A 61,203-nucleotide genomic window follows, 5' to 3' on the forward strand; every position below is an offset into this window, starting at 1 on the left:
ACGTGTCTTACTCACACCGCCGGTATTCCTAATGGTAATTTGGGTCTACTGGAATTGGGGTGTGACAATAACCATAATTAACATGTTTAACCACCCAATTTACAAGGATTGCAGCTGGTGATTGACGTGATGGAATTCTTTTCTATTCCTATCAAGAGGTATGTTAAAATTTCTCAAGTCTTTAAATAAAGGCATTGTCTAAATGATAATTCTATAGGTTTATTTAGAAGTTTACTCCTTTTAATTTCCAAAAAGTTCTTTAATAGGGGTATGAAAGGGTTTTCAAAAATAATTTGAAAGTGTATCAAACAGCTTAGGGTTCTTTATCACTCCAATTCTACTTTAAAAATTATCGAAAAGCACAAAAATGTGCTTCAAATGCAACCAATTGAAGCTTATCTCTGAAGATGGTGACTACTCTGTGGATCTCATTGCAAAAATGGGATCCAAATCTAATGGAACCGTGGAAATGCTTCTTGCTGAACTTGACTCAATAGGATCAATTGATGGTGAATTTAGAATTTCACACTTCCAGCAACTTGAGAAGATATTGATAATTTCTACTGTCAAAAGATTAGGTTATGCTAATCAAGCTCTAGCATGAAATAGGTTTATTGATTTTCACACGGCCTTTGATGGAGAAATAAAGAAAGAGACTATGAGAAGACATAGGGACTATCTTGGGACTATGAACAGACCCATAAACAGTATCTACTGTTAAGGTAGGAATTTCAATTCCTTTCAAGACCTTAAACCTAAACCCTAGACTATGTTGCTGCTATAAATCCCATTTCTTTTAAGTACATTGGGCATGGGTTGCAGTTCAATCTAATGAACACTTCATGTTTAGTTGATGTTGAGTTTTGGTTATACCCAAAAACCATTGGTACCATTTGGTTATGTGATTCGATTGATCTTCTTAGATGGTTTGGTCATGTTAAGCTTCTCACTCTGGTTTCCGACTCTTGGCAAGTAACTATTTTCTTCTCTACATGTTCCCTCTCCTCCTTTCTGATTCACATGTAACTTACCACTCTAACTCCTTTGGTTTCTTTACTTCTTGGTTATAATATATTATGAAGAATCTGATAATTTCAAAAGAAATGGGGGACAATTTGAATCCTCCACTATATGATCTCTAGCACTTAAAACTGAAAAAGAGCAAACCAGTAGCGAGGATATATGAAGAATTTCTTAATAGCTTGTTGCTGAGATCTCACCTAAAGGCTTTATTTCTGTCAATGGAGTGAATGACTTTACCATGGGGATTGTGCAGGTATTAAAATTCTCTTCCTTTGTATCTTTTATTCGCCAACTAACTTGTATGGAACTCATCACAGAAAAATTGTTTGAGGTTATATATTTTACATGTTGCTTTGTGCTATAACCCTTTGTTTTCTTTCATGCAATATATGAAGAGCATGGATCATCCTCCACTATGAATCTTAAAGTAAGCTTAGATTGATCCAATAAGAACTGACCAAGTTATAATGAATTCTTGATATATTATATATAAATTTAGCCTATGATTTTAGTGGTTTCAAAAAAAAAATATTAGGGTAATGCTGACTGATGTTTTCCAAATCATGTTGATAAATTTTATACAATTTCTCAGAATAAGTTGTGGAAAGTGGTTCACTATATAGGATCTTGGGCATTTAAGCATTAAGGTTGGGGTGAGGATTTCTAACGATTTATAATGCGAGGTTTAAGAATTTCTGTTGTCAAGATAAATGAGCAGAATTTTGGTGCTTGGCACAGACTCCCTAACTTTTCTTTATTGATTGAAAAAAAAAAAGAGTAAATAAAATAGACTAGATTATATTTTTCTGAGCAGGAATCTTGAACTCTAGTCATTTTCAGTCATGGAATTTTTTTACTCTTGAAGAAGCACATCTCCTACTGGCAGTACCCTGTTTTTGGGTAATTTTTTACAGACTTGATTTCTGGAAATTAGTCTGAATCTGACCATTAGATTCAGTTGATTTTCTAGGGCCTTATGGCCCTCACTTGGAAGGTCCTTCAACTCAATTTAGAGGCAATCTTTCTCTTGGATTGACTGCAATTTTAAATCACCTAAAAAAGAAGCATGTGAGACTGATACAGATCATCAGCAAGAAAGGTACTTTAAAAAGTGCCAACAAACACAATTGTTTCTTTTATTTTGGCTACTTCTTATTGGCTGAAAACTATCCAAAGACCAATATAATTCAACCTTTGTTGCTTTTAGGAAAGCGTTGTAAGGGTTAGATGATATTATGAATAAAACTTGGCTTTTGCTACATTCATTCTGTGAGATTCAAATGTTTGTCAGATGCAGTACTTGTAGTGAAATACCTTTAATGGCCGGTGAGACTCCAGTCATAACTGTTTCTTATTCATTCTTCTCCTCCATTAATATTCAAGTAAATGTTCTATTCTTTACAGTCTTTAAATTTATTAAAACTCTTCAATTTTTTATCAATGCACCTCGGATGATATCGTGGCCACATTTGAGATGATTATTATAACATATAACTTGCATGGAGATTACCAAATTGCTAATGGTTATGAGCATGACAAAGCCAAAGAAGCTCTTAAGGTAACTTTTGTTTTTTTAACTTTTTTATTTTGAATTCTTGTTCTGCGTCCAGAAAAAGTGAAAGACAAAATCCTGCAGTTATGGCTTGCGTGTTCTCCAACCTTGATAGTACATGGATCTGCCATGGGCTACTGCTTTGGTGGTGCATCTAGCAAGATCTGAATGTTTCATCGTTTCCTTAATGGTAAAAATAATAAAATAAAATAAAATATTCTTATTTTGCATGACTTTGGCCCAAGTCAGCATCTTAACTACTCCTGTTACAAGAAGAAAAGTCCTAAATGGGACTTACAGTTGAGTTCGCCGCTGACATTTAATAAGTGTCCAACCTGAAGATCCCATCTTTATCCAAGCATTGGAATGGCAGTGTCATCCCGCCATTGTATGCAATTTAAGGGACTAACCCATAAGAAAGTTGGGTGGGTGCCCTGCCCACAAAACCTTCTCCCATTTCTTTTCTTAATCTCTTCTCTGTAAAAAATTTGGATGGTTCTGAGCAATATTCATTATCATGTATAAACTCTACATTCTTGTAGCCACATAATGATGGGTTAAAACTGCTTAAGGGATTTGAGGGATCTGTAATCAGTAACTTCCAACTTCCAGCCTTTACTAATTTTATTAAACACTAACCATTCTATTATGTTTTGAGAATTTTGTCCCTGAAAACTGCAGGAGCATAGAAACAAATTTATCAACCAGGAGGACTTTATTTTCCTATATAGGTATGGGATAAATAAAGTGAGGATACCAGTTGGTTGGTGGATTGCCCGGGATCCAAATCCTCCACCATCACCTTTTATTGGGGGTTCTCTTGCAGCCCTCGATAATTATTCTCATGGCACAATAGATCTTGTTCCAATATTGTTTTAAATATTTTAAGCATCAAAATTCGTGACCTTTACTTTTCGGTGTGGTATACTTGCAAAACCTTTGGTGCAGGATGTATGACATAAGGTGCATAATTGACCTTCATGCATTTCCAAGATGGAATAGAACATATTGCCAGTAGAGATGGTTCAATAGACTACGGAACATAGTGCCTGTAGAAATTGTTTAATAGACTACTAGCCCACATCTCCAGATTACATTTCATAGAGCCTAGATGTTATATTTTTTTGGGTTACAGGTACTTCATATCAGACCTTTATAAGCACCATGATATAAGATCATGATAGAAGTTGATGGAAACTCTAATGTTCACTCATAAAATATATTACAAGGATTCAAATGAATTTAGATCAAAGCAATATATTTGATATGGAAAAAAAAAGGATGAGAATTGGATGTAGGATATATGATAAGGGTTTCAACTAGGATTTTGATTAAGTCAGGAAAACATAAGCCATTTCCAGCTGTTAGTTTCTCTTGAAATATACTTGCTAATCAGTTTGATCTAAATCATACACCCCACAGGAAACACTAACCCAAGAACAAAAAACAAAAAAGAGGGGAGCGTAAGGGTAATAGGTCTTACCCTCAATGTATACCCATTTACCTGTCTAAGTGAGGCAATTAAGAATTTTTCTATGTATATTAGTATAATATCAAATACAAACACAAACATATTCCAAAGTCTAACCTAATAGCCAAGTAGCCATATAAAGGTAACCCAATAACCCATCTTATCAATTATCAAAGCTTATAGCTAGTGACTCTTGGAGAGCATCTGTGGCGGAGACCCGCGGAGAGCCTTGGGCTTGTGGCACGTGGCTCGGCACGATCCAACGGCTATGACCGCTTCCCTTGTTGGATCTCCATTTTTCAGGGTTCGGGTCTAAACCCAAGTATTCCTCCCCTTTCAAACCCCTGTTATTTCTTCCTCCTCCCGCGTCTTAATTTCTTCTCGCTCTATTCTAACTTCGATACTCTCTCTTCTCCTCCCTTTCTCATTTATCTCTCAGTTCGTCTCCCATCAAATCGATTCTGAAATTTGGTGAGTAAAACCCTAATCGCTTCTTTCTTCTAGCTCTTAAACATAGCTGCAACTCGGCTCTGAAACACGGCTTGCCAATCCGCTCTGTTATGTCTTCATGCTCTCTTTATTCGATCCCCTCTATTGCAAACTCCACGAACAACGGGTGCAAATCAGCGACGAAACGTGGTGAGTGAAACCTTCATTGCTTCTTTCTTCTTGCTCTGAAACGCGGGTGCAAATCGGCTCTGAAACTGGTGAGTGAAACCCTCATTGCTTCTTTCTTTCTTTTTTTTTTTTTGAAATATATGACTTGAGGAAACAATTAACTTAAGCAGATGGGGCATGGCCTTATACTATTACTTCCTTATTTTTGTTATTTGTTATGTCTGATATTGATCAATGCTTCCTAAGAAGGTCTTTGAATGCTTTTTTGTTAGATCATTTATTTTAATTGCAAATATGGTGTAATGGGTGACATTAAGGATACCATATTTTAAGAATCTATTCATGAAATTTCATTCAAAATCAAAGCAAAGTATCTAGTCTTCCTAAATGAATGCAAGTCAAAGGTAAAGGGTAATCTTCTTGGAATTTCTGTTCTGAGAACCATTACAGCTCGTCTTCTTGACCTTCTAATAATAGAAATTGAAATAGAAGATTAACAAAGAGGGAAGGGGAAGGATTTGACATACATAACCTGATTTTATTAAGTGATTCTTTTGGGAACAGTTCTATGGATGATACAGTAAATTAAGTTAATGATCCCACAGATACGTGATTCCTTGGTCAGAATGCAAATGGGTTGTTAATGCATTTGGTTTGAATTCATTCTTTCTTTATAGTGCTTTCTGTCTAGTTTGTTTGCACAGCTTAATTCAATGTTCTCTAAGCCTTGCCTCGGCGAGCTATATGCTTGAATACTAAGTACATAACACAGGTCAATGCATAACATAGGAAAATCCATGACACAGGTCATGAAGAATGTTGAGTTTGGTGGAGATGTTGATAGTAAACCTCGGTTAGGGATGGTATTTAATACAGAGAAGGAAGCTTATGATTTCTACAACAGTTATGGAGGAACAATAGGTTTTAGTATTAGGAGAGATTTTGCACATAAAAGCCGCAAAGATAAGACAACTTTAACTTGCTGGAGATTTGTATGTAATAAAGCTGGTATTCGATGTAAGGATAAGCGAGATATTTATACAAGTAAACCACGAGCTGAGACAAGATCAGAATGTCCGGCCCTGATGTCCATTTATGTGATGGAAAATGGAAAATATGAGTATCGGGACTTTGTTGAAGAACATAATCACATTCTTCATACTCCAGAGACTACTTATTTCATTCGGTCACAAAGGCAAATTCAAGACATACATGCACATGAAATAGATTTGGCTGATGATTCGGGGATGAAAGAGAAGACCATTTTCAAGACATGGGTTAAGCAGGCAGGCGGCAAAGAGAATCTTGGATACACGCGTGTAGATCGATGGAATTATCTTCGAACTAGAAGACAATGTTCCCTATCTTATGGTGAAGCAGGAATTTTGTTGAAGTATTTTGAAAACCAGAGTAGGATCAATCCTTCATTTACATACTCAATGCAGTTGGTTAGTGATGAACAAATTACTAATATTTTTTGGGTCGATCCGAAAATGTTAATTGATTATGCACAATTCGGTGATGTTAGTTTTGGCACTAGATTTTGCACTAACAAAGAGTTTCGACCATTGGGAATATTTAGTGGTTTTAATCATCATAGAGGGACCATTATTTTTGGGGCTGCGCTTTTATATGATGAGACTGTTGAATCTTTCATGTGGTTATTTGAGACATTTGCAGAAGCATATGTGCAAAAGAAGCCTATCACAATCTTCATGGATCAAGATACTGCGATGGCAAAGGCATTACATGAGGTGTGGCCTAAGACATGGAATGGGTTCTGTACCTGGCACATAATGCAAAATGGCATTACACATTTGGGTCATATGATGAAGGATGGATCGGCTTTTCTCAAAGATTTAAAAAAGTGTATATTTGAATATGAGCAAGAATTACAGTTCGAATATTTTTGGCAAAAATTACTTTGTAACCATGAAATGGAAAAAATTCTTGGTTGGATTGTATCTATGGATTTAAATACAAGTGGGCATAGTGCTATATGAAAACTTCCTTCACAATAGACATGCGGAGTACGCAACTTAGTGAAAGTGTGAACAGTGACCTGAAGGAGTATTTAAAATCCACTTTGGACGTTGTTCAATTTTTTAAGCACTTTGAAAGGTTTGTGAATGATAAGCGAGATAATGAGTTAAAAGCTGAGTTTGATTCAAGAAACATGTTCTCTATGTCATTTATTATGAAACAAGCTGGGGAAGTCTACACTCCTTATATTTTTGAAAATTTTCGAAAGCAATATAATTGGGTTAATGTTTGAAAAATAAAATTTTGGGATGAAAGTACTCCCTTGCATACCTATTTGGTTAGCATTGTCGATTTAGAATGTGAGTACAAAGACTTTTGTAACCCAGATGAGCTCACAGTGTACTGTAGTTGCCAGAAATTTGAGACATTTGGCATTCTTTGTTGCCATTCGTTGAAAGTTTTGGAGAATCTAGATATCAAGTGTATTCCTGAAGCTTATATTTTACAGAGATGGACACGAGCAGCAAGAAGCATGGTAGTCAAGGACGATGATGCAGCTCGACGATGGAATTAGTTGCTATCTTTTGACTTGATTTTTATTTACTTTCTTTATTGGTTAGAGATTAGATTAACAGTCTTTTATTTAGATTTGATTTTTATTTTAGTTGCTATCTAGGTTTAGTTTCCATTTTTAATTAGCGTCCAAAATTATGTCATTATTTTTTCTTTAAATAGCCCTGTAATGGAGAAGAACTCAGTTTTTAGAATTGAATGAAACTGAAATTAGATTTTGGATGAAATTATGGCTGCCGCGGGCTGCTTATCTCTTGTTCTCTTTCTCTGAAGGTCCCTCTCTAAACTATTCTCTTTTTCCTTCTTATCTTTTTTTTTTTTTTTTTTTTTTTCTCCTTACTACTCCTATTTTCTGTTGCTGTTATCATTTCCTTGTTCTGGGCGGTAGTCACAGCCCTAGTTTAAAGGATCGACCTCTTTCTCCTTTAAGGTTGCTGGACTGAGCTTTTGGTTGAAGGAAACCCTTCCCAAGGCGACTCTAACCCTTGAATATCAGGCCTGAAGGTGACTCCTGCTGTGAGAAACAAAAACCTGCAACTTAGGTTACCTAAACCTACCGCCAGATCTGTTTGCAGGCATTACAACCCTTGTTTGCATTGCTGTTCTGATGTATTTCCCATCTGAAATCAAGAGGCCCTTTAGTGAAGCATCATCGCCTGGAATCTCAGGCCTTATAGAGGGGATTTGAAGGAGATTTAGCCCCAGCAAGCCGTTGGATTCTTCCGCCCCTGCTGGTTGTCCAAGGAAGAAGAAGAAAGACTCGTGAGTTCCTCAAACCCCTTGATTTTTGTCCTTTAGTATTTGTTCTTTTGTGTAAAAGTCCCTCTTTTGTTTTACCTCCATTAATAATACCCCTTCCATTCCACCTTTATTTACTATTTACCCATGCCCAATAATTGCTTCCAAGACTACCCTTGGTCAATAATTCTAATCCCCTTCATATCCCATCAGTTACTTTAACCTCCTTTCATCCTTTTAAGATCCCTTTTATTTACAAGTCCGCCAATCCTTTCTAGGTTTCTTGTAATTACTAAACTGCCACCTCCCTTTAGTTTCAGTTAATTACAGAACCACCATTACTCCTTATATTTTGAATTTACTACTTTATTGTGGGCCCTAAGCGATCCGATTCCTGTTCTTGGAACCCGGATCCGCATCAGACAGTAAAGGAAAAGAGGTTGTTGAAGATGTTAACTTAAATCGTACACTACGATATAAGCTTCTTTGTCCTGATCTTGTTAAGATAGCAGTACAAGCTTCATATTCAGCTGAAGGATATGATTTGGTGAAAAATGTTGTCCAAGAAGTATGCAAGCAACTTGAAAGTATCACTATATCTGATGGCTCGCCAGTGGTGGTCCCTCATGAGGTCCCTATCGTCCTCAATAGGATCGAACTGAAGAAGAAACAATCTTATAAAAGTGGTAGACGGGTTAAGAGTTGGGTTGAAAGACAAGGAAAGAAAAGACAAAGTCGAGGACGAAGTATCAGTCAAGCTCCACCAGAACTTGAATCAGTTCCTATTCCCTTTACTGATGCTGCATCTTCTTCACTGAATGAACCAGTTAGTTTCACAGAATTTTTTACGGTAATTGTTAAAAAATTTTGTTTTGTTCTTTAAAAACCTAAACCCTCTTATGTATATATATTTTTTCAAAATGGGATCATTTCCAAGAATATGATTAAGGAAGAGCATTTTTCTTCTTTTACGGTAATTGTTAAAAATTATTGTTCTGTTCTTTAAATACCTTAATCCTCTTATTTATATAATTTTTTTAAGACCGGTACCCATTGTTGCCTTTCTACAGGGGAACTATGATCTGCTTTCAGATTTAGTATCTCAAGCATCATCAATATATATAGACCATTTCCAAGAATATGATTGAGGACATCATTTTTCTTCTTTGAACTCATTACTCTATTTGATTTTAATACGCGATTCACATATTGATATTAAAAATTGTAATTTTGATTCACACATTTTGATATCAATAGTAATTTAATTATTATTTTGATCAACTAACATTTTTTAGTTTTGTAGGTGAATCTTTAGCTCAAATGGAAGAGCACCTAGGGATTGTACCTAGGATATGATGGTTCGAATCCATCAAGGTTCCACCAAGCATTCTATTCAGGCTCTCCTTCTCACACAATAACCAACGTTGTTCATTACTAAGGCCCCCTATGACATGAATCTTGAAAGATTTGGTTTCTCTTTGCATCTTGATCCATTTTTGCATTATTAGTCCACTTCTAAACGATCTAAGATCAATAATTTTTTATTTTTTTAAGTTTTTTCATGAGGAGCACTAGGAAAATGTCACTGATGTGTTTGATAGTCTGATCTGTAAACAATTGGCTAGGGAGAATCATCGTTGAGGAATGAGTTTAACAACAGGGTAGTCCATTCAACAGCTAAACCCAGTATTCAAAATGAATGAATGAAGTTCAAGTTTCAGAAAAAATGTAACCAAAAGGGCTGTTTTTTTATTAGTAACCATCAAGCATCAACCACAGATGAATTTCAATTTTACAACCTGTCTCAAAGAAAAAAGGGTGATACTTGATCTACAATTCTTCTTCAGAGTTGCACAAATCAAGAGATGTTGAGAAGTCTGTTGGTGGTACCCCACTAGCTGGTGAAGGCACTAGTTCTCCCTCCTCAGGTTTGTGCTAACGCTAACCTGGATTTTTCAGCAAGCAATGCCTCCAATTGAAGATAAGATACATTACTGCCTCCTGCACATAGAATGATATTCCTGCGTCATGGAATCAGGATGGACAGCAGCATTGTGACAACCCACCTGAATGGATGCAGATGATGCTTGTCCATTCACATTCAAAAAAGGAAAATTTCCAACTTCTGCTTTCCTTGATACAGAGACAGAAATTACGGAATAGGTTCCGAAGATGAGTTCACATAGCTTTACTGCAGAGAAGGCGGCCAAATATACATTACTGCAGAGAAGAATTGTTCAGCAATGCCTCCAAAACCTGGATTTTCAGCAAGCAACCACTAGTTCATCTATGAATTGTTCAAGAAGGTCAAAAACACATTACTGCAGAGAAGATATATATTTATGGTAATTCAAATTATAATTACTTGAAAGTAAATTGAAATTAGAAAGGCCCTAAGAGTCTTCGAAACTGTGTTTAGAAATTGGTCCTCTGATCCTTTTGTGAGCAAGTGATGTATCGATGCCAAAACAGAGTCGGAATAGAGAGAGCAGGAAGAAATAACAGAAATTGGTTCTCTGATCCTTTTGTGAGCCGTATTTCAGAACCGATTTGCTAAAACGGATTTGCAGCCGTGTCCTTTGTTTAATTTCTTCTTGCTAAAATTGGACAGAGATCTGCGATGCCGACCTTCGTTTCAGAAATCAAAGATCAGAGATCAGAACTCAGATGAGAGAAATAAATCGTCAGTTATAAAGAGAACAGAGACAACTGAGTCTGCGTGCCCTGTGGTAAAGGAGATTGGCAAGCCGTGTTTCAGAGCAGAGTTGCAGCCATGTCTAAGAGCTAGAAGAGTGAAGCGATTAGAATTTCAGAACCGATTTCAGAATCGATTTGATGGGAGGCGAACTGAGAGATAAATGAGAAAGGGAGGAGAAGAGAGAGAGTATCGAAGTTAGAATAAAGCGAAAAGAAATTAAGAAGCGCGAGGAGGAAGAAATAACAGGGGTTTGAATGGGGAGGAATACTTGGGTTTAGACCCGAACCCTGAAAAATGGAGATCCAACAAGGGAAGCGCTCATAGCCGTTGGATCGTGCCGAGCCACGTGTCGCAAACCCAAGAGCACTACGCTGCTCTCCACAGACGATGTTTTCCCAGTGGCTCTTACTATTATAGTTGCAGGCTGAAGTAAAATAACAACACTTTATCCACCTCAATGCCCTTCCAAATAATTAGATTATTTACATCTTTACGCTTCAATATTTGGGTAACACTAGAGGGCCTACGTCTCTCGGAAGGGAAGAGTATAACCATTACCCTAAAAGTTGCCACCGCTAGATCCGTAGCACTTATGTTATAGCTACAGGTTGAAGTAAATCTTATGTTAACATGAAGGGATTTCGTAAAAAACATTAGGATACCTTTTCCATGAAGAGGCAAGAGTTAAATCATCAAATCCTTCAAACTGCATCACTAAGTCAGGAAAACATAAGTTTATTGCTACCATTAGTTTCTCTCAGAATATACTTGTTGATCAGTTAGACTTAAAATACATAAAGCAATAACACCAACAACAAAAGTTCTAGTTTTTCTGAAAATTAAGCTTCTTCTATCCAAGTAATGTTGCTTTCTCTCAAGGTATGACGGCCTAGGTTTTTCTACTTTTCTACTTATTCTTGCTCTTTCTTCTAATTTCAAGAAATTTTATGCCAAACGCAAATTTAAACAATCATCGTAGCTATTTTCCCACTCAAGCTTTAAATTTCTACTATCACATGTGAATCACCCAAACCTAACAATTTCTCAAACCCAATTTAGCAGCCGGACTATACTGCCTAATCCCTATTGCCACAATTTGGAAATTCTCTTCCTTACTATGAAAACCTCCCTAAGAACCCTAGGTATCCCATCTGCAGTTCTAAATTTATTCTCCTTAACAATATTTCGTGGTACTCCTTGATCATTTTCAATCCTAATCTTAGTTCTATAATTCAAAAGGGGTGCTGGTAAAAAGCTCAGCTGCTAGCACGAAGACACAGGTTCAAGCCTTAAGAGTAACCATTTTGTACAAAATGCCAAAGGTTACGACCCTTTCCAGCCCATCCCTCTTGAGGCCCTATGAATGCTTACACTGGGTCACAACCCCTTTTTAGTTTGCTGTTGTGTTACTTCATCAATACCAATCTACTGTGGTCCTATTTAGTGTAACTATTGACCTGATATCAGTCCCCATTTGACTAGGTTTGTTGGTCCATTGAAATATTTTTTTATGAATTCTCTACTTCCTCAATTCAGCCAGAGTATCAGATCCTGTATAGAATTAGGTCCTATGTGATCTAGTTTTACATTAATTGGGTCCTAGAGTATGTAGATCCACATCTTGGACTTCAGTTCCGAAGGAGAAAGAAGATAGACCAGCCAGCATTGGGTTGTATCGAGCCTTGCTGGTCCCCATATTTTTGGAATCGGGCCACATCAGCAACCATCGACCAACAAAGTATGGCCCTTTTTACTGTATATTGGTTTCTAGTTATTAGACTTCTAAAAGCTTTCTCAGTTGCCATCAAACTAGCCTGTTTACAACTATCCAGAAACTCCTCTTATGGCTTGCAATTCCATCTAAAGCTATGATTTTGCTTTATGGTTTTGACTGGTCAAATTCACTTAAGTTGTTCTGCTTTTTAGTAGTTCCCTATTAGTTGCTCTTTCTTAAGTTAAAAGTTAGTAACTAGTTGCTAATATGTGCTAGTTTCCTTTTAGATTTTTTTTTTGGATGAATAAATAATTCATTACTAAGAGAGGAAAGAATATACAAGGGAAAAGAGGGGAGGGGGGGAAGGCCGCAACCAACAATTAGGCCAAAGGCCAACAAAAACTATCTAATTAACAACCAAAAACAAAGCTCCCAAAAGGCTAGCAATCTAGGGGGGAAGGGGGACCAACACCCAAAATCCAAAAAGCCATCAAGTGGGTCGGATAAAGTCAACCTGAAGGTTCCAAAAAGCAACGATGTGGGAATTTCTATAGGTGTTCTGAACAAGCCGAGACTAGAGGGAGGAGGCTTTGGACATGACATCAAAGTAGATAGCTTTCCAAATCTTATCTGGAGAACGGGATTTGGAAGTCCATCTATGCATGTTACGCTCCATTAAGAGGTGGTTCATGGTAGCACTAAAATCCAGTTTACCTATGGTGTCACAGATGGAAGGGCCAGAGAATATCATGTTAATCTAGTTCCATTCCCTATCAAAAGGGAGGATATATCTTCTGGTCCATCAAGATTTGGACAAAACAACTTTCTAGATGAGAGAAGCGAAAGGGCAAGCAAAGAAGAGGTGAGGAATGTCCTCCGAGCCATTCGAGTAAAGGGAGCAAGCAGGGTTGAGAGGGATGTGGGGGTGGATTAGAAAAGACTGTGTGGGTAGGAAGTTGGACAGACATCTCCATAGAGTGAAACCATAGCGGGGAATATGACATTTGAACTAGACAACCTTGTGCCACAGAACAATTGGGGAAGGGGGTGGATGAAAGACCAAGCAGAATGGGATGAGAAAGAGCCATTCGAAGAGGGGAGCCAAATACATTTATCTTCACGATCTCGATGGCCAGGGGGGAAAGGGGGAAGGGATGACCAAAGGTCAAGGAGGGGGGAGGAGGAGGGAGGGGACCAGCCTGAAGGAGAGAGAATAGATGTCAGAGAGGCATTGGCTAGGATGCCAGAAGAGTAAATGACTCTAGGGGAAATGAGGAGAGAGAGAATGCTAATAGGGTGCCAGGGATCATTCCAAAGGGAGATAGACTGGCCGTTACCCAATGATGGAGGAGATGGCCGGGAGAGTAATGGGCTGGAGGGCAAGGATCTTATGCCAAATCTAGGAAGCATCAATGTGGAAGGGGTAGTCCAGAGGGAGTTTGACTTGAGCTGACCCGAATAGATCCAATCAACCCAAATACTTTTATGCTTGGAATCAATCTTCCAAATGAGCTTCAGAATACCAATGGAGTTATTATCTTTGATTCTTCTAATTCCAAGACCACCTTTAGCTTTGGGGAGGTAGACCTTTGCCCAACTTAGGGGTCTAAGGAATTTGGAGGAATCAGAGCCTTTCCAAAGGAAGGAGCAAAGGAGCCCCTCAAAAATTTGATGATGGAGATTAGGAGGGCAAAAGTTCCAAACCAGTAGAGATACATGGACTGGAGAACCAATTTGATCAAGATAAGGCGTCTCGCATAAGAAAGGAATTTACCTTTCCACAACTGGAGTCTCTTCCTAAGGTTGTCTAACATGGGGGCACAATGATGGGAGGAAATCCTGGAGGAGATAAGAGGGAGACCAAGATACTTCACAGGTAAAGAACCAAGAGGGATACCAGTGAGCTCAGAGAGGGAATCATAGATTTTAGAGGAAACCCCATAAATGAAGATATTAGATTTGACGAGATTAATTTTGAGCCCCGAGAAAGATTCGAAGGAGTGGAGGGTGGACATAATTGTGGAAATGGAAACAAGATATGCCTTGGAGAAGAACATGATATCATCAGTAAAAGCCAAATGGGAAAGGAGAAAGGATTTGCATTTCAGGATGGGAGAGATAAGGTGAAGATCAGTGATAGATTAGATGGAGCAAGAGAGGACTTCTAAGGAGAGAGAAAAGCATAGGAGAAAGGGGGCATCCTTGTCGAATACTACGACCAGAGGAAAAGTATCCCATCGGACTGCCATTTACCAGCATAGAGAAATAAGGAGAGGAGATGCAAATGTGGATCCAATGGACGAATTAAGGCGGGAAAGACATTTGGAGCATGACATTGGAAATGAAACACCAATTGATAGTGTCAAAAGCTTTGTGGATGTCAACCTTGAGGAGGGCAGATGGGGAATGGGATTTTCGATCAAATCTACAAACTATCTCATGGCAAAGGAGGATGTTGTCAGAGATACTCCTACCCACAATAAAGGTCGATTGAGTGGTGCTAACAAGGGAATCTATGACTTTTTGGATCCTGTTAGCAAGGATTTTGGCAATAAACTTGTAGAGGAGATTATATAGAGAAATGGGTCTGAAGTCATTCATTGTATCCGCACCTTCCTTCTTAGGGATGAGATAGAGGAAGGTGTGGCTGGATTAGGATTGTAGAAGAAACTCCACACCGTAGAGATGAGGTCATTTCTAATGGTGTTCCAGTAGGTAGAGAAGAAGCCCATATTGAAGCAATCAGGGCCGAGAGCTTTGTTGGACTTATGGGAAAGGATGGCCGAAATGATTTCATCCTCGCTAGGGATGGATTGGAAAAAAGGGGCAAGATGGGCGGGGACAAACTTATTGAGGAGACTGTGAGGATGGGAGAAGGAGGAGAAGGGAAGGGCTGAAAAGCCAAAGGAAGTGAGAGACAGTTTCCGCTTTGATGTGATCAAGGGAAGTGAGATTAATCCCCGAAGAGGAGATAAGCTTCAGGATAGAGTTGACATTATTTCTAGCTTTGAGAGAGTGATGGAAATAAGCCGAGTTAGAGTTGCCCAATTCAAGCCATTTAATGTGGGCTTTTTGGTGTAGGAAGCTTTCTTCTTAGCCCAGGAGGATGGAAAGCACTGCAGAGACAACTTTCTCCTCCTCCGCAAGGGCAGGGTTGAAGGGATCAAGCTGGAGCCGAGACTGAATGGAGTGAAGATTATCTCGACCAGAGGAGACTCGAGAGGAGTTGTTTCCAAAGCTGGAAGAGTTCCAGAGCTTGAGGGCAATTTTCACACTTTTAAGCCTGGTAGAAAAAGAGGAGAGAGAGGGGGAGAACCAGGGGTTGACAATTCCTGACATTATGGACCAGGGAGTGGAAGTCAGGATGAGACGTCCATATGTCAAAGAATTTGAAGGGTTTAGGACCGAAGGAAAGGAAGGGAAGGACATGAATAGAGAGAGGGGCTATGATCGAAAATACTAGGAAGGCCGAAATTGGTGTGGGAGGAGGGGAAGGAGTCTAACCAAGCTTCATTGACAAGGGCCCTATAGAGCTTGCAAGCAACCTGGGAAGTCCCAGATCTCCTATTATGCCAAGCGAGTTTGACACCAGATCATCTAAGGTCTATGAGGTTAAGGTTATCAATGCAGTCATTAAAAGAGTCAACAGTCTAGGAATCAATGGGGTTGCCCCCTTGCTTTTCATGGCTGAAGTGGATGACATTGAAGTCTCCAGTAATGCCCCGAGACCTAGGGCCAATTGAGTTGGCAAAGGAAAGGAGGTCATTCTAGTGGTGAAGCCTAAGAGGGGCCCGATTATGGGCGTAGACAATGGAGAGAAAACAGGTGAAAGGGCCCGAGAGATGAGAAATAGAGATGTGGATGGCTTGGGCTGAGGTAGAAGGGCAAGAGATGGAGACGGTGGAGGGATCCCAAAGGATCCAAATCCATCCATTTGTACTGTATGAATAGTTAGAAAGGAAGGACAAATTAGGAGCAATAGCCACAGCAATTCGGGAAGCATTGTCTTCCAACACTCGAGTTTTAAGGAGACAATAGAGATTGGCCTTAGAGGAACTAATAAAGGATCATATTTTCGCTTATTTGGCCAGGGAATTGAGACCTCGCACATTCCAGATGGTCCAAGGAATCATTGGGAATCAGGGTGGGAGGGCATCGAATGCTTGGATGAGTAGCAAGAGGTGGTGGGATTAGGAACATCAAGGCAGGGAGGTCTTCTGCTGTATCCGATGACCAAGGAGGAGGTGACTCTAGTGTTGGTGGAGGGGGTTTTGGGTTTTAGTTTTTTCTGATGAAATAATGAAGGTTTGAGAGAAGAGTGGGGGGGAATATGGTTAGAGGAGTGGTTTGATGGGGGCTGGACAGAGGTCTCATTCGGAGGGGTAACTAGGGTGGCAATTTGGATTGGGAGGATTGGCTGGGTGTTAATATAGGTATGGATAGGGTAGGGTCAGTGATTAGGGGGGTAGAGCTTCTTGAAGTAGGCAGGTTGTTGGGGCCAGGGTGGCCAAGTTCATCTTTAGAGATAGAGTTTAGAAGATTCACGATGCCAAGGGCATAAAGGCACTAGCCGAGGATGCTGAGGGGCAAGGCAACCCAGGGTTCCAACAAGTAGGTTTAGAGTGGCCTTCAGAGGTCAATCTCGTGGTGCAGAGGTGAACCGAGGATGACGGAGAAGAGGCAAGGCCTTCCAAGGCCAGGTGGGCGTTGTCGATGGAGATGACATCAGTAGTAGGGGTCACTTGACCAACTAGAAGGGTTGGCATTGTGGCAAAGCTCATCGGAGAGTGGAGGACTTTATTTATGTCTTCAATTGGAATAGGAGAAGTAGCGGAGGCAGCAAAGGATGACGGCAAGAGGGATAAGTAGAGGGCTTTAGCAAAGGCAAAGATAGCCCAGGCGAGGCATCGGAGGCAATGTCAGGTGGCGGCAGCAGCCTCGGAGTAGCCAAGGAGGCAAGCGGAGATACAGCGGTGGATGTCTGAGGAGTAGAGCAGACTGCTCTATCGAGAAGGCAGGGGCCATAGTCAGGAAAAGGAATGGTTCTCTGGGTTGGGATTCAGGTTTTGGGTTTCGGGTTATGGGTTAGAAGTCACAAGTTGGGTGGATGGGTTTTGAGGGGCCAGGTTGAGGGTTAGAAATGGTTTGGGTTAGTGGTTCAGGTTGAGAGATAGGATCAGAAGGCAGCTTGGATGGATGTGGATGAGGGTTAGGGTTGGTCGGTTGGTTCAGGGAGTGGGCCGAGTTATTTAGGTTGCCAAGGTAGAGAGGATGGTCTGAAGGGAATTTGGAGAATTTGTTAAGAAGGTAGACCGGTAGGAATTGATGTAAAGGTCTAAAGCCGGTTCAGGATTAGATTGCCCAGGATGGACCAAAGGGAGAGGGATTTAAGGTCGAGGGCATAGAGCTAGGGTTAAGTACCAAGGGTTCAGAGGACAAAGAGATTTCAGAGACTAGGAGCGGCAACAGAGGGGGAAAAGGAGGGATGGTAGAGGGAGAGGGAATATCAAAAGGTATCGAAGGACCAAGGAGGCCATCATGATTTTGAATTTCTAAAAGGGGAAATTGTAGCTCAGAGGAGAAGAAGCTGGAGCAAGGCAAAGATATAGTCACCATGTCAAGTTCAGAAGGCTCCAGGACCGAGAAGGGGTTGCGACCAATAGGTAAAGGCTCCGAGAGACCAGTGGTCAGAAGCAAATTGGCAGTTTGAAGCAAGGTATCAAAGTCAGCATCCGATGGTTTCCTGAGATGATAGCTAACAACGAAGTGTTCCGATTACTTCTTTTCTTGTTCCTATTTCTGGTGATAACAGTCTCCTTGGAAGTTGCCAACTCTTGAGGGGAAATAGTTGAAGGAGCGTCAGATATGGTGGTATTTTTAGCAGCAGTGATTGCTTTCAAACACTATGTAGTTTTGTGCCCGAAACAGTGACAGAGAGAGCAAGACAGGGGCACCCATTCATATTTGACCTCTTGAAGAAAATAGTTCCCTTCGCCATCGATGATAGTAGCAGAGGACTGCAGGTCATCTTCGACTTGGATTTTAATACAAACATAGGCGAAGGAAATTTTATCCATTTTTGTTGTTCTTATGTCTGAATAGAGTGACTTTCCAATAAGAGAGCTAACAATGTTGAGACCTTTGATACACCGAAAAAGTAGGGGAAGGTTGGGGAAAGAAACCCACAGGGGAATGGTAGAAGGCTCATTTTTGCTAAAGGATGTTTGAGCATCCCATTGCCTCACAAAGATGGGTTTCTCCCAACATACCAGGGGCCCCCTTCAATGGAAAATGATTTTTCTGAATCCGCGTCAAAATTGAAGACGAAGGTACCAATGTTTAGCATGTAAATATCCAAAGTGCACAACGGCTTCCATTGTTTTAGCAAGGATTCTTTGACCATGGCAAAAGGAGGGTGGCTTCCAAGGAATGAACCCACGATGTAATTTTTTCATTTTAGAATTTCAGAATCAAGAAGGTTAGGAGGATAGAGGGCGACAGGAGAGGAATCATGAATGATCGTGGGGTGGTAGTAGATGGTATGTCTAGTCACAGGGGAGGAGGAGGGTGGAGTAGCAGAGGGGTTGGAGGGGGATGAGGTTACAGAGGCATAGGTACGGGAAGCAGGAAGAGGAGGATGGGGTGGAGGATTTGTGGAGGAAGTAGTAGGGAAGGACAAGAGGAAGGCTAAGGGGAGATGGGAGAGTGGAAGGTGCCGACAGCAACAACTATCAGAGGGGAGGGGGGCATAGGTAAAGCTACGATATGGGTTTCTCGGGGGAAAGGGAGCAAAAAGTTCAGCTTGGGGGATCTTATTTTAGCCTTGATTTGGACAAAAATTCATTAGATGATTTCCTGAGTCTCGATCATTAGCGTTATACTGGTGTCAATAAGGAGTAGAATTAAAAGAACAGAGGCGGGGAGAAGAAGTATGGCCAATCCATCAAATATCTAACAAGGAAAATTAAGTATCTTCCTTTAGTAACTGAACTTGAAAATTTCTCAAAAGGAGATTTGTTTCCTTTTATATTAGTTACCTATTTGGGAACAAGTTGTTATTTAGTAAGTTTTGGACCTCTATTTAAAGAGAGGCTGCTGTAACATAAACCATAAATGAATTAATGAAGTTTATGAAGCAATTGCTAGCTCCCAAATTCTTGAGAGAGGAAATACAACAACTGAGATAACTACGAGTGAGATACCCAGGCTGAGATAGCCAATCCCACTCACATCTATCTTACTTTCTTTCTTCAAAGTTCTGTAATTTCTTGTTGTGAGAGAGTGATTGGAGTGCTAATTAAGTTCACTTAAAGACCAGAATTCAGCTAGAAGATTAGTAAAAGAACCTCCTCAAACCAGAATCGATTTTTATCCAACAATCAGGGTGATCTTGGCTGGATCTCCCTAACCAGAAGGCTTCTTACCAAGGCCTTTTGGGCTTTTGTTGAGGCCTCTTAGGGTCCCCCTTCGACCAAGACTTGAGGCTGATCTGACTAGCGAAAAGGGTGCCACAGGGTTTCTCCACTTGGCCTATTGAGACCCTAATTCTTCTAAGGGTTGTTGCTGGTTCTGCTGCCCTATTCCAGATTTGTTCAGCCACTATAAATGCTTCTCCAGCTATGTTTTGAAGACCCTTGTGACCAGGTTTTCCGACCCTAAAGCTTCCTTACGTGTGAGTATTAATTCATCCTTAATCTTAGGCTTATTTGTTGGCCTATTAGATATCTAAGTCTGAAAATCATAACTAAAATTGGTTGAGGGTTGTTTATCTTTTTGGAGCTGAAGTTTGGTTATTTTAGTGGCGGGATAATTATATACAAGTTCCTTGATTGGATCGATGCTTTAAACAACTACTTAGACTATTACGTCTTAAAATATGTGCAACAACTTCGATTTTCTTGTTCTTGGACGAATGTTACTGTTCACAGAGCATGAATATCCATGAAAGACAACCTCAAGCTCAAGGACGTGAGCATAGAACTTGGGACGAGATGTAGTACGAGTTAGCGGGCATATACCTATCTAAACAAGAAAGAGAAACTGAAAGCGACATGGTCGCAATGGTGGATAAAGAGATCCCACCCAAGTGGATTAGTGTGTCACACCCCACCCGAGATAGGCTAAGGTATACAACAGTGGATGTGACACCCCATGTCCAAACACAGCTACTTGTCCTAGGTGCTAGGTCATAGCAATGCATTGAGGATAGCTGGGTTGGTTGCTTGGCAAAGGGAGTGTACATTCACCTATGTATACTATGCCAGGTATGAAGGACAAATGGGCCTACTTTGTGGTCCCAAGGTCCCAAACACAGCTGACCTTAGGACCTAGAGCTGGTGACTGCTTGGTGGGTATATTGTAGGCTACCGATAGGTCACCTATGTCACCACCGGCCAGCCGGTGCCCATCTACCGGTGGTGCTGCACTGCTAAAAATTGCATTAAGTGTCTGTGGGCCCTACTTCCTCACATGCATGGATCAACCAGTCCCATAGGCTGATGGGGCATCTTATATTGGTCTTATAGCACCCGACATACAAAGCATCAGGTGGGCCCACATAGTAGTACAAGGGGTCAAATGAGTTAATTTTTAAAAGCCCCAAACCAAACAGGCCTTAAAGGGTTAAAAAAAAGAATAAAAAGGATTCCATCCTCCCATTCTCTCATTTCTCACCTTATAAAATCGGTGGAGAGGGAGAGGAGAAGAAGAGAAGAAGAAGAAAAAGAGGAAGAAAAGAAGAGAAGGGAAGGAGAAGATGGTGCATGTGCATGAGGCTGTTGTCCATGGTTGCTGCACTTGCTCTTGCTATTGTACCTGCAATTGAGGTGAGAGTATCATCTCTGATTTGTTCAATTCAGTAGCATAGCTATGGAATCAGCCAAGATTTCTCAAGCATGCATCCAACTAGAATTGGGAATTTTGGATTGCATGCATAGAACTTCTTGTGGTTAAGCTGCAGGGATTGCATGAGTATAATTTGCATGCCAAGATGAGTAATTTATTTCTGTTTTACTCTCAATTCAGTAGTGTGCATGTATAATCATCCAAGTTCCCAGTCATTTCCCAAGTATGTAGCCACCCAGAAGTGGGAACCTTGGGCTTTATGCGTGGCAATTGGGCTGAATTAAATGCAGAGACGAAATCAGTTTACTCTATTTGCTGATTCTGTTGAGTTGGAATATTATGTATACTGTTTCTGTAAAATTAGGATAGTATACAGGTTTTCTGTTATCTCTGCACTCTTTTACAATTGGGTTTGGGACAACATGTAAGGGATTCCTTTTCCCTAAGCTATATACCCAACTGTAGAACTTAAATTGTGATGTAGACTTACTATGCAGGTAATAGAATTATTGTACAGACCTTGCTTTTGTCTCTATAGTTACCCAATAATGGGCTTTAGACCTTGCATGTATGGGGTTCATGTCCCAGAGCTGGAAACCCAGTTGCAGAGATGAATAGGCTATACTAAGTTGCTGAATTTTTAGAATGGGTGTTGCATGTATGTTGTACATGTAATTGGGGGTGTGTGTAGATCTGTACATAATGCTTGTAGCCACCCACAAGTTGGGAATAGCATCTCAGAGCTGGGACCACCATCCCAAAGAAGAATTTGGAGAAATAGAGTGGCTTTTTTCAAACCCATCTCTGAGCCATCTCTGGAACTCTCTAAACTTGGGGGTTTTCACATGCATGGATGGGATCATGTGATTGAATGTGGGAATTGAGGTCTTATATTATTAATTTCCCAATTGACTCACCAATTTTGGAGTTCAGTAGAATAGAAGCCAAAATTGGGTTTATTTCCTAAACTCTCTCTCTCCCTCATCCCTATCTCATTTAACAGTTGAAAGCTAGTTTGAGCTGAAATAGAGTGCAGCCATGTTTTTAAGGTTTCTTAATGCCAAAGGAGTGACTGTTCAGGTTGGGGAACTCAAGTCAGTATACTTCTTGCGTGTGTATTATTGAAATTCAGCTAGGCAGGCATGGAAGGGGAAACATCAGTCATCCAAAAGTCCGGCGATTTGAGAAGGTTGAACCTATTGGGATAGGCTGGGAAAGCAACAAGGACCAAAGGTCCAATGGAAGCATCTGAGGAGTTCGCATCCAGGGTTCCGACGGAGGGCTCCGGTTGCTTCCGAAGCAAACATTTCTTGGACTAACAATTCCTACTCCAACGCCACCCTCTACTGGGATCCGACAGACAGGGGCCTCCAGGGAGCAGGTTGGAGGAGGGTATCTAAGGCCTCTATGCCATGGCAAATCAACAACTAAAAAAGGGGCAGGGGGTTTTTATAGATATAACCTTTAGGAGGCTTGATGTTGTTCTTGTTGGTGTGGTGGCCGGAAAACATTGCATGGCAGGAAGATCGGGGGCAACCTTTCATATATGATTTTTTGGATGAAATAGTGAAATCATTGAGAACGCACACAGGAAATGGAGATATAGCATTTGTAGAGACCTCAACACATATCCGAGCATGGGAGAGACATTTGAGAACTTTGGTACATATATCCAAGAACAAGGGGTTGCCGATGGTTGAGCCGATTAGGCCGAAGCCTCTTATTCCCCAAAAGTGCAGAGGAAGATCCGGGAGCACCACCCAAAGGAGGATAGGCTGTAGGTCAATCTTTAGAAGCTGAGAGAATTTATTCCTCTGGCCGAGGAGAATTGGTTTTTCCCAATCTTCTAAGGAACTCCTTCAAGGATTTTGGACTGATCTTCATCATGGGAGAACTTAAAAAGAAAGACACTTTTGGTAAGGAGGAAGAAGTCTAAGGAGCCACGAACTCTCAATTAGTTAGAGAGGGTGTATTTGACAAGGGGAAGGGATCTGGTACTAATAGAAATGGAAAAATAAGCAGAGTTTCCATTTGGAAATCTCTGGATCAAGGAGATCAGTAGTACAGAGGGAAACCTTCTGGTTATCAAAGAAAAAGGTGGGGATGAAGTGAAGAGGTAGACTAGGGTATGGGTAGGAGAAGGAGGAAGGGAAGAGGGAGTCCCAATGTTGGTTAGGAGCAGGAGGGGAGGGGGCCGAAGAGGGAGAAGGAAGAGGTAGCGAGGGGTTGACAAGAGGGCGAAGAGGCTGAGGAGAGGGGGGAGGAGGGATGGTGGTAGGGTTTCTAGTGGAGGAAACCACCAAAATGTGGTCGAACATATGGGTGGGTATAGGCTAACATGGGTTCAAGCTAATAGAAGAGAGGGTAGAGGTTTTTTTGTTAGGAAAACTTTAGTTATGGTTTGTAAGGACATTATGTAGTGCCTTGAGAAGTTTATGCTGGGTTTAGATCATAGTTTCCTAGGTGTCTCTAAGTGGTGCCTAGGCATCTAGGCTTTTTCTCGGGTGCAAGGTGATAGCATGCTTTGTTAACACTTCATGAGTTTGCATTGATTTATATTTATCGTTTTGTTTTTTAATGAATATGCCTATATTATTTCTTATGCTTTACCCATTTTATGTTTTTTTGGTAAAATTTATTTATTATATGTTGCTTTTCTCATATAGGTCTTTATTAGCATAACTATATCATATTGCATGATATGGCTTCAATGTTGCGTATAAGCATAATTATATCATTTTTTATTACATAGTCAAATACTGTATGCCTAGGGTGCCCAAGCGATGTCTACTCTTGCACCTTGTCACCTAGCCACCCCTTTAACACCTTGGGTCTCCTACTCACCATGACAACTCTAGCCAGATAGTTTTTTTTTCTATAAGCTTTTCTGTCCAGGTGATAGTGATAGTTTTATTTCTATAAGCTTTTCTTTCCAGGTGATAGTTCTCTTTCATGTTGGGGAGAACACTTACATTGGTTTCTGTTAAAGTATGCACTTCCAGGTGATAGTTCTCTTTCATGTTGGGGAGAACACTTACATTGGTTTCTGTTAAAGTATGCATTGTGGAGTGCTTAATAGCTTAGTTTAATTGTCTTTATACTTTAGGATTTAGGCTAGATATGTTATTTATTTCCATTTTAATTTTGACAAAGAGTATTTTTAATCTATCGCACACAAACATTTTTCTTGCTCTCTCTCTTCCTCTTCACGTCATCTTCTTCTTCATCTTTGGTTTTCTAGTTCACTAAGCTCTGATTTTGTCACAATTTCCTACCTTCTCTGTTTTATTTGTAAGTTTTTATGTTTCACCCCTCTCACTCCCCCCCATGCTAGGTGTTTCTTGCTCATCTCCTTTGGGTCTCATTTTCCTTCTCTTCTCTCTCTCTCTCTCTCTCTCTCTCTCTAATAAATGTCTTTTCACCTGTTGTTGCTAAGCAAAAAAAGGTGGAAACAGGGAATCCATAAAACTTTGTTAAAGTGCATGGTTGGATGATGGTTTCTGTGAACTCTGTGCCCTTGCTTTTATTGGTTAGTCATGGACAATGTAGCCACTATTGATAAATGTAATCTACTGACAGAACTGAAGAAATACAAGATGAGATCTTAACTTGATGTTCAACGTTCGAAAAGCCATGACTAGATCGTGCATGCGATAAGTGTGTCCATCTTCTTAGCAAGCTACAAATGCTTCATATGAGAATGAAGAGATGGGTGCTAGATGTTTTAGGCCAAAACCATTTCTCAGTGACAGATCTTATAATTTATTAGAAATTTCTTAAGAAAATTACAATAGAGTTTCTTAGTGACAGATCTTATACTTTATTAGCAATTACTTAAGAAAATTGCAGAAGCACTCTTCTTTGAAAAACTTCTGAGGTTGCTACTGATATGTGGCATGATCCATGTACTGGGTCAATGGTGCGATCAAGATAATGTATTTTAATGATCATTGTCAACACTTGGGTGACTTTGGATTTCGACAAATTCACTTGAAAACCTATTAGCTAAGTTCTGTTTCAGTTCTAACTCTGTTTACCTTGCTTTAGACTTCCTGGACTCCAATGTAGCTATTTTAAAAGATTAAGCTTAAAATCCCCATAGTTCTATCTATTCATTCTATTGATGTCATGCTCTATCTTACATTCAGTTTCTTTATGTCTGCATAGTGGTACATGGTTTGAATATACAAAACTTGCTAATAACCAGTGCTGGTGTCTTTCCTTGTTAACTTCCTTTATCATGATTGTGCAGGAGACTCAAACACGAGAAAAATAGACTGTTGCTACAGAAGTTTGGTATCAACTACGAGAGGCTCCCAGTCATGTTCCTTAGTGGATAATGCATTTACAGAGATAAGGTCACTATCTATATCCCACATCATTCTGAGTCTTGTGCTTGTACATTAATGCAGTGATCAAGGGTATACTTTCACATGTGGGAAAGTGTAAATGCAATAAGTACAGATTGGATGATGCACTTAACACATTTTCTGAAGCAAAAAGTGACCAGATTGGATCATTATTTCTGTTGAATGCACGCACCAAAGAATGGGAGAGGAAATCAAAAGCACACACCAAAGAATGGGTTCTATTACCCATTTTATTATTATTTTTTTAATCCATTTTTCCTTTTCAATGTCACTAAGCATGCACAATTGTGTTTCCGTTCTACTTTGGATTTTAGTGTCCTAAATTCTTCCTGCACACCTTTGTGTGTGGATCTTTTCATCGATCAAATATCTTTTCTTCTCAAAGTTGAACTGAATTTTTTTAATTCTATTTGATCTATTTGTCTTTAATGTGGGAGAGAGCATACAGGAAACTAAATGTAGAGATCATGTTCAATGTTCTCTGAAGGGGTCACTGGTAATCTTCTAGAAGTTTTTTTATAGGCTTTATATATAAATTTTATATGGAATTTTTCTACTGATGTGTGTGTGTGTGTGTGTTTTGTCTAACTACTTTGTGGTTTTGGAAAATATGTGCTATGTACAATTTGAGCCTAGTTTCCGAAGGAGTATCATAGTTTGTTTTAGTGGCAGGAAAGCTATTTTCATCTCTTAGAAGATGATCCAGTGTTCAACTTGTAGATTTATCAAGTCCACTATTTTTCAATTGTGGTCGACCCCATTTAGTTGGAAAAAGGCTAAGTTATTGTTGACTGTTTTTCAATTGTGACATATTTTTGGGATAAGACTGATGCATAACTAAAGGACAAGAATGAAGCTGGAAAATCCCATCATCTCCCTTTTATTCCTAAAGAAGAGGAGTTGAGTGATGAAGAGCTTGTGGAATCGTTGGAAGAACGTTATAGGCCTGGGTGGCATGTTGTCTATGCCGAAGAATATTATGAGGATAAAATTTCTCTTGTGGAAAATGGAATTATGCCTTCCAGGATCCAACAATTTGGAGAGTGTTAAGTGAAATATATATATTTTTTTAAATAGTTAGTCCCCAAGTAGAGTTGAAACTGTGAACTCTTAATTTTGAGGTGTTGGTCTTCGCCAACTGAGCAAACCCCTTGGGTTAAGTGTATTGTATGATGTCTGATCAATAGGTTATTTTTTGACATCAACTATTGAAACATATTTATTATCTATTCCACTGCTTTTCTCTGAGAATCTTTTGGGTGCAGGTTTTTGGACATCAACTACTTCTTCCCCAGGCAAAAGTATGTTGACTTGCAATCTCTTGGAACCAATCTACAAACTATTTCTTATTTTACTCTTGAGCATACAAAAGGTTATATTTTCATTGAATCTTATAGGGAATTTGATGTAATTGAGGTCTCTCCCATTACCTGTTAGTCTGCTTCTAAAAATTTTATCAATATGCTATAGTATATTTATAAATTCTAGCTATTATTGTCTTAATTATTGTGGTCAGAAAGTTGTTATTATTATTAGTAGTGTTACTATATAGGAGACTAATATAGGGTTGACAATATTTACACTTCAGGCATGTAAAGTTCTCTGTAGTATTTATTCTAGTAGATTGTCACGCGTACCAATAAATGACGAGTAAATAAGCGCAGCTTCTGTTGGCTCATGGGTTCGCATGAAATATGGGATATACAAAGGTGCTTTTATTGCTAGTATGTTCTGTGTTCTTTATAATAAACAGATTTTTAGGTTCCAATTTCAAGTGGGTTTAGTATTAATGTTTTCTATGTGAACTTTGTTTCCGTAGGTTGTGTCTTTCAATGCTTAATGTAAAGGAGCAATATTAAATCTTATCCCAAGAAATGATCTACAAGCTCCTTGTTACAGAATTCAAATTTGGAATTGATCGTTGATAATTAAGAAATTAATAGTAAATAAGCACATGATGTCTGTATTTCGATAAACATTAGTTGTCAAGGCATTGCTTTAACATTTGGGCTTGGTCTACTCACCATAATCATGATAGGCGAGTGCCTTGTTATCCTAGTTGACGCCTTGGTGCCTAGGCGACTGCATTTATTTATTATTTTTTTAAAGATTGATGCCTTTTCTAATCGTATCATTTGTGTGTGCGGTTAGTATACTTAAGTTGAGATACATAATCATATCGTTAAAAGAAATAGAATAAAGAATGAGACCTAAGAGTACTCAATACCCTTTTTTATAGTTACTCAATTTAGGGGGGTGACATGTGATATTCTCTCTCTTCTCTGAGTTCTCTCCCTCATCCCTTTTAGGTTATGAGTGGTAGTTCCCTCTTATTCTATGACACTCTTTGATATTCAGAACTCTAGTATTGCTCTATTTGCTTGTAACTTGGAAAATTTGGACCTGACATTATACAAAAATGTCTTGAGTTCCTCTATTATTCAATTTGGAACATATCTGTTGTTGCAATCTTGAAGTCATGTGATCAATATCAGTTTGGAATGTTATAGTTTGTTGCTTTCTTGGATTTTTTATTTTTTCCATGTTAGTTTGTACTATATAGCGGAGCTCTCCTATCAGTATATCTTGTCAATTGCATGCCTTCATTTTTTAGCAGGCATTTTCTATTAGAGATACTCCTTTATGCCATTTGGATGCTTGATTAACAATATAAGCACCTAGATTCACAGCCTTGGGTTGCCTTTATGCATTGACAACCTTGTAAAATACATCCTTCCATTTTTTATGGTTTCCTGCTATTTAGAGTGAAGTTTACTTCATTTCCTACTGTTTAGAGTGAAGTTTACTTCATGTTGAACATATGACCCTTAAACCAAGCAGATTTTAGTAGGCAATAAGTTTTCAGTTACTTCGGGTTTAAACTGAAATTAGAACCTTGGGCACATGAGGTTGCTGCCTTTTTATGCCGTGGGTTCAACACATGATTAACACACTGAAGGATGAAAGACCACTTGACAACAAACTTTTTCTAGAGCCTAGAGGTCTCAGCAGCTCCATTATAGCTCTTATCAGGATGTCAAAATGAATCATAGTCTTTGTTTTTGCATTATTAGCTGGAGCACTCAATATTTTGCAGCGAATTTTTTTGTTATTTCATCTAAGTAATACTTGGTGCTGATTTCATCTGTAGAGTGGTGGAGGAACTGCAAATAAACTTTTGTCCTGGGATCAAGACTAATAAGTTCCAGAGAACTTGAGTAAGTTGTGTAATCTTCTTTCCCTCGGAGAGTACTGGTGGATGTTGGTTGCATTTTTTTTCTTCTTTCATCTCTATGTGTTTAACATCTGTAGGGACTACTAGAAAGTTATCTAATGTCAACATAATTGTGAATCTGGCTTCAATTTTGAGATAATCGATGGCTTGATGCTAAAATATGATTATTTGTACAAAAGAGTATCCATCAAGTCGTTTTGCTACTAGAAGGTGGTGCCTTCAACTGATGAGTTCCAAAGGTTTGAGGCTTCTAAGGAATATCAATCTAATGATACCAAGTGGCTTTTTGGTCTTTATGGTGAGGGAAGAAGAAAGTGTTCCAAGAAGAGTGACAACGGTAAAACCGTTGTGAGCTAAATGATCTTGTGTTTTTCGGGCAATTATCGTAGATGTTCACACAAGAGACATTCAAGATCAAGCTCCTTGATGTATGGTTTTTGCTAGTGATTTTTTTTATGGATGAGACAAAAGCAGTGATAATGCTAAGTTGAAGTTATAGTGATCAACTTGGAATCGAAAAGAATTAAGATAAGTATCACGAAAATGGAATATATGGTATGTAACTTTAGTTACACGGATGGATAATGCGGTGGTAAATATTGATGAGAGGGAGATTCCGTAAAATGATTATTTTAGGTATTTGGGCTCAATCACATAAAGAAGGTGATATAGAGGATGATTTGTCATAGAGAATTTAAATAGGATGGATGAAGTGAAGAGATGTGTCCGGAGTGTTGTGTGATCCTCGTATTCCTTTAAACTTAAAGGAAATTTTTATAAGACAAACATGAGACGAGCTATGATGTATGGTACTGAATGTTAGGAAGTTTAGAAGCATCAAAAGATAAACTCAGTGTAGCTAAGATGAGGATGATGAGATGGATGTGTGCAAAACTAGTAAGGATAAAGTAAGAAATTATCAAATTGGAGTTGATTTGGGAGTAAATCCAATACATGATAAGCTACGAGTAAGTCGATTGAGGTGGCATGGCCAAGTTCGACAAAGGCCTTTAGATGCTCTAATACCCAGCCCCAGATAGTTGGGTTAAGGGCTTAAGGTTGAGTTGTTGTTGTAATAAGACCAGACTGATACATGGATCAGAATATTGGGCAGTCAAGAAATAATATACAGACAATTTATTTTTATTTTTTTGGTAATGAAAAAGGGTGCTCTATGGTAGTGATCATAGCCCCCAGGACAAGCCCCCAAACGGCAAGCAGTGCTTCCGCAGGACCAATGAGCGATAGTGGGCATGCCAAAAATCAAACCCACAACCAGCCGACTCGAGCGGTGATGGGTTGAGGGCATTTTCACCACTAGGCTACCAATCCCATTGGTACATATAGACAAAATTAATATACCTAAGATGAGGATGTTGAGATGGAGTAGTGGTAAAACTAGAGAAGATAGAAATAAGAAATGAACATATTAGAGGTAATTTTGACGTAGTCCCAATACATTATAAGTGGAGTGAAAGTCATTTGAGGTGGAATGGACAAATGCAATGAAGACCTCTCTGAATGCATTGGAGAGGATTGATATGATTCAAATGGATGAGCTTAAAAAGGAAGGGCCAGGCCTAAATGACTTCAGGAGAAGTGCTGAGAAAGAAATGTATGGATTATTTATGGTTGACAACAAATATGATTTTGAATAGAATTTGAATGATGAAACAGGAACCATCTAGTTGACCCCATCTAATTGGGAGGCTTGGTTGAGTTGAGTTGAGTTGAGTTGTATCATATTTTATATGAAAGAATTATCATCCTTTCTGATATAAATGAGTAATTGCTAAAAATTTAGACCTTGCTTCTACTAGTTCTGAGCAACTTAAATTTGTCCATTGCATTTTATGAATCACCTACCTATCAATTAGAAAGTAAATTTTTGTTGTTCTCCTTTTCTTTTTTTTGTTGCTGTCCTTTTCTTTTCCTTAAGCCATCTAGGCATGCTATGCACCAATGCCTATAAAAGAGATGAGGGCCCAATTAGAAGAGTATGTTGGCAAAGATATTAGCACATCGGAATGAGCAGGTCCAAGTCAAATTCCATGAATGCAAAGGGGAAGCGTTTGAGGATTTAACTTATTTAGAGCATTGCACTGCAATTGAATGGCAGATTTCAATGAAACAAGATGCTTCTTTTTCAACTCAGTGGACCAAATCTCTCACAGGACCTTGAATCAACATTATGCAAGAGGTTCCCAAAGAAGCACAAGAAACAGGCCAAAGGCTTGGCAACAGAAGGGTGGAGATAATATAAAATCTAGTAAATTGCACCATGAAGCACCATGTCAGTTTAAAACTACTGTTTTTTATCAGCAAAATGAAAATTTTACTAATGAACAATACAAGAAGGAGAGAGAGCATGCACATGAGAAAGTGATTGGGGGCCTGCGAGAGAAACCCATTTAACTGCCTCACCCCGACCCTCCTTTGTAGGGTAAGGGTAAATATTTTATACTACTTAGCCTAGGCAGGTTGAATAAGAAGTTTATTCAGACCCACCTTACCCTTTGACCGGCACACAGCCTAGATATTAGGCCCAGCCCGTTTATGGATTTCTTTTTTTCTTTATTAAGTTTTTACTAAGATTTATTGAAGTATTATCTATATATTGGTAAACGATTATGATGTGTGTTAGGAAATTGGGTGAAATCTGTTTTGGACATAGGTTTACCCACTTCACCCATTTAGGCTATGTATTGTAACGATTCTATTTTTTAAACATGGTTTTGGGTCTAGCACATTTTTTTGCATTTCTATTTTTTTGGAGTGATTCTGCATCTTAAATGTTGTATGGTAATCCAAAAAAAAATTGATTTTGTGACCTGAAAGAAACAGAAACATGTATGGTTCGTACTTAACAGAATCGTTTCTGTTAGAAACCAATATTTACATAAAATGTCATCTTCACCATGGGTGTCAAAGTTGTGATTTTTAAATAAAATCTAAGGATAGTCAATGGTTTTTTAATAAATTCTAAGTTATGAAAACCATTATTACCCAGATAGCTTAAGTCGAATGAGACATAAATAAGAATAGCTCCATATCAACAACATGGTGTTCACGTCAAATATGAAATATTTGGCCGTGTTTCCTTGCCATATGAAATTTGAAATGTTTGAACAAAAATATGATTTACTCATATCTTGAATTGCCTTGCATGCCATTGACGAATCATTAGACTTGCTCCTCCTCCTTTTCGCATTTGGAGTCCTATCATGCCTATGCTTAGTAGTTGGCCTTTTTTCCACTGCTTCAGTTTTAGTGTCACCTAATGGAGTAACTTCATCAGCGGAACTTGACTCATCACAAGACTCAATCATATTCCTAGCATCATCGGCCCCCATAGTTTCCAACACGGTTGTTTGAGTCCCACTTCCTTCGCCGTCTGCATATGTATCACCAAATACCATACATAGTTCTGGCCATTGTGGTAGTCCGTGCTTCTTAAATCGTGCCCAAGTAGGGTTATCCTAATAAATAAAAAATACTCATAATCAAATACTTGAATTGATATATCCTGGCATTTCAAAATACTCAAATTAAATACAAATTGAGGATACCTTAATATGGGATTCCCAGATGGATTCATCATCAACAGTACAAGTTCTTGAAGCAGTATCCCAACCAAAACCAATTGTCTCCAACAGCTTCTTAAACTGACTATAATCCTGCCTCAGTTTGTTCACTTTGTTCTTCAACTGTACAATGGCATAGTTGACCCGAGTTTTTTCTTTGAAGTTATTGGCAATGTTGTTCCAACCAGCTTTATTAAAAGTCGAAGTAGTCCTATTTCCTTTCTTAACTTCCTCTACCATCAGAACAATAAGGGTGTCTACATTTGCTTGGCTCCATTTTGCAGTCTCATTAACTGCTTGTGTTGAAGTTGACATTTTCTCACTATTTTACCAAAAAAAAAAAGAACATGAATTTAAAATCCAAATTGAAAACAATGATTTTCACCAAGGCACCCTAACCCTTAATCTATGAAACCCCTATGACCTTACTCACACAGGGCTTTCAAAGGCCTTCAAATGAGGTTTTGAATACATATTGGGTTGTACTAAAATGAACCAGTGGCATTCACAAGAAAACTAGCAGGAACATGAAATTTTCAGGCATATATAGTAGCAACAAATGGCTATTATGTGTAACTAACAATATATCTTGTAGACCACCATAAGTATCCAACAAATGGCCATTAGGAAGTTACACAATAGGACTTTGCATAGCACTACAAAGTATGAACAATTTGTTCTAGAAAGGACTTAAAGTGAAAAACTGAAGAACTTATAGGAGAATGGTATCAATAGCTAGTTCAGGAGCGAAAATGCCCACGGTCCACATACACTAGTTCACTCACTCAATTAAACACCATGTGATGTAGAGGAATTTATAACATACTCCCGTAAGAAGAATAAAGGTAAGGCAAAGAGGCCTTAATGGCCTTTCTTATGTTTTTCCAAACAGGACTTAGTGGCCTTTAATCTGTCCTGCTAGCTTGGAATTGGATCCACCAGTCCAAGCCGTGGGTTAGTCTTTACTTGTTTTGATTCTTTTCTTAACTATTACTTTTAGTAGCTAAGATACATTAGGACTCTCCCCACATGGAGAGTTCCATTTTTACTTTCTTTTCAGTTTCCTAATAGCTTGTAAACTGTATTTCAGTTTCCTGATAGGAAAACTCAGTATTATTCAGTTTTACTTATAAGTTATAAAAGCCATGAGCTCCCCGTGTTTTATGATGAAAGAAATTGATGTTTGCTTCAATGGAGCTACCGCGAGATTCAGTTAAAGGGTGGGAAATACTTGGGATCAGTGTGATTCTGATCCAGGTTTGATGGTGGGAAGCCAAAAGTTACATTCTTCCATCATATAATCTGTTTTCCTCCTTCATTTAAGTGTTGTTTCATCTGTTCCTATTCAGGCTTGCTGTTATCTATTTAATCTGAGTTTTGGGTAGGATTATCATCTAATTATTGGTGGTTACGTACTGTTCATACTGGGAATTAAATGACAGCAAGAATCATCTATAATAGACCTGGTGGCTACCCTGTTTTAGAGCACCTTTTGTCAGAAACGAGATTCCATACAAAGAGGCATATGTCCAGCAGATCCCTCCCATCTTTTGGGGTATTAATGGGACCACCAAAGAGGGTCCTTCACCTTGGAGGTGATCTAATCACCAAGGGGGTGTCATTCTTATATATAAAAATGGAAACCAATTGGGAGAGTCAATTCTCATATGGGAAAAGAAACAAAGAGCAACAAATTTAACAAAATGCAAAAGCACAACATTTTGTTGACAACCAAACCCTCAACCCCCAGGTGGGGGATTTTATTATCATAAAGAAAATCTTGTGCAACCAAGCCAAGTCGTTTGGAACATAAATAGTTGAGCTGTAGAAGTTTCATACTCCAAAATCTGTTCCATATTTGAAAATCCAAAAGCACTGGATGAATTGGGAATATGATAAAACTTACAAACAAGATGACAAATGACAAAATAATAAAAAGAGTTGCAAAGTTCATAGGACAATAATAAAAAGAGTGACGAGGGACTGAATTTCTAGTAAGAAAAATGCTGGCTCACTCCAATAGATTAACTAAGTGGAAACCTTGGGTGACTCCAGCATTTGAGTTACACAAGAGCCGGGCACTATGCATGCTAAGAATTTGAAGCAAGCCACATATCCAAGTCTGCTACCTCTTACATTAAACAAAATCATGAGGCTAGAAAAAAGGGGGAAAAAGGAAATAACCTAAAAGTCCTGAATCCTCTATCTAAAACTTCTTTTGATTTGATTTTCTAACAAAATTTTATGGACTGCATCACAATAATTAAGCTCAGAGGAGCTGGCTATAGTCCTATTACTGTACTGGATGTTAGCCATTCATTGTAACAAAGATAAGGCTAATCACTAACATGGGAAATCTGTTGAGGCAACTCAAGGCTAGAGCTCTACATAATTTTTGCATACTACCATATATGATTACTTAGCTTTAAGGAACATCACTTCTAGGACCTAAATCTCAAACACAAATTACAAAGCACATTGGTAATCATTGTCAATGTTCCAAATTAACAACCCAAAAGTAATGATTAATCAAGCCATTTGTGATTCAGTTTTCACCATTCCTAGCAAAAATATATCTAAGTTGCATCACTACCAAATTCAATCCCATAGACAAAAGCTTCAGATAGAGCAGGTTCAGCAATAGATGACAGTGGTTGAATTGAATCTATTATCTCAATGCACAAGGACAGCAATCTCAGCTGAAGAAACTCAAAAAATCTAAATAATTCCTTATACAAAGGGTTCCAGTGAAACAGCTTACTCTGACTATCCCAAGGAGGATTCCAATATGGCTCCATTGCCAAAATTTTTCCAAATTAAAAACAAGAAAAATACAGTTCATCAGTATATATAAAAAATACTAGTAAGGATGACAACCACAATCTCAGTTATAAGATATGTTAAATATAAAGGCATCCAAATGCAACTCGAAAGCAAACCATTGATGTAAGCTAACAATCAGATCATGGTGAAACAAACTTTCACGTTATTCTCCCCATCATGCATTGCAAATTCTGTATCCAACAATACTCCTTTTAAATCACCTAATTTCAACTTACAATTCAAAGCAAGCATTTTGCATATGTATCAGTTAGACAAAGAGGAGCAACCACTAAAATGAGAATCAGATTAGAATCTCCTCTCATGTATGAAAGGTGCAACATCAAAGCTTCTTAATCAATGTTCATAGCCATATCAAATATAACATTAGTCCTCATAATTCTCTCATACCACCAAGAAAAGGATGAACTGAGATTAGAGAAGGGAAGGGGGCGTACCTCTGAGCAAAGTTCAAACCCCACTGAAGTGACAGAAGAAACCTCGCAGATCTTGTGCGTCTTCGTGCACAGAGGAGTCCAAAACCCTCAACCTGCTAAACCGTAGAACAAGAACAAATTCAGGGGGCAGAGGGAGAAGAGATCAAGAAAGAAAGAGAACGAGAGTGAGAGAAAGAGAAAGAGAAAGAGAACGAGAAAGAGAAAGAGAGAGACAGATCTTACAATACAGTTTCTCATCCACGGCAGGCGAAGAAGCTTCTTTCTCTCGATTCTCGTCGACGGCTGGAGCATCCACTTCCCGATTTGGTTTGGCTCTGCTTCTCTCTTCAGGATTTCCAAGAAAGGAGAAATAGGGTGTGCTGCTTACCATTTTCTTATGTTTTAACCGCAAATTTCGGTTTTACCCTTTCGTACTTAAGTGGAACCTTCATTCTGCGCCTTTTTTTCAGAATCGATTCTGAGTGTGAGAAGCTTGCTTTTCATGCTTCAAAAAATGGATTCTAAAACCTAAAAAGTGCCGGTTCATTTCAAAAAAACAAAAAATTGAACCTGACTTACCATACAACTTTTACCCCATTTCTGTTTCAAAAAAATGAAAAAATTATAGAATTGATTTTTTAAAAGATTACAGTACAGAGCCTTACTCACCAGATAATGGCATTTCTCATCCATGCCCTATAGAACCCCATAGGCTAAGGGTAATTTGGTTTCTACCTACTACAAAGGGTACTGATAAGACTTCTACCAAGCCCTATCCTCCCCGTCTCCAGCCCAGCCCTAGTGGCTGATTTGAGGGTACATGAATATCTGTCTTTTTTCTCGTATAAAAGATATAATATATGTTAGTCAAGGGGCTAGGAGCAATGGGCCAAAGTTTGGCCTCCTATGTAGATGGACCACAGTGAGACAAAGCAGCAGAGCAGCTTACACCACCTTAAAAATGCTCAACACTTTTCACAACAGTAGTCCTGTTTCACTCACAGAAAAGGCCTCCAACATCTTCCATTTTAATATTTTTGACTATTCTACTAGAAATTTAAATCAAGACAATGAAGACCAAGGAAGAATAGGATTGCTTTGTGAAAGGCCTCTTGAACTTCTAGAAATGGCAGGGAGAAATACGTGTAAAAGTTAAAGGAAGAATTGTAACATATATTATTCAATCCAACTCCTCAATTTGGTTTGATAGCCCATTCCATGCCTACATGGTATAGAAATTTCCAATATAAATGAGGAATTTTTCATAAAAATGCTTAAAAAAAATAAAAGGGAATAACATGTACACAAAATAATTCTAAAATAGGAGGAATTTTTCCACTCTTCTTGCATCAGTGGGGACTTAGGTGTCTGTGACACAACCTATTTCAGTTAAGGGAAAATTTGTCATATAAAAAAAAAATATATTAAAACTATTCCTATTTATATGCCCTTATTTTTATTTTATTTTTTTTAATCTGCCCATCACTGCAACAATTAACTCATGGAAATGTGAGCAGCTCAGGACAACGAGGTAAGTTCACATAAAAGGGGTCTCATTGTGCGGGGAGCAGGCAGAGTTGGGATGTGTCTTGTTCATAAGAAGAATAGGTAGAGACAGAGTGAGTACCTGGCCTGAGACTCTCAGCAATGGTTGGCATTGCCATGGTTGCTGAATCAACACTTCTGTCTCTTTTAAGGTAAACAACGTATACACACACAAGGGGGAAAAAGAGGAAGAGGGTTTCTTTGCTGAAGAGGGAGAGGGAAGAGAAGAATTGAAAGGGTTGTGAAGGTGGGTATGGTGAGGCATGTGCAATTCGTACATGCATTTGATACAGACATTGAGATTTAATCACCAAAGCACTTTAGTTCTGAAATTCGTTTTGTTCTTCAGCAATTAAAATAAGATGAAAACTTTTTACATCCCATGTTTTTTTTTTCCTATTATTGTGAATTGTAGAACAGACTGCTGTTTTGATTACTTTTCATTGTTTAAACTCGAAAAACAGTGCCCTGCCAGTCAACCCACACACACACACACACACACACACAGGCGGGGGGAGCAAAACTTGAGGAAAGTGGAGAATAAATTTAATTTTAGAATGCCAACATTGCCCTTTCCCATATGGAAGCCCAAACCAAGTGCATGTATGAAATATGTAGACACTTTCAATCAAAATGAAATATGCATTTGGTTCCCATGCTTGTAGTCAAGATAAATGACAAAAGCCAGAATGAATGCTCCTCTAGAAACATCACAAGTAGTATAGCATTCGTGACACAGATGTCCAGCATAAGGAAAATAATAAATTCCCACCTCCTTCGCATTTGCAAGTAATAGCCAATGAAATGCCAAAACAGATTTCACATTTAACAAGGCTAATGAAAGGAACTAAGACACTGTTACAAGCTTTAAAACCCAAAACAACCATAAGGATTCAGCATAAGGAGAAACAGCATATAAGGACATAGGGATCAGGATAAAGAGAAATGTAATACCAAAACATAAGAATGGTTAAATAAATAGTGGAAAAAAGTACGATCATAAGAATAATGAATTCAAATTTTATCTCTTCCAGAAAGAATAGCATTAATGTACAACGTTCAGCCAAATAAATGTATCCATCAGTGGAGAAAAATAATCCAGAATTCAGATGCACACTAGAGAAGAGCACTCATACTCTACGTATATCACAGGTTACCTGATTATGTAATTAGTGGTGGACAGAAACTTTGATAGCACCAAGGGTATTTTCACACACTTCCTATTCATACTCAAACTGCACTTCAACATGCATATATTTCCTCATGAGCCGAACAATAGATGAGGAAAAATTGGCCAACTTATGGCATTCTTCATCTGTTTGGCTTCTGAAACAACCCCATGGATGACCAACTTTATAAGATTAGGCCACCTCTCAAGCAGTCCAGCAACCCACTGAGAAAAGAGATCACTAATTACAGTCCACCCAAGTTCCAATACAGCAACATTCTCTAGCTGTGTAGGCCCTTGCAAGCCATAGTAAACCACTCCATCTCTTAAATCATAACTCAAGGATAAATGGCTTAGCTGAGGAAAGCAAACTGCAATTGTTTCCAAATCCACAATCTCATCCTCATCATCAAATACCACAACCCAAAGCCGAAGCCTTCTCAATTTTGATGATCTTGATATCATTTGGTGGAACTTCGGCCATATGATCGTGAAGCTGCCGATATCTACGACCTCAAGATTCTCAGTATTCTCAATTTCAAGATGGAGCACACTGACTTCATCCATCTTGAGATGCTTCACGGTACCCTTAACAATGAGGTAAAAAAATTCTAGGGTGCAATTTTTAAGGCACAAACTCTCAAGGCTGTCAGCCTCCAACATCAACTTGTCCAAACTCATTGCTTCAAAATATATGTTCTTCAATGTAGGACTGTTAAGTTCCATTGTTGCCTGAGAATCTGACATGGCAATTTCAGGACTGACAAGGGACAAGGCTTCAATCTTGGGGCAGGAAGTAAGCAGAAGGCCCAGATCCAAAGCTGAAATACTGACGCAACTCAACGACAAGGATTTCAGGCAAGGAAATCTCTGTAACTAGGTTCAATCCCTGTGATGGAATTATGAGCCAAATGTAACACTTCCAGCTTCTGCCTACCACACTTTTCAAAAATGTTGACATTTGGGGTAGTACGGACATTATACAACGATCGGCGCAAGGTTTCTCTGGTATACATGAGCCAAGCAATCACCGAAGCTGGCGAGAACTGATCAACGTCATCCAAAAAAATAGATAGGCACTGCAAACCCCTGGTCTGGAATATCGTTTGGGTTATAACGATCTCCAGTCGACTAGTTGTGACATCACGATAAACAGGCCAATCATTGGAGTTGAATGAAAGGGTGTGGAGGTGATTCCGGTAGGCTTCTCTCCACTTCCGGCAAGTTGCAGAGGCAATCACCACATCCCTTGCAGCTCCAAGCTGGGAAAGTATGTTCCCTATGACTTCAACGGGAAGGCATTCCATAATCAACAGAACATAACCAAACAAACTTTGTTTAAGATGCTATTCTTTCTGATTCTATGGGACTTCATAAAATTTTGCAAGATTAATTCTCAGTTTTCATAGTCAAAGGATTACTATATTCCATCGGGTTCATTACATCGATTAGATCGTAATAAATCAAACAATTATTTCCCATCGATTCACCAGGAAACTTTATATCCGATCATAACATCTAGTACCTGGGTTTTGCAGAAGTAATTCAGGTGCTTTTATTTGTAAACAAACTCCAAACATTTTCAGGTAAAACATCAGAAAATCAAGCAACTCAACCGAGAGGAAATTCAATACCCAATTCAGAGAATCAGAGGAAGCTTAAACCCAGCAGCCATGAGTTAACCGGAACATCGAGGAAATTTTACTAATTGAATCAGAACTCACGAACTTTCGAACCAATCGCTCCACCCATCTTCCAAAATATTCATTTTCTTAGAGGAAGAGCGGATGCTCCAAACATTATTGAACTGACGACAATCCACGAGAAGTGAAATCTAGCATCTTTGAGTTTCTCACATGCAACCTAAGAAGTCCAAGATCTTGTCAGAAATCCGGAATGTAATTGATTGAACTTCCACATTCAAACTCCAACGGTTTCGGACATTTAGAACAACGCAGATGATACACACCAGAGAGAGACAGCGATACACTCTAACCCCGAACGTTGACGATGGCAGACTGGCAGATTGAGGAAACTAAAGAGGGGAATTAGAAATTTGGACGATTTGAAAAGCGAAGGGCATAAATGGAATCAGGGTGTTTGATCCGTTAAGAAAGGAAATGGTCAAGAAACCCTGGGCCAGACTGAGGCCTTGAAGTGTAACTAGGTTCAGTTCGGTTCGGTTCGGTTTGCTTTTGATTTGATTTTAGTTAAATGGATTCAGTTCTAGTTCATAGAAATAGGGTGTCAAAACCTAGCTCGAAGCCTTGAACCGATAAAACCGATCAAAAAAATTTGAATCGAACCAAACTGATCCTTATTGGATTGGTTTTGGACTGAGGTATGTTGAGATCGACTAAAATCAATCGTAACCGAATTGACCAATAATCAAACCGAATGAAACTGATATCAAAATAAATGATTACGAAATTATAAATTGATAAATTGACTATCCATTTTTTACAATATAAGTGAGAATATTTTTTATTATAAGCAATTGTTACAAATCATTGAATATGAGGTTATGAATAGAGAAATTGATTTGTAAATTGTAATAATGCTTCCATTGATTTTCTTGTTTACTATACAAAACTAGTTGGATAGTTAGATGAAGGATTGGATAATAGGGTTCATTTTGTTATTCAGTATTAGTTATCTTCTTAGTAATTTGTTATCCATTGTTTCAAATTAGTTATCTTTCCCTTACAATGATAAACCAATCAAAAATTTAAAGTGGTTTTTTTATTTTTTATTTTTATTTTTTTTATTTTTTTATTTTTTGTTAAATCGTGTCACTAAAAGTTATGAATGTAAGTTCATTATGGTTCAGGGCCAATAATAAATCGATTTAAACCGGTATTAACTCGATATTAAATAACCAAAAAACAGATTACAATCGAAACCGATCAAAAACCGAAGTTCCTTAACAGATTGGTTTTGATCTCTATCATTTCTAGACCAAAACCGAACTGAACGACCGATTGACACCCTTCATAGAAATCAAAACCAAACTTTGAGGCCTGATCTAGATTGATTTCTATTTCGATTTCCTGAAATAGTTGACAAACTGATTTTTTTGTCAATAAAATTGAAATTGTTTTGGTTGCCCCAATCTAAAAAGAAGAAGGTATGATCTAAAATATTTCAAGTAATTCAATTTATTTTATTTTTTTTCTTGCAAGCATTTGTAATTCAACCTATAAAAATAGATTCTTTGTAAGTGAATATATATTTTGGGAGAGGGTTCCCCACACCTCCAATGTGGGGAAATCTCTCACACAGATTGGCCCACATGGTTAAGAGAGGAGAGAAAGAAATAAAAGAAGCATATGAGATAGGGAACAACACATGATAAAAGAAGCATATGAGATAGGGAATAACGCATGACAAAAAAAAAATTATTCAAATACTTGATGGTTTCTAATAAAATATGCTGAAATGTCACATGAAAATATTCACACACAAAAAAAAAAAAAAAAAAAAAAAAAAAAAAAAAAAAAAAAAAACTCAATAGACATTGTGTTCATCATCAATCACCTACGATATGCTTTCCATCGTCGTTGTTATGTGCCCACTACCACATTTGTGATCTTCACAAGCTCATCATCATGAATACCTTTATCGTCAACTTCATTTTCATCATCAATTTCTCTCCTCTTTGCTTTTTCAAAAAGCCAATATGATGTCGTTTGCTTCCTAATAAAGTTGTGTATGATAAAGTAGTTAATCAGTATCAAAAAACTTGCATCTTGAATTATACATAGACATCATCTTTAGAACAGGAAAATGCATCTTCAAGATGCCAAATGCTCGCTCAATAATAGTTCTCAACAACGTATGCATAAAATTAAATAACTCCTCTGATCCTTATGGTCGCCTACGATTAATATTGTTACACCTATGCCCTAACCCGGTAAAATTTGAACTTTTCTGATAGGTCTCGGGCCGGAGGTAGAGAGCACCAATGGGTTTTGGCTTGCGACAGCCCATTGCAAAAGGGTAAGGAATGACCCTACTTGCCCGTGCATTTTGTGCACGTCACATTGAAGGGGATTTAAACCTTCCAACCCCAAGTGGTACATGAACTTGCACCTCCTCATATGAGTCTCGACACATGTTGAAAATTATCGAAAGTCCATTTATACATCCTACGGAAAGTCTCTACAAAATGGCCAAAGGAGGACAAGTAGTCAAGGCACAACATTGCCTTGGCCATCGGAAACAAGGCCACTGAAAACACCTGGGTAAGATCCAGTGGCCCTTGTGGTGCTAAATTGGCTTCGATGCCCGAGGCCCCCGCTACTCGTGTCATGGCCAACCCCAACTAACCTCCCACACTACCTTACACCCTTCTCCATGACTTGTACACCCTATAAGTCTAAGAAGGTGGACCCGCATGTCCCAAACAACGACTTAACCCACTTAAGTCACGGACAAGTGCCCAACCACACAGGCACTAAGGCCTTACACTATAAATAGGGAAAGTGAGTTCATTTCTCACTTCTCACTTATCCAAAATGCGGGAGAGGAAAAAAGAGGTAACAAAGGAAAAAAGAAGAAGGTGGTTGAGCTCCCAGCTTTGCACTTGGTTGCTGGTTGTTTGCCAGAGGTAGGTGATACCTTTCCCCAAAACCCCTTTCCTTCACTTTTGAGTTTATGCCTTTGAGCAAGGTAGGGAATCACCAGATTAGAGGGGTGACCCTAGATCCCGGCATTTCTCGGAGGTCAGGAGAGTGTGCATCGCACTCCCCTATGTGTTTTCCAAGCCTAAACCAAGCCGGTTGAGCTCTGGCAATATTTATAACCAAACAGAGAGTTAGGGTTTCAACTGTTCGGTTGCCTTGACACCCAAATGGCTCAGTGAAAATTTGATTTCTTTGGCTTGAAAGAGAGGTGGGAAGAACCCTCACAACATCCACGAAACAAATCCTGGGTGGTCGGACCCGAGCCAGTAAACCCTCCAAAGTGGTGGCACATTTCTAGGTTTACCACTGGAAACAGCTAGGGTGTTTCCGGTGACATATTTCCAGTGAACCCATAGGTTCTAGTGAGCCTCTACCAAGGCCATCAGAAACAACATACCTGTTTTTGATGACACAGGTTGTAATACCCTACTTCTTAAACCCGGCCTGATGACACGGTTGACCCGGTTTAACCATGCAGGACCCAAACTGGAGAGAGTTAAGGCAGGTTCCTTATGGACCATGATGGCTAGGGTGACCTTAAACACAGGCTGGCCAGACAAGTCCGAGTTAGTGCCAGAGGAGACGGGTGTACCCAAGCCATGTACATGCACATATCATAAGGTCATGTACGGATAAAGCAGGTATGTAGCCGTATTTTAAAGCACATACGTACAATATACCTTACGTCGAGAGGGTGATCGTGCCGAGAGTCGAATCCCATCAAAATCCCACTTGTTGGCCAATTTTCGGTTCTCAGGTGGGCGGTCACAGGTGGGCGCATCCACCCACCTGAGTGACCCACCCATGTGATTACTTACTTATTTTAAAAGGTATAAATAGCTATCTTATGTTTTCCTTTTTCTTTTTTCTCATTTATGACACTCGGACGTTTGGTGAGAAGAGTAAAGAGGAGAGAGAAAAGAAAGGAAAGAAGAGGAAAAGAGAAGGAAGAGGAAGAAGAGATGGATTTCAGTGGCACCGATGCTTGATCTTCCCATTCCGACGTCGGAAGAGTGATCTCCAACACTAGATCTACGTTTAGAGGTGAGCAAAGGCTAGGTTCCTTAAACTTTCACCATACCCAAGTAAAACCCTTGATTTGGATAGGATTTCTTGAGGTCTTGTAAATCCCCCTTGAGATGATGAATCTAAGGTTTAATAAATGATCTATGTGTTGATTTTGAAGGATTTGAAGAAGTGTTTACAAGGTTGAAGAAGCATTGGTGATTTGAATTGATTTTGGGGTTTTGAAGGAGTTCTTGAGCAAAGAAGGTAAGATGGTTTTCCATTCCTTAAATCTAACCTAGATCTATGTTAGAACCACCTTATGAGACCTTGAATGTGTGGAGAATGGGTTTGGAAGAGCCCCATTTGATTCTCCAAAGGTTGGGGAAGGTTTCAAGTGAAAATGACATTTTCCCGCCAAGACCGGTGGGCCATTTGGCCTGCCTGAGGGCACCAGCCTGAGAGGGCAGACCCTCGGGGCCAACCGGTGGGCCCAACCGACGGGCCGACCGGTGGGCCAACCTGCCCGTCGGTCTTAGCAGGACCCTCGGGCCCAATCGGTGGGCCAAACCGGTGGGCCAATCGACTGGCTGACCTGCCCGCCGGTCATGACCGGTGGGTCTGACTAGTGGGTCAGACAGGTAGGCTGTCCGACCCACCCGAGAGGCTCCCAATGTGATTTTTACGTCTGAACGGACCCAAGACGGATGTGCGACCTTCTTTTAGGATTCTAAACATGATTTTATCATTGGATCGTGTTAATTTTGATCCCATAATGGTGAAGTGCTAACCCCATTCACTTATGTTAGGTTCACCAACACGTACGCTTCTCTCACCGGATCTCACCCGTACCGAGCGTGAGTCCTTGTACCTACAAGTAAGTGGGGAGAGGACGTTTGGCCTTATTTCAAGGCTTGTTTGACATTCATTTAATTGTATCTAGACTAGCCATGTCATCATGAAAATGCTGTGTAGATTAGTCATCCTCACATTGTTGTGCCATGGGTGCTGTGTTTATTTTCTAAATGCCAAGTGATGATATGTCTATGTGATGAATGTTGACATCATTGTGCATGATGCATTAATAGACTAGATGCCATAGTTGGCTTGGAAACGAGTGCATTGGTGGCCCGTGGTATGGGACGCGGTGGCACTATGCAATCGTACTATTGTCATATAGGAGCACACGGATTTTATGAGGTTCGACAAAGTTGCCTACGTCCCCGGTGAAATGAGATCCTGCTTCACTATCAATGGAGAATAGGGTTACAGTGCTCATCCTCACACCTCTCAGTATTACTTGCATTACAAAGAAAGAAACCCTCGCTACAAATATATAGCGAAAAAACCCTAATCCGGGTTAAACTACAATTGCCCTCAAATAAAAAAATTCGAGCGGGGGGCTGTGCCCCCCTACACCCCCTGCTATGCAGGGGGCCTCCTGCCCCCCCTTGCAACCCCCACGGCCCGCTAACCGACTAGCGGGATCGCCGTCCTACCGGTCTAGGTGTTACACCAATACTCCCTGGATTAAACTGCGACGGAATACAAGACATCATACACCAACATTACTTTTTCGAGTACTCACGATGGGCCTTCTCCGACAGACCTATGGGCGTATCGTGGGATGGAGTTCGTGGCTCATACCCTTAGTATAGCACTAAACCAAGGACTTAGTAATATTGTTTAGGTGGATGTGATTTAAAATGAATTGCATAGCATATAGTGCATATGATTGTGAATTGTTGTATGGACTGCTGTGTGGTCATTCTTTTCACTTACTAAGCTAGTGAGCTCATCCCATGTGAGCACCTCTTTTAGATGATTTTGCAGGTTATCCGTCTGAAGAGCACGGGTCGGGTCCCACAGTTAAGTTCCCTGAAGAGGATTGGTGGGTCCCTGAAGAATCAGAGCACGGCACGGATTGCTCATGCGAGGGCTATGCTGCGGGACCGTAATTTTGATATCGAGCTGAGCTCTATCTCCTGATACCAAGCTGAGCTCCACCTTCTGATACCGGGCTGAGCTCTACCTTTTGATACCGAGCTGAGCCCTACTTCTAATACCGAGCTTAGCTGACTCTCTGATTTTTGATGATTCCTTTTGTGTACATGATATATAAATTGTATTCTTTTTGTGTAAATATCATGCCTGTGGGTCCACATGTACTTAACTATGTAATTACAATTTGGGTATCAAGTATAATGGGAATATTTACAGGTAAACTAAGTCTTCCGCTGAACTATTGAACACCTTCTTAGTTGTATGTGTGCTGTCGTGGGATACTGTATCAGATGATCCTAACAGGTTTGGGTTAACCGGTGTTAACCCGGTCACTGGCCTGGTTCTGTGTGAATGGGGTGTGACAACGGTGGTATCAGAGCGTGATGCTCTATTCCCCTCACAGCATACCATTAGACCACATAGAATCTATAATAGGAAATGGGATTGGGTTAATGTAAAAACTTTAAAGAGATAAAAGCCGAAGAAAGAAAGTAATAAAAATGGTTGCATTTAGATATTGCATTCATGGCATGCATGAGAGAAAATGAGAGGTTAATTAATTGAGGTCATAACCCATCAAGTACGAGTTTAACGAAATTTCAGCAGCATAACGGCGCAAAACGAGATTTCCAAAAATTTTTCACACAAACACTTGATAAACAACAGATATATATACATCAATAATTATAATTAACAAAAGACACCACAACTAAACTACACAAGTATTCAAATATACAAATTCACCACAAACCACCATCAAAACACATCACCCCACAAATAAGCCCAGTTACAGAGAAAGTACAAGAATGAGAAAAGAAAGAAAAAAAAATATACAATAAGATTCAACAATAGGAAACAGGTGAGAAGCTAGTGTGGACGAGCTAAGTCCTCACTGAGCATCGTCATCATCATCGTCCAATACTACTACGTTCACCTGAGATCTAGAGTTAACGTTGAGTCGATGGTCATAGTAGTTGAACCTCGAGTTCACCAGCTGTACCTCCCTCCGAAGTCGGCCAAATCTGCTGAAATGGCATTGACCGTTGTATCCAAGTCCTGGCCCAGCCTGAGGAAGGAATTCTCCAGAGTAGCCTGCCTCTCCAGGATGCGCTCCTCTTTAGAAGCACTCTCCTCCAGTTTTCTTAACAGCTGATCTTGCCCGTCCTTCAAAGCCCTCATAGTGGACATCATGCCCTCAAAATCATATGCACCACTCTCAGGTGGTGGGGCTCTATGCTGTGGGCCTGCAGCTCTGGTGAAGCCAAGATCAGCACCTCTCGACTCCTGAGGCACCTCCTCAAGGATGTCCTCATCCACAAAATCCTCCTCCCCATCCTGAGGAACGTAGTCCTCATCCTCCCCACTAGACTCCTCCTCCTCCATGGGAACATCCTCCATAGGGGTAGCCCTCCTATCCCTGCCTCTCTGAGCTCCTGCCCTCTGAGGTACATCCATAAGAGTGTGGAGACCCATCCTCAATAGATTTCCCCTATCGAACTTATCTGCTGGAGTCTTCCCCTCCTCACCACTCAGGTCCACCCCAAAGAACTCAAAGATTCTTGTGAGGATCCTGCCATATGGAAATCCTCCATCCTCGGGGTGAGAAGTATGGTGCTCCATCGTCTTGAGGATGACGTAGGGCAAGCACAAGTGCTCGGCACCTCCCTCTAAGGCCGTATAGATGCAGTAAGCTAAGAAGGCCGCCATGAAGCCCACCTAGTACCGATGACCTCCTCTGGGGAGCAAGTTGAACTGGACCAATCGGGCAAACACATGAACCGCCAGGTAAAATGATGTCTCGGACTTCGGACGCACACTGCTGCCACAGATGGTCTCATAGATGTGGTCCGGTGTCTCCAAACTCATGAAAGGGCCCATGGGCTTACTCCTGGGAGGACTGTAGAATCGGTGCCCAGCTGAAGAGATACCCAAAATACTAGCCAGGGTGTCCACGGTCAGCTGAATGTCCACCCCCTTCACCATGTTGATTATCGCATACTCTCCGTACTGGTAGGGGACCTCCAGGTTGCAGTAGAATCTACGAACCAACTGCTCATAGCACGGATGGTCTATGTGGAGGATAGACTGCCAGCCCAGTGCTGTGAACCTCTCCTAAAGCTGAACCTTGTGGAAGTCGTCAACTACCACAGTCTTCTCCATCATTACAGACCTCTTCAGGAAGGCCTGCCAGATGGTTGCTGCCTCTGAACAGCGAAAGAGTTCCTCATCATAGTCGGAATGATCAATGGGGGCAGGTCCGGGTCGCCCTGTGTGGGGGACTGGAGAACTAGTCCCTGCATTCTTCCGTTTGGAAGCGGTGGTCTTACGCCGAGTGCCAGAGGATGCGGGCTCCTTGCCTTTGCGAGATGACATCCTGGCAAGAAAAAGAGGAAAGGAGGGTAAGTGACAAAACAGAAATCATGGAAAAATAGAATGTGACAAAATGTGACAAGAGGCATATAAAGCATGATAAATAAGGAATGAGAAAACCCCAATTCTCAAGGTGCAAGTCCAATCTAAGAAAAAATTTTAAAAGACTCACAATAGAGGAAAGCTTGAAGCTATAGGTCTAAGACAGAAATGCCGTTGTAGTGAAATCAAGAACATGCAAAAACATACGCTAATATGCTATTGAGGTCCATAAATACCAAAGGATGTAAAGAAAATCAAAGAAAATCAAAGAAAACCCAACACAAAAGATAGATTTTCTTGGGAAGAAATGGGATTTCAAAAATAAGGGACTTTCTATGATCTCTACAGCATGTTAAGTACAAATCAAACATAATGCATTGCATTTGAGTTATTAATTGGGGAAAAAGAGCAGGAATTGAAGAAATCCCCCAAATTTGAGAAAACTAGGGCACGATTGGGGTTTCTCTCAAAAATGGAGAAGTAAATCCTAAAACTAGAAATAAATCACAAGAGAAACATCACATTCACATGAAATCACTGTTCTATGGAAAGAAACATGGAAAGGAAGTGAGACTGAAGACTACTCATGAGTTCTACCCCCAAAATGCAAGTTCTGAGAAGAAAATGAGGAAGAAACTTACTGGTAAGTGGAGGAGTTGAATCTTCTCAAAGGCGCCGGATCGTTGAGTGAGATCACGAGTGGAAGCGTCAAGATGCTCTCCAAAATCGCCTGAGAGAGAGAGAGAGAGAGAAAAATGGGAGAAATAAGGAAGAACAGGGGCTTAAATGCCCTATTTGAAAATTCCCGCTCGGGTAGGACTGGCGGGCCGATAGGCGGGCCAACCTGTCGGCCGGTGTCAGCCCACCGGTTGAAGGTTTGGACTGGTGGGCTGACCAGTGGGCCAACCTGCCCGCCGGTGTCAGCCGCCGATTGAGAGAAAACTTGAAAAAAAAATGGATTATTACTATTATTAGTGTTATTATTGCTATAGTTATTATTATTATTATTCTTATAATAATATGTTATGGTCAAGTGGGACCATTGTCCTACTTGTTAAAGCACTAACCCTGTATTTTTGGAATTAAGTTGCGGTTAGTTGCAAACTATCATACACTATAATACCCTGCGTGTTGGCATATAATCATGTGCCGATATCAATTCTATGGTGTTTAACCAATGTGGTGTATGATATGTTCCAGGTACAGGGATACGATGGTACGTACTAGATCCAATAGTAATGTGCGAGGTACCCCGGGTGGTCCTCGTCCGGTCGGTCGACCATCGAATCCCAGAAGGTCCCGCTCTGTGGGGCAAACCTCACTTCCACAACCTCAGAGACATTTGGTCAGGGTGGGGCACAAGAGGACCCACCTATAACTGCACTTCCGAACCCTCCACCAGTTATTACTCCGGGGGATGTTACTACCATAATTCAGCAGTCACAACAGGCTTTCTAGCAACAAATGCTTCAGTAACAGCAAGCATTTATGACTGCTATTCAGCAACAATTGGACCTTTCTCAATCAGGTCAACCTCCTTGGATACTTACTCCATAGGACCTGCCTGTAGGGTCTAGTACGGGGCCACAAGTGGGAGGTACACCTCCATTTCTGCCATTCAATATTCCTCCGTATGGGGTGCCCCCTCCATACCCTTACTATCCAGCTTATGCTCCCAATTATCCGATGACGAATAATACGTCAAAGGTAGTGGAGTCATTCAAGAGGAACTTGCCACCGGTATTCTCTAAGGTGGGGAGTGATCCTCTGGAACCGGACCAGTGGATCCAAGAGCTGGAGAAAATATTTGAGGTGATTGAGTGCACTGATGCACAGAAACTCATTTGTGCAAGGTTACAACTCAAGAAGGAAGCATACTCTTGGTGGCAAGCCTCTAAGCCCATATTGTTGGCCGCCCATCCGGAACCCACCTGGGAACAGTTCAAGGAGTTGTTCTTGGACAATCATTACCCACGCAGCTTTAGAGACCGCAAGGAGACGAAATTTATGGCCTTAACTCAAGGAGGTAAGACTATCCTTGAGTATCAGCAGCAGTTTGAGAGCTTGTTCCATTTTTCCCCTAGGCATATGAGGACAGCTGAAGAAAAGGCTGTAAGATTTCTGAAGGGCCTAAAGGCATCCATTGGGTCTGTACTTGAGGTCTTAGACTTGATAGACTATGGCCAGATTGTGCAGAAGGCCAAGACCATGGAGGATAAACAGAAGGGAGAACAGTCCCTCACACCTGGACTGTGGAAGAGAACAAATCCATTTCCTGATATGGGCAACTCCTCCAAGGCATACCGTGGGTCTACAGTTCTGGGCCTATGTATAGGCAGCCCTATAGGCCATCTGGCTACCCTCCTAGACCAGCTGGTGGTTCGGGCTCCACATCTTTTTGCCCGAACACTAGTGCAGTACCTACAGTTCCAAGGTCGCCCCGACCTCCATCTTCAACGGGTCAAGTGGAGAGGGGCCCCACCCCAGTTTCGACGTCTCAGATCCGTTGCTTTAACTGCCATTCCTATGGGCACTATACAAAAGACTGTCGGGTCAGACCAGCCTTGCCCTCCAGTCAGCCCTCTGCGTATCGATCTCCCTTAACGCGGGGGAATCAACCGCAGGGAAGGATGTATACCCTATCAGCTGAGGAATCTGAGGCCAGCACAGAAGTGGTAGCAGGTACATTTTAAATTTAAGAATTTCCTTATGTTAAATATTGATAACCTACTGAAATTATATGCATTGTTACACTAGGTGTCCTATCTATATCAGGCATACGAGCCTATGTTTTATTCGATTCAGGAGCTACACATTCATTCGTATCTAAGAGATTCGCTGAGAAACTTGATATGTCACCCAGGACCCTAGAGCATGGGATGATTGTTAGTATGCCTACTGGTAAAGTTACACAATTGAAGGAGGTGTATGGGCCGTGCCCAGTGGAAATTAGTGGGAAGAACTTTGATTCACAACTCATTAAGTTCAATATGTAAAATTTTGATGTTATACTGGGCATGGATTGGTTGTCGGCTCATCGAGCTAATGTGATGTGTGCTGAAAAGCTGATTAGGGTGACAGATGACGAAGGAAGAGAATTGGTATACCGAGCAGATAAAATGAAACAGGTGAGAAAGGTCCTTGTCTCCGCTCTTCAAGCGGTAAAGTTGTTGGAGAGTGGATGTCAGGGCCACTTAGCATCGGTACTTGATGTTGATGCAAGGATTACACCTCTAGAAGAGGTAAAGGTGGTTAAAGAGTTTTCCGACATCTTTCCAAATGATCTGATGCATTTACCGCCTGATAGAGAGTTGGAGTTTCCCATAGACTTGGTTCCTGGAGCAGCTCCAGTGTCTAAAGCTCCATACAGGATGGCACCAGCTGAATTGAAGGAGTTGCAGATGCAGTTGCAGGAGTTATTGGAAAAGGGGTTTATTCGCCCAAGTGTTTCACCTTGGGGTGCCCCAGTATTGTTTGTCAAAAAGAAGGATGGCAGCTTGCGTATGTGCATTGATTACCGGGAATTGAATAAGCTTACAATTAAGAACCGGTATCCATTGCCACGCATTGATGATTTATTTGACCAACTGCAGGGTGCCAAGGTATTTTCAAAGATAGACCTTAGATCAGGCTATTATCAGCTCAAGATAAAGAGCAGCGACATACCCAAGACAACATTCAAGACTTGGTACGGTCACTATGAGTTCCTAGTGTTATCTTTTGGGTTAACCAATGCACCAACAACATTCATGGATCTAATGAATCGAGTATTTCACAATGTCCTCGATAAATGGGTAATTATTTTTATTGATGACATCTTGATCTACTCCAAGACAGAAGAGGAGCACACTCAACATTTGAGAATGGTGTTACAGAGGTTGAGAGAACAACGATTGTTTGCCAAATACAGCAAATGTGAATTTTGGCATGAGCAAGTTGGATTCTTGGGGCACGTAGTGTCTAAGGCCGGAATCGAGGTGGATCCTGATAAGGTGAAAGCAGTAGTAGAGTGGGAAAGCCCTAAAAATGTCACTGAAATAAGAAGCTTCTTGGGTTTGGCTGGATATTACCGGCGCTTTATTGAAAATTTTGCTCGAATCTCTGCGCCAATGACTAAATTAACCAAAAAGGGTGTGAAATTTGACTGGGTAGAGGAATGTGAGAAGAGTTTCCAGGAATTAAAGAAGAGGTTGGTGTCAGCCCCTGTGTTGACCATCCCTGAAGGCACAGGTGGAATGATAGTCTACACTAATGCTTCCAAAGTTGGTTTGGGTTGTGTTCTCATACAATGTGGAAAGGTGATAGCGTATACTTCCCGACAACTAAAGGAGTATGAGAAGAACTACCCCACTCATGACTTGGGACTAGCCACAGTCATTTTTGCCCTTAAGATTTGGCGACATTACTTGTATGGGGAGAAGTGCGAGATATACAGTGATCACAAAAGCCTTAAGTACTTTTTCACCCAAAAGGATTTGAACATGAGGTAGAGGAGATGGCTTGAGCTCATGAAGGATTATGACTGTGACATTCAGTATCATCCCGGCAAGGCTAACGTAGTGGCAGATGCATTGAGTCGGAAGGCACAGACCGTGTCACTCTCATACTTGGCAGTCAGCCCACCACTGATACAAGAGGCGACGCTAATGGATGAAGCTCTCGTATATGAAGGAGCAACCTTAGAGTTTGAACGTCAACCAGAAAACCTTAAATGGGTGACTGTATCCTTGGCGGCTCTACAGGTGCATCCGACTATTAGGCAAGAGGTAATAATGAAACAACCTTTGGATCTTGAATTGCAACAGATCAGAGTTAAGGTTCAAGATCAAACAATGAACGACCCAGATTTTGTTTTAGCCAGTGATGGAGTATTGACATTTCGAGGAAAATTGTGTGTACCTGATGATTTGGATATATAAGACAAGATAGTGCGAGAAGCACATAGCTCCAAGTACTCACTCCACCCAGGAAGTACAAAGATGTACAAAGACCTCAAACAAAATTACTGGTGGCCTAGCATGAAAGTCACAATAGCTCTGTATGTGGCGACTTGTCTTACATGCCAGAAAGTAAAAGCTGAGAGGCATCGACCTTATGGTACTCTTCAGTCACTCCCAGTACCAGAATGGAAGTGGGATAGGATTACAATGGACTTCATCATTGGACTACCATGTACACCTAAGGGGATGGACGCGATATGGGTGATCATTGATCGGCTTACTAAGACTACTCATTTCATTCCCATCAAGACCAAGTTCTCTATGGCCAAATTAGCACAACTTTATATGGATAACATAGTGCACTTGCATGGAGTGCCAGTGAGAATTATGTCAGATAGGGACCCAAGATTCACTTCCATATTTTGGAAAAGCTTCCAGCGTGCCTTAGGATCACAATTGAATTTGAGTACTGCTTTCCACCCACAGACTGATGGTCATTCGGAGCGAACCATACAGATATTAGAAGACATGCTCAGGGCATATGCAATGGAAATGTGTGGTAGTTGGGAAGAATATATACCCCTTATGGAGTTTGCCTATAACAACAGTTACCAAGCTACAATTGGAATGGCTCTGTATGAGGCATTATATGGTAGGAAGTGCAGAACTCCTCTGTATTGGGATGAGGTAGGAGAACGCCGAATGTTAGGACCTGAAATGATACAAATGACTTGTGACAAGGTCGATGTTATTCGAGAACGGATTAAAGCAGCTCAGTCTCGTCAAAAGAGCTATGCAGACACCCGCAGGAAAGGCATTGAATTTCAGCCAGGAGAAAAGGTGTTTCTCAAGATCTCTCCTACTAAGGGGTTGCAAAGATTTCATAGAAAGGGGAAGTTGAGTCCAAGATACATTAGTCCATTTGAGATCTTAGCCCGGGTTGGCTCAGTAGCCTACATGCTTGCTCTGCCACCTTCACTCGGGGATGTTCATAACGTGTTTCATGTATCCATGCTGAAGCGATACGTGCATCCATCTCATGTATTACCCGTGGAACCAGAATATCTAGAAGCTGATATGACCTATACAGAGCAGTCAGTTGAAATTTTGGACCGAAAGGTGAAAACCCTTCGCAACCGCTCTATTTCCTATGTAAAGGTGCGATGGGCTAATCATTCACTTGAAGAAGCATCTTGGGAGAAGGAGGAGGAAATCCAAGCCAAGTACCCTCATCTTTTCGAACAACCAGGTACACCAATTTGGAGGATGAAATTTTCAGAAAGGGGGGGGGTAAATGTATTACCCTACTTCCTAAACCCGGCCTGATTACACGGTTGACCCGGTTTAACCATGCAGAACCCGAACCGGAGAGAGTTAAGGCGGGTTCCTTATGGACCATGATGGCTAGGGTGACCTTAAACATAGGCTGGCCAGACAAGTCCGAGCCAGTGCCAGAGGAGACGGGTGTACCCAATCCGTGTACATGCACATATCATAAGGCCATGTACGGTTAAAACAGGTATGTAGCCGTATTTTAAAGCACATAGGTACAATATACCTTACACCGAGAGGGTGATTCGTGTTGAGAGTTGAATCCCATCAAAATCCCACTTGTTGGCCAATTTCTGGCTCTCAGGTGGGCGGTCACAGGTGGGCGCATCCACCCACCTGAGTGACCCACCCATGTGATTACTTACTTATTTTAAAAGGTATAAATAGCTATCTTATGTTTTCCTTTTTCTTTTTTCTCATTTATGACACTAGGACGTTTGGTGAGAAGAGTAAAGAGGAGAGAGAAAAGAAGGGAAAGAAGAGGAAAAGAGAAGGAAGAGGAAGAAGAGACGAATTTCAATGGCGCCGAGGCTTAATCTTCCCATTCCGACACCGGAAGACTGATCTCCAACACTAGATCTACGTTTAGAGGTGAGCAAAGGCTAGGTTCCTTAAACTTTCACCATACCCAAGTAAAACCCTTGATTTGGGTAGGATTTCTTGAGGTCTTGTAAATCCCCCTTGAGATGATGAATCTAAGGTTTAATAGATGATCTATATGTTGATTTTGAAGGATTTGAAGAAGTGTTTACAAGGTTGAAGAAGCATTGGTGATTTGAAGTGATTTTGGGGTTTTGAAGGAGTTCTTGAGCAAAGAAGGTAAGATGGCTTTCTATTCCTTAAATCTAACCTAGATCTAGGTTAGAACCACCTTATGAGACCTTGAATGTGTGGAGAATGGGTTTGGAAGAGCCCCATTTGATTCCCTAAAGGTTGGGGAAGGTTTCAGGTGAAAATGGCATTTTCCCGCCAAGACCGATGGGCCATTTGGCCCGCCTGAGGGCACCCGCCTGAGAGGGCAGACCCTCGGGGCCAACCGGCAGGCCCAACCGACGGGCCGACCGGTGGGCCAACCTGCCTGTCGGTCTTAGCAGGACCCTCAGGCCCAACTGACAGGCCAAACCGATGGGCCAACCGACAGGCCAACCTGCCCACCGGTCATGACCGATGGGTCTGACTGGTGGGTCAGACAGGTGGACTGTCCGACCCACCCGAGAGGCTCCCAACGTGATTTTTACGTCCGAACGGACCCAAGACGGACGTGCGACCTTCTTTTAGGATTCTAAACATGATTTTGTCATTGGATCGTGTTAATTTTGATCCCAAAATGGTGAAGTGCTAACCCCATTCGCTTATGTTAGGTTCACCAACACATACGCTTCTCGCACCGGATCTCACCCGTACCGAGCGTGAGTCCTTGTACACTACAATTAAGTGGGGAGAGGATGTTTGGCCTTGTTTCAAGGTTTTTTTGGCATTCATTTAATTATATCTAGACTAGCCATGTCATCATGAAAATGCTGTGTAGATTAGTCATCCTCACATTGTTATGCCATGGGTGCTGTGTTTTTTTTCTAAATGCCAAGTGATGATATGCTTATATGATGAATGTTGACATCATTGTGCATTATGCATTAATAAACTAGATGCCGTAGTCGGCTTGGAAATGAGTGCATTGGTGGCCCGTGGTATGGGACGTGACGGTACTATGTAATCGTACTATTGTCATATAGGAGCATGCGGTTTAGGATTATCATCTTCCCGTGCTACGACCGTTCCCAACAGGGGTTAAGTGTTGGATTACCATTTTGGGGGAAGTAGTGGTCGCGGTTGTCGGGTCACTGTGACAGTTAGACATATGCCCGACTGGTCATTAGGACAGTCGGCAACCCCGGTGGTATATTCAAGAGGGTCAATCGTACTGCTTTTAAATTGCTGGAGTCAGTACCTTTAATTTCTGTCATTTATTTTATGTTGAGAGCTGGTGGTCAGCATGTTTTACTTTTTTGAGTACTCATGGTGGGCCTTCTCCGACAGCCCTATGGGCGTATCGTGGGATGGAGTTCGCGGCTCGTACCCGGATTATATGCGCACTGTGGTTGTAGTAGCACTAAACCAAGGACTTAGTAATGTTGTTTAGGTGGATGTGATTTAAAATGAATTGCATAGCATATAGTGCATATGGTTATGAATTGTTGTATGGACTGCTGTGTGGTCCTTCTTTCCACTTACTAAGCTAGTGAGCTCATCCCACGTGTGCACCTCTTTTAGATGATTTTACAGGTCATCCGTCTGAAGAGCACGGGTCTGGTCCCACAGTTGAGTTCCCTGAAGAGGATTGGTGGGTCCCTGAAGAATCAAAGCACGGCACGGATTGCTCGTGCGAGGGCTGTGCTGCGGGACCGCAGTTCTGATACCGAGTTGAGCTCTACCTCCTAATACCGAGCTGAGCTCCACCTTCTGATACCAGGCTAAGCTCTACCTTTTGATACCGAGCTGAGCCCTACTTCTAATACCGAGCTGAGCTGACCTCTAATTTTTTATGATTCCTTTTGTGTACTTGATATGTAAATTGTATTCTTTTGTGTAAATATCATGCTTGCTGGCCCACATGTACTTAACTATGTACTTACAATTTGGGTATCAAGTATAATGGGAATATTTACAGGTAAACTAAGTCTTCCGCTGAACTGTTGAACACCTTCTTAGTTGTATGTGTGCTGTCGTGGGATATTGTATCAAATGATCCTGACAGGTTTGGGTTAACCGGTGTTAACCCGGTCACTGGCCCGGTTCTGTGTGAACGAGGTGTGACACAGGTCCTGTTTTTGGTGGCATATTTCTAGTGATTTGTATTGTACTATCAAAATTGACAGTACTTGTACCTTTCTGGGGCAAACCTTGTGTGTTCCCCTTCAATGTTTCCAACACTCGTTAACACCCATTTACCCTTGTACCTAGGACAAAGAGAAGTATAGAATGATGAGGCCTAATGTGAGTTGATATCCGGTTGACAACTTGAAATTTCACCTGTCCAAGCTACAACCAAGGTGAGTGGTGGTTGACTTTAATTTTTGAAATTTTTTAGAACTGTATACATGATGCAGTAATCCTATGTAAATTTTCTAATTGCTTAAATGATTTATGTAAATTTCATAACAATCTATGAATTGTGTTAAATAGTTGAAATTGGAATTGGATGTATGTTGTAAAATGTGTGACAAGATCTGGTGTAGCCGAGGTGATTCTGATACCGTGATCATTGTGTGGATGTTTATATCATGCATTGGGTGTCTATTAGACTTAGATATAGTTGTGGATACACTTTTGTGGCCGATAGTGATTCCGGTATCGTGTACTCCATTACTATACTAGGATATGGGTGCGCTTTGTGACCAATGGTAATTTTGATATTACATGTCCCATCCTTAATTGCTTATACGTTAGCTAGGCTTGGACATGGATGTGATTTGGCCGATGGTTGATTATGATATCGTATGTCATACTAACTGTATTGTTATGCACTGTCATACTAACTATATCATTATACAAGGCATGTAGTATATTGTGGTTGGGATTACATTCTCTATGCTACGTCCCCTTGCCAACAGGGGGTTAAGGTGTTGGATAACACAACTATAGTATGTTCGATGAACCTTTTCAGAATGCCACTTCTGTGGTACGATGTGGTTATTACCAAAGGCAGAAACTAGTCCAGCATGGCTGATGGTAATTTCGATGTCGTGACCATTGTTAGTTAAAACGAGAACGGCAAAAAAATAGAAACGTACGGTACGGGTTTTAAACAGATAAAAATGATGAACGGTACGGTTAAAAAAAGGGTCAAAAAAACAGGGAACGGCAAACGGACGAAAACGAACGGTATGAGTATTAAACGTGTAGTTTTCAAAAAATCGAAACCAAAAAAACGGTAGTATACTCCTGCAATTTGAGAGATTATTACCTGTATACATGCATCTAATATTCCAAAAGCTCTAGGAGTCCCAAGATAAAATAGCCCAATGGGCTACAAGAAAATGAGATGTTGCTAGCTTTAGCTTCTCTTTACTCATTGGGCTATAAGAAGATGAGATTTTTTTCCTATAAATAGTATGGAAGTTAAAAACCAAAAACCAAGTACCATATTGTCTTCACTCTTCACTTTTACTAATACATTTTTTTTTTTTTTTAATTAATTTTTTTTATAAAATTCCTATTTTACCCTTAAAAAATGGATACGCGTTTAAAACGGCCGTTTAAAACTCGTTTAAAATGGATTCTTTTGTCGTTTTCGTTTTTTTTCGTATTGTATAATAGCATACGGGAAAACACGTTTTAAACGGTAAAAAAACACAAACGCGTTTTAACTAACAGTGGTCGTGACTACCAAGATGGGGTTATCAAGGGTTTGTTGGGTGACAGATGGTCGCATTCCGGGATAGCAGGCTCTTAATCACGACTAGGATTTGTATCGCTGAGTGACCGATGTGTGAGTTTTGGGACCAAGGATACAACCTAATGCATCGTAGTAGTATGAACCCGACTTAATTGTATGTCAAGTGGTTTAATAATCCAATGGATTGAATCATTCGCATCATGGACTATGTGTTTAATTTTGCATTCATTCATATTATAGATTATGTATATATGCTTGCATGAATCCCACCCCTCACTGAGCTAGTTGGAGCTTACCCCTCATAAATGTTGCTTTTTAGATGATGATGTAGGTATTGTAGTGCCCTTGGGCTGTGACTTTACTTCCTCTAGGGCCGAGTACAGAGTTGGTGACTGTGGACACCAAAGGCCAAGAAGCACAACCTTGATTGTGTATGTGACACCTGTGCGTATGCGGCACCTAGAGTTAGGTAGAGGTCTTCTATAATTTTGATACCAAACTATTGGGTGGTATTGTTTTGGAATTATTATATGTACTTGAATTGATGTGAATGAGATAATTCTTGTTATGTAATATATTAACACTAGATATTATCCCCGCTAATTTTATGATTCCGTTATTATACACTCTGATTCTACTGAAATTATTTATTTTGATTGGTGTTATGTGATTGTGATGGTTAACGTATTGCTATCAGAGATCCTGGTAGAGGTGTAAGACAGATAAGCATCTTACTCATACCGCTAGTATCCTAGTACTGGGAGCAGGGTGTGACAAATATCATGTTGATGATATTGAATATTCTCGAACTGTATCATATACCCAAGTGTAGGTGTGTATCCATAATCATACTCAGGTGTATATGTGTATCCAAAATCAACAATATAGTATTTTCCCACAGAATTAAACATAAAAAGTTAAAATTTCAAAGATCATCTAAAAACTTTTGATAATTTTCTTTACAATTATCATATGAAACATCACCTAGTGGCAGATGGGGGAAGTTCAAACCAGGAGTGTTCTTGGCTTCCCATAATATTCGATTGTTATGTGCAAAACCAGCCCAAGGAAGGTGAAGCATATGTCTAATGAGAATGTAACATATACATTTTTGGTAACTTCATTTTTTCTACCAGATCTATATGGTACTTGTTTGTTAAGTGGAAGTGATACGCTTATATTTGTTCCATCTATTGTTCCAATACAATTGGTAAAGAATGGACAATATTTCCTATTTAATTTGATATTTGGTAGTGTCTCAAATAAAGGTGGTTGTACCATCTCTTGAGCAAATATTCGTAATACTACCAATACAGTGTGGAAGTAACAACTCACTGTTTCACGTGGATGCTAAAACATTTCTTGCTTTATCGGGTTCTCAACATTGTGAAACATCATTCAGATGGCCATTGTTAATTGTTCATCCACTAAAATGTATTTTATGCTTGCCAATAGACCACTTTCTTTCAATATAGACACCAACCTCAAAAAATGCTCCTTAAACATACAAAATTGTCTATGGAGTTTTTTTTTAAGGTAATTTACAGCTCCACCCCCTAGAGAATGCCACTATTAGAGAGACATCCCTGCATAATACCAAATTACACTTGTACCCCCTACCATCAGTCTCTATTAAGTGAGGTTTTGGATTGACATTTTTACCCTTTTGTCTAAAACACATAAAATCAAGGGTAATTTACAACGCCACCCCCTGGAGAATGCCAATATTATAGGGACACCCCCTCTCTTTCGCCAAATTGGACTCGGACCCCCTGTCGTCAGTCAGTGTTACAAAATGCTTTGAAATGACGTTTTTGCCCTTATGAGTAAAACACTGGTAAGTTACCCATTTTCATTATCCCAAAATACCCCTCTTTACTTTTTTACCATTTCATTCTCCTTCTCTCCTCTACCAAAGGTTCAGATGAGTTCCAGCCAAGATAAACAGGACAGTCGCCGGCGAGTTTTGCCGTGCTAAGGTTCTCTCTCTCTCTCTCTCTCTCTCTCTCTCTCTCTCTCTCTCTCTCTCTCTCTGTTTTTCCACCAGGTTCGGCTG

At 40.2% G+C, this 61,203-nt stretch overlaps 1 protein-coding gene and 1 pseudogene across 1 annotated transcript; both read right to left on the reverse strand.

Annotated features, from left to right (window-relative positions):
- Positions 1 to 31,821: 31,821 nt before the first annotated feature.
- On the reverse strand, positions 31,822 to 38,081 carry LOC122060690. Its single transcript, XM_042623802.1, has 4 exons — positions 35,904 to 38,081; positions 35,682 to 35,773; positions 32,389 to 32,725; positions 31,822 to 32,298 (listed from the first exon to the last, which is right to left on the reverse strand). The coding sequence occupies exons 1-4, from the start codon at positions 35,970 to 35,972 to the stop codon at positions 31,822 to 31,824; spliced, it is 975 nt and encodes a 324-aa protein (XP_042479736.1). The 5' UTR covers positions 35,973 to 38,081.
- A 124-nt stretch (positions 38,082 to 38,205) lies between these two features.
- Positions 38,206 to 40,379, reverse strand: LOC122061324 (annotated as a pseudogene).
- Positions 40,380 to 61,203: the final 20,824 nt, after the last annotated feature.

The sequence above is a fragment of the Macadamia integrifolia genome, chromosome 14 (genome assembly GCF_013358625.1).
Source record: "Macadamia integrifolia cultivar HAES 741 chromosome 14, SCU_Mint_v3, whole genome shotgun sequence".
NCBI lineage: Eukaryota > Viridiplantae > Streptophyta > Magnoliopsida > Proteales > Proteaceae > Macadamia > Macadamia integrifolia.

What these genes read in the sequence shown, in the direction of transcription:
- LOC122060690 (XM_042623802.1), bottom strand. Translation starts at nt 35,972, where the DNA reads ATGCTCCAGCCGTCGACGAGAATCGAGAGAAAGAAGCTTCTTCGCCTG. An exon ending in CGTGGATGAGAAACTGTATT is followed by an intron (nt 35,774 to 35,903) that starts GTAAGATCTGTC and finishes ACGGTTTAGCAG; the next exon opens with GTTGAGGGTTTTGGACTCCT. An exon ending in TCTGGGAATCCCATATTAAG is followed by an intron (nt 32,299 to 32,388) that starts GTATCCTCAATT and finishes TTTATTTATTAG; the next exon opens with GATAACCCTACTTGGGCACG.